The sequence below is a fragment of the Helianthus annuus genome, chromosome 8 (assembly GCF_002127325.2).
Source record: "Helianthus annuus cultivar XRQ/B chromosome 8, HanXRQr2.0-SUNRISE, whole genome shotgun sequence".
In the NCBI taxonomy this organism is placed as follows: Eukaryota; Viridiplantae; Streptophyta; class Magnoliopsida; order Asterales; family Asteraceae; genus Helianthus; species Helianthus annuus.
Window position 1 is genome coordinate 45,791,966 of NC_035440.2, and position 72,089 is coordinate 45,864,054.

Sequence of the window (72,089 nt, forward strand, 5' to 3'; positions counted from 1 at the left end):
CGTGCATATATGCGTCTATTAGCTACAAGTGTTTTTAGAAACATCGTTGTAATCATACATGTTCATGCATCAAACATGGACACTTTTGACCCAATGTTGTACGTTAGACGTGTCATTATAATAAGTTTAGACGCACCATTATAATTAGTTAAAATACAATCTTGTAATTGAACAACTTACATACACTTCATTTACGCACACTCTTATAATTAATAGTATCTCAAGATTTTAAAAGAAGTCATGCTAAGAGAAGAAAAATACTAAATTAAAGATAATTAAATATTTATATAATAATAAATTATATGAAAGTTATTTGAATTTAAAATTTCTGAAATTCGATGTTGTTATCGTGTTATAATAATAATAATAATAATAATAATAATAATAATAATAATAATAATAATATTATTATTATTATTATTATTATAATAATAGTTAATTTTGATTAACTATTAAAATAGTATCAAATCCAAAATAATCGGTATATATTTGTATAAAAGAACATTTTATATTTTGTACTTTATATTTTATATATGATCTAAGTAAATGTTAATATGTGTCAACTCATTGCAATAATTTGATGGCTGCTTTTACGAATCCTGATTAGTTTATTGATTTATCAATTCAAGTTTTGGTTTATTCCACCTTAAATTGATTTAAAGCAGCCTGGATAAACGACAAGACGTTAGACGTTAACACATAATATTTGTTAAATGCATTATTCTTTTCATGCTTAAATTAATCTTTGTTGTCATCAAATATCATGTGATTTTTCTTCGACAAACACAATCAAACATTTCTTCTCATCATTTGCATCAATTAATTGACTACTATTATTGTCTAAGTACCAATTTTCTAAAACGAAGAACAAATAAATAAATAAATAAATTCTAGGTTGTTAAATGAAGCCTTAGATACACCTTAAATATCGATAGATCAAATGTGCTAGCATGTGCGATTAATCAACCTTTTATATAAATAAATGAAATAAATCCAAATGAATCATGATCTATCCAAATGCCTTAACTTATTTACATAAACGGAGATGGGTAACATAAACGAGTAAGATGAAGTTATATGAGAATACACTTATTCCTATCCCTCAGTATAAATCTATTCGCTAGAGGTATATACAATTAGCGACCTTTTCAACTTGGAAACAAATGTTACTCAGTTGATCTCACAATTCAAGCTTATGGTTGGCATGAATCATTCAAAACCCTTTCTGATTTATCAGGTTTAGACGCTTAATTTATTCAAGCTTGTGGTTGGGCGTTTGTGCACGCCCCCAAAAAGAAGGCATATAATAATTACAAGTAGGGCAGACCTATGTTAGAAGGTCTGGTGTCACATGACACCGGTAAACAAAATACATATAATGTTTACATTTTAATGAGTAACAATATATTATCGGATGATAAAAGCTATTAAAAAGCTATCACACATGCATGTTACTAGTTATATTCTAACCTCCTCCTATATCCCTCATTCTTTTTGTCATCTGGTATAACCTCGTGATCAGGTTACCCCCGTTTTTTCGCTTAGATGATGATTAAGATATGTATAATAGTAAGTATCCAACAAATCAAGAACAATCCTAGCAATTTTATGGTGTGTTAGTAAAGTGTTTAACCCTAACCCTATATGGTTGAGAGTTCAATTGATAGAAGTCGGTTTGAGATGGCTAGTCTCCTAAATAAATAAATAAATAAATAGACAAGAAACGAGACAATAATTCCCAACCTCCTTTTTTGATAGCAAACAAACAATTACATTTATAGGAAAGCAAATGATGCATGAAATCCTAAACTAATGCAGGTAGTATAAAGTATAAACGTAACATAAATGGGAAATGCATGGCTGGAACGTGGACTTCTAGATTGGGGAATGCATAACGTGGAGTTGGAGTGGGCTTCACGGGTCGGGTTGTGGTCCGGCTCGTATCATCAAGTTTCATAATGAACATAAAATATAGATTTAGTGGCAGACCCATTTTTTTTTGCATGGGGTCGGAAGTTTTTTAGTGTCGGTTGTCTATTGCAAAAAAATCATTTAGAGTAAACTTTCGTTTTGCTACCTGTGGTTTGTTCATTTTAACGGTTTTGCTCCAATAGTTTAAAAATAGCCATTTTCCTCCCTGATTGAAGAAACACTGAACTGATTAAGGTTACTGATCGGTTTGGTTTATGTTCCTATCATAGTGGTTAATCTTCTAATGAGTATTTGAGCTCCGACTTGATGTATAATCCTGCAAAACAGAACACCGTTACTCGTTAAGAGGGGAATGTGGGGGTTTCCCTCTTAACCAGGCTCCGGCGTGAGAATAAGCGACTGCTTTGGGAGGATAATTATGTGTAAGAGTGAGAGTAGAGGGAATCGAATGTTTAACCTGTGGAATGAGGTCTCTATTTATAGCCGGGGAGGTGTAAGAGGATATGGGCTGATGGGCCTTAGGCCGGAAATGGACAGCATAACGGATATGCTCTTTGTCTCTCTAGTGTCGACCATTTAGTGGCTTCTAGAAACTCTTTGGTGCTGGCGCACCTTGATTGGAGCCACGTGTCGTTGTTGTCGGCCCTGCTGCTTTTCTGCCATCAGCAGACAAGTGGAGATCGTGGGACAGATGTCTCCGTCCTCTGATTGGTGCCACGTAGGCGTCCTTGAGTACTTCTCGTCAGACGATCGTGGCGCACGATTGACCAGAGCCTGCTGGACGTTCATTGGCTCTTTTCACTGCCACTTGTACCTTGTGTAACACTGGAGGTAGCCTTACGCTGCCCTCCTATGCGGTTCCTGTTGATCATCTAACTAACCTCGCGCGGGTTAGTATGACCATGTGCTCTTTTAATATGCTAAGTGTTGATATCAGAACTTCTTGTGAGCGTGACATCGCGCGACATGGAGCAGAAAGTTATGTATCTCGCGCGAGACTCCTGATAAGAAGTTTATTAAGATAAGGAGTATGGTCCCACGCGCAACCTTAATGGAGGTTTGTGCGGCTTTTTGGGACCATACCCCTTCAAGTCCCCCAGTCCAGTGCTGCACCATGCGCGACGCGAGTGGTTGGAGCTCTGGACTTAGAAAAAATAAAAGTTGAAGGGAATGTGTCTTGTTTTTGGTTGGTGTGGCGCGACGCGAAGTGTTGCTAAGGTGTTGTTAACTTGCGCGCCTTTGATAGCTTTTGTATGAAATTAATTGTAATTTTATGGCGGGAAAAAACTTCGAAATTTGAACTCTGGCAAGTTGGTGAGATAAGTCGCTGATTGCGACGTCTGAGTTGACCCCTGGCACGAATGTCATCATGCCGACTGCGACGGTTGCACTTCGTGTCAGGAGAGTGAGGCCCACGCGCGCGTGGTAACCGTCACCCCTGCTTTTCCGCGTGACGTGGCAGCCTCTCGTTGGTTAGCCTAGCGGCGAAAGCGGCACGTTTACCCATCGCATTAAATGCGATGGGTATATATATCCGAAGACATGTGAGAGGTTCTCACTTCTCTTCTTTGCTTTCCAATTTCCTCCCGTTATTTCTCTTTGAATCTTCAAGGTTTTCTTCAAATCTTCAAGATTTTCTTCGAATCTTCAAGTGATTTTTCAAATCTTCAAGATTTTTCTTCAAATCTTCAAGTTTTTCAGAAACTTGCAACTTTCATTACGATGACTGAGGAGCATCAGGAGGCTGTTTCTTCAGAGGAGGGTCCTGTTCCCGTTCTCAAGTGGGATCTTGGACTGTTTGAACAGATTGTTCGGAGTTTCCGTTTTCCACCGGAGTGGGATGCTCGGTACCAGGCTCAGGGCCAGACTGCAGCCGATGCACCGCCGGGTTACATCACATTGTATGAAGACCTTTTTCTTCAAGGTAACTTTAGGTTACCGGCGACGAACTTCATGGGGAGTATATTGCACCATTACAATTTCCATCTTTCTCAGATGAGCCCTCCTGGGATGATTAGGGTTCGTCACTTTGAGTTTTTATGCCGATCTCATGGCATCGAGCCAACTGTCGAGAAGTTCCGTGCCTTCTACCAACTGCAACGGAAGATGGGTTTCTTCTCCTTTGCCAGTCGTGGTGCTGCAAAGAAGATCTTGTTAAACCCCCCAAAGAACTTCCACGACTGGAAACCTAAATTCTTCTTCATTCGGGAAGAGGTGCTTCCGATTGCCATGCCTTTCAGAGACTGGACTGAGCCCGTGTTGAAGGAAGATCTTCCAATCCCCAAGCAAGCATTGTGGTATCAACAATTAACCCCTACCCCGAATGGGGTATTTGGGGAAAATGTGTTGGTGGCCGCGCGGATGAGTGACCAGTGGTCACCAGACAGCAAAGAGGTGCCTGTCTTGAAGATTGGCGATCAAGGTCAGTGATTTTCTTCCTTTTCTTTGTTTCAAGTGTTTGTTTTATTGTTACTTATGTTATTTGGACGTGTAGAGGCGCAACTATATCAAGCGGCATTCGCCACGTTCGGTGGTTCTATGGGCGTGCGCCCACTGCGTGAGGACGAGGAGAGTTGGTACGAGCAAATCAGAGGCAATTTTATGTACCCTGTTGCTGATGCCTTTACCTCGCCGCCTACCGCGACTGAAGGTGCGCAATTCCCTAAACCTCGTCCTTTGCGCTCTGTGACTTCCGCTGAGAAAGAGGTTGTCTATCTTTCCAGCGAGGAGTCTGTAGGGTCTTCAAACGGCGAGTTAAGTTCGTGGTCTAACATCTTTGCAGGTGTGTTGCGCGACCTGGGGATTGACCCAGAAGAGAAGAAGAAGAAACCTCTGAAGAAGAAGAAGACAGTTAACGTGGATCCGGAGGTGACCAGTAAGGGGGCTGGTAGTAGTCGCGCAACCGCTGCCGCTGTTAAAGGTACTCTTCGCCTTCGACAGAGTGACTTAAACGATTACGTGATAATAAGTGACTCACTTAAAGGCTTATCGCGCACAGCTAAGACAAAGACTGGAGCGGGTAGCTCAAAGAGCTCTGGAAGCGCGGGTTCTCGTAACCCCGATGCTGGCGCGACCCCTTCGGTGCATGAAGAAGAGGAAACTGAAGAAGAAGATGCTGCTGCCCAGTTGGTCGGCAGAAAGAGAGTTAGGAGCGAGACCACAGCTGGTGTGGCCTCTGCGCCGATTGTTGATGTGATTCCCTTGGTTGGGAAAACGAGCAAACTGCGCTCTCTGTACAAGTTCTCTCCTGGTAAGCTCTTGATTTCTCTCCCTTTAGTTATGTTCCTTGCTTAATTACTTGTTTTATTTTTGCAGAGATCAAGAAGAAGACCCCTGAGAAGGGTGTCAAGTTTACTGAGCCAGAGCCGAAGAGGCCGAAGATTACTATCAAGTCTTCTCAGACTGCTGGTGGTGCGTCTGCTAAAGAGAAGAATGTTGCTGAACAAGACGTGGCGAAGGCTGTTGAGGCGCAGCGGGAGGCTGAGGAACGTCGGAAGAAGGAGGAAGAGAAAAAGAAGAAAGCTGAGGAAGATAAGAAGAAAAAGGCTGAGGAGGAGAAAAAGAAGAAGGCTGAGGAGGAGAAGAGGTGCGAAGAGGCGAAGAGGAAAAGGGCCTTCGAGTTGGAGAAGGAGCGGGAACAGAAAAAGGCTATGGAAAAACCTGTCAATGTTCAGGAGTTTGAAGTCGTTAGGGGCTATGAGAGGAGGCAAGAGCCTGAAGTTGTCAAACCTACCCACCCCGCGCATGCTGAGACCCATGACCGTTCAAAGATACTTACTTCCAAGGGGTCGAGTCGGTATACTTCCAGTGGCGCGAGTTCTGGTGGAGCTGGGGGCTATAACCCAAATGTCATTGGGGCGAAGGACACCGTCGGTGATATATATTATAAGAGTTACACCGAGGAAGAACGTGGTGACGCTCCTCACCAGGCTCCCTGGAGTTTGAAGCAAAAGGACACTTTTCAGGAATTCGGGCCCTGCCACGATTGGTTCTTAAACTCTTTCACTCCTGGCGAGGTTAACCGGCAAAGGGCGAAGACCCATGAAATGTTGTACCGAACTTACGTGCTTGGGGAAGCCAATGCTCGCGCCGCTAATCATCAGATAGTTCGTGAGTGGCGAACGATGGTTAGGGAGCGGGCGGATTGGGAGGGTTACCGCGAACGGATGCTGAAACGTATCACCGAATTTGAAAAGTCCAAAGCTGCCTTTGATGAGGAGAAGGCCAAGTTTGACGCAGATAAGAAGGCAGAGGAATGGGCGCGCGAGGGCCTGAAAAATAAACTACAAGCTGCTGAGCAGCAACTGGCCAAGGAGAAGGCCGAGTTTAAGCGCATATGCGAGAAAGATAATGAGCGCGCGTTCGCAGCTCGGAATAAGATTGTTGATCTTGAAGCTAAGATTGTGGAGCTTACTGCGAGGGTTGAGGATGCACAAGCTGAAAAGGCTGCCAAGCAGCAGATTGAGGTTAGCTTACCACTTTCTTTCTTTTTATGCTGTTTACGAAATAGCCTAAGTCTTTTGTCGCCTTCCAGGTTGAGTTGACTGATGTGAAGGTGCAATTGTCCAGCAAGGATAAAGATCTCTATGCCAAGGATGTTGAGATCGCTGAGCTTAAACGCCGCCTGAATGAGCAGATTAATAGATGCGAGTCCTTGGAGATCGACCTCGAGGCAGAAAGAGTTAAGGCTGCCACTGCTGAAGAGGCGCGTGCAGTTAGTGCCGCCGCTCTTAATGGAGCGTAGACTAACTACTCGGAGGCCCAAGGAATCGTTGATACGCTTGTTTCTGAGGCCGAATGGATGCGCGGTCGCGGAGTAGTGCTGGTAAGTTTATACTTGCATATTTTTGCATGCTTAATTTGTTAGTTGGCCTTAATATGCGGTTCTCGTTATAGGTTGCCAACTCTATCCTCAATGCTGGCGAGCTGGATCGCGCTGTCGCTGCTCTTACAGATGCTGCGCGCGCAGTGGGCCATCGGGGAGGCTATCTAGAATGTGCCCAACATGTTGAGGAGATGATCGGACAAGAGTTTGATGTGAGCCATTGCTCGGTGACCGACCAGGCTAATGCCGCGCTGACGCGTGCTGAGAATGCCTATAACAACCTTACTTTGCCTGTAATGGATTTGGTTGTGGAAGCTTTAAAGAAAGACGACTGGTGCCAACGTCTCAAGGCCATTCTCGATCCACCAGTGACTGTGGAGTTATCAGATGAGGAGGAACCAGCTGGTGATGATGGTGGGAATGGTGATGACGATGGTGGGAACGATGATGATGGCGATGATGATGGTGATCAACATGATGAACTAGAATAGGCTGTCGATAGGTTATGCCTTGTAATTTTCTCTTTTTGGCTGTACTTTGTTGCGCTGTTGCGCCTTTTTATATGGAATGAATTTTGTCTGTTCTTTCCCGTTACAATTATTGCACTGTTGTTAAAAACTTAGGTTAAATTAGCTCGAATAAATGGAAGTCTCTTCAAGTAAGTGGAACTGCCCGGTCTCGCGCTTTGTTCGCGGAGGACCTTGGAGGCGGTTCTTGCTGGATAATCTCTAAGTTGCTGGAGTGTTTTCGCGCTAATCAGAAGTTAACATGCATTTGTAACGAAAGAAGTAATAGAAAACATGTATGCTTTCATTAATTCGGAAACGGGCGCTTAGGCCAACATACATTAGTTGCAAACGGCGTATAGCCGACATAGGAACGTAAAAAGGCGCATGGCCGAAGTAAGTTACATATAGCATTTGCGCAGTTGTTGCGCATTCCATGTTCGCGGTAGGATGTAGCCATCTAGGGTGCGTAACTTGTAAGCCCCTTTGCCTAGCACTTCGTGGATCAAATATGGGCCTTCCCACTTGGGTGCTAACTTTCCGGGACGTTCCGCATTTGACGCTTCATTGTCTCGGAAGACGTATTCTCCTGGAGTGAAGGTACAAATGCGGACTCTTGTGTTGTAGTACTTTTCCAATTGTGTCTTGTACTTGGCTTCTCGGATTCACGCGATTTCGCGCCTTTCTTCTAACAGGTCCAAGTCAAGACGTCTCTCCGCTTCATTGTCGATTGCGTTGACCGCTGTCAAGCGCGGGGAGGGTAGGCCAACTTCTGCCGGGATAACCGCTTCTGAGCCATAAACTAAGCTAAAAGGGGTCTCGCCAGTACTCGTTTTTGGCATGGTTCGATGAGCCCACAAGATGCTCGGGAGCTCATCTATCCACCCTCTTCGCCTTGTGCCCAGTCGGGCCTTTATCCCTTCGACAATGCACTTGTTCACGCTTTCCACCTGTCCGTTGCCTTGAGGATGCGCAACGGATGTGAAAGTGTGTTCGATTTTCATCTCCTTCATCCAATTCTGGAGTTCTTCTGACGCAAAGTTGGTGCCATTATCGGTTACAATCTTGAGCGGGAGGCCAAATCTGCATATGATGTGTTCCCAAATGAACTTGCGTACCATCATAGCTGTGGTCGACGCGAGAGCTTTGGCCTCCACCCATTTTGTGAAGTAATTGACGGCATCTATTATGAATTTGACGGCGCCAGGAGCATCTGGGAAGGGTCCCACCATGTCGATTCCCCACTGCTGGAAAGGCCATGCAGTTGATACAGGGATAAGGTCGTTCTTGGGGCGCAGTGTTTTTGGAGAATGTCGCTGACAGGAGTCGCATTTGCGGATCTCCTTCAGGGCATCGACATGCATCCCTGGCCAATAGTATCCGGCGCTCATGATCTTCGCGACAACCATCCGTGGTCCTGAATGAATGCCGCAGATCCCTTCGTGGATCTCCCTGATCAAGTAGTTCGCATCTTGGGGGTCCACACAGCGCAGTAGTGGTACCAAGAAGGATTTTCGGTACAGAATACCGCCATTCATTTCATAGTGCAGGGCCTTGTTTTGAATCTTCCTTGCCTCCGCTTTGTTTTCAGGGAGTATCCCTTCTTGCAAATACTGGATTATGGGGGTCATCCAGGATGGTTGCCCCATCTCAATCACGTTCACTTGACGCAACAATACTGATGGATTTTTGAGTACTTCTATTCTTACGTCTTTTGCAAGGTGCTGAAAAGAAGTCGAAGCAAGCTTGCTCAAAGCATCAACTGGCTTGTTTTCTGAACGATTGATGTGGATAACCTTGTGAGACTTGAATTGTTGAAGCAATTCTTTTGCCTGCTCCAGATACAAGGCCATGACTTCACCCTTCGCATCGTATATGCCATTGACTTGGCTGGCTATCAGGAGTGAGTCGACATGTGCTCGTAAACTTTTGGCTCCCATTTTGATGGCGAGGCGTAAGCCTGCCAGAAATGCTTCATACTCTGCCTCGTTGTTGGTGTTTTTAAAGTCCAACTTGATGGCGTAAGTAAATTCATGATTCTCGGGGCTCACCAGGCGCAATCCTGCTCCTGCGCCGTCTTCATTTGATGCCCCATCCGTATAAAGCATCCAAGTCTCATCAGTCACGTCCTTCTCAGGAGTCTCTACCAGTTCACATTCTTTGATTTTATCGGCCGGCACTTCTGTGATGAAGTCGGCTAGGACCTGACCCTTAATGGCTGGACGTGGCCTGTACAAGATGTTATGGCCTCCCAGCTCAATGGCCCATTTTGCCAATCGGCCTGATGTCTCAGGCTTTTGCAGTATTGTGCCGATGTGGAAGTTGGTAAGCACAGTTATCACATGGCCTGTAAAATATCTGCGCAGCCTTCGGGAGGCGTGTAGCAGCGCGAGGACCAATTTTTCCATCGTGGAATATCTTGTTTCTGGGTCAGTGAGTACCCTGCTGACGTAATAAACTGGAGTTTGGACTCCGTTTCTCTCCACCAATAGCACCGACCCTACTGCCCTGTCTGAAGAGGATAAGTACAGTACGAGTGGTTCTTTTTCGAATGGTGAAGTCAGGGTAGGGAGTTCAATCAGACACTCCTTCATTTGCTGAAAAGCCGCCTCCGCCTCGGGGGTCCATTTGAATTCTTGCTTCTTCACGCAGTTGCGCAACGTGCTAATAAAGGGGTACGACTTAGCGGCGTGATTGGAGAGAAAACGATTAAGCGCGGCCAGTCGCCGGCCAGTCGTTGCATCTCTTTGATGGTTCGCGGCGAGGGCATTCTCTCTATGGCCTGTACTTTTTCTGGATTTACTTTAAAACCGCCGTTCATGACGATGAAGCCTAGAAACTTCCCTTCTTCCATGCCAAAAGAGCATTTGGCTGGATTCAGTTTCATATTTACGCTGCGCAGTGAATTGAACGTCTTTTCGATGTCTTTCAACATTTGGTCCTCTTCGGGACTTTTAACCACTAGATCATCGATGTAAACTTCAATATGCTTTCCTATGTCCCCTGCGAAGGTCTTGTCCATCAAGCGTTGGTATGTTGCGCCGGCATTTTTTAGGCCGAAAGGCATCTTTGTGTAGCAGAAGATTCCAAGATCAGTTCTGAAGGCTGTCTTATCTTCATCTTCGAGTTTCATCTGAACTTGATGATACCCCTTGTAGCAATCCAAAAAACACTTCCATCTATACGGCGCGAGCGAGTCTATCTTTTTGTCGATCTCAGGCAAGGAATAGCAATCCTTTGGGCATGCCTTGTTGAGATCAGTGTAGTCTACGCACATTCGCCATCCGCCGTTTGACTTTTCAACCATCACCGGGTTCGCAACCCAACTCTGATATCGTACCTCTCGCAAGATCCCAGCTTTGAGCAACTCGCATACTTGCTCATTCATTGCTTTCGTTTTGTCTGCTCCTAAGCTGCGCCTTCTTTAGACCTTTGGTTCAACAGAGGGGTAAGTATTTAAGCAATGTTCGGTTATGTTGCGCGGGACACCGGTCATGTCTGCCGGGGTCCAGGCAAATACGTCCATATTCCGGAACAACAATTGCTTTAAACGCGTTCGGATGTCTGACGAAATGGCGTGGCCAATTGTCACTGTTTGCTCTGGGTATTTACGGTTTAAAACCCACTTTTCGGGCTCGGTCGTGGAAACTTTTGCCGCTTTTGCCGGGCGCACTTCTTTAGTTGACATCACTTCCTTTTTGGCGTAGATGATTGCTACTCCCGTTTTGGTTGGGAACCCTATCGCAGAATGGGGCGTTGAAGTCACCATGTTCAGCTCGCCCTGGGTCTCCCTCCCAATTAACACATCATGCCTTGATTTCACGGGCATCACCATGAAATTCACGTTTGTTGTTCTTGAATGTTTCCCTTCAGAGAGTGTGACGGGGAAACTGATCTGACCGAGTGGGAAAACCATCTCATTGCAAAATCCGGACAAGGGGTAGTCAACTGGCTCGAGTCTCGCCTTGTCCTCTTCATCAAATTGGTTGAAACACTGCTCGTAAATGATGTCTGCCGTACTTCCTAGATCAATGAATATGTACTCTGTTTCATAATGGCTGATTATACAGGTAATGACGACGGGTCGTGTGGCACGAGGACCCCCGCGCACTACCGGGAAAATGACCTGTTGCTCTTGCCAAGAAGGCTCATAGGAGCGCTTGCCTTTCTCTTTCGCGCTATATCTAGGTCCGTTGACCATGTGAGTCTCTAGGCGTCGGACTTTCTTGTGGTTCCCTTCATCGTGGCGCTGGAGCTGACGAGTTTCTTTGCGCATGTTCTTCACCAAATGGCTTAGTTTACCGCTTTTAAGCGCTCTCTCGATCTCTTGTCGCAAACTATAACAGTCATCGGTCAAATGCCCTGAGTCTTTATGAAAGTCGCAGTACAAGTTGGGGTCTTGCCCCTTCTTGTTTGTCATAGGCCTGGGAGCCTTGAAATCGTGATTCTCCGTCATCAATACTTCTTTTAGCGTTTTTGTGAGCGGAGTCCAGTGGTTGTCACGATTGTCATCTTTGACCGCTTTCTTGTAACCGATTCGGTCAATTGTTTCACGCACGTCTTCCCTGTAGCGCGGCCTGTCGTCGTGGCCTCTTGATCTCCCAGACTTCCAGTCGTTACTCTTGTATTTGTTGCGTTTGTTGTTGTCGCGCGTGTTTCCTCTAGAGAATCGATCTTCAGAGTAATAACTCTTGTTACCAGCGAGTGACTCCTCGGTTTGTGCGACGATTTTTGCAGCCTCCATGAGTTTATCCCACTCCTTTGGCATTCCATCTTTACCTGTGATAGTTCTGATGAGACTATCACAGCGGATGGCCTTCTTGAAGTTACAACGCATGAGTTGTTCACTGACGCCGCCTATCTCCAAACATTCCTTATTAAAACGGGTGATGAAGTCCTCCAGACCTTCACCATCTCTTCGCCAAATATCTTCTACTTCGGCTGTGTCGCGCTGGTAGCGACGTTGTTGGCTGAAGTAGCTCAAAAACTGCGTCTTGAAATCTACCCACGATTTAATCTTTCCAGGCGGAAGGCTATCGAACTAGGCGCGAGCCGCCCCGGTAAGAGTTTGAATAAACAAGTGACACCACATGGGCATGTTCCAACCTCCCATGCAGCCTACACTTGTGAATGTTCTGACGTGATCATCTGGATCAGTCAATCCGTTGAATTTCCCGACAGTCGGGGGTAGCTTCTCTCGTGAAAGCGGCGCGAGTGCAATTTTCGGGATGAACTTAGAGTTTCCGCAGCTTCCGCTGGTCGGTATGCCAGGCGGAAATCTTTTTCAGCTTCTTCTGTGTACCCGATGTGCTGTCTCGGCTTGAAGTACTCGTGATTTTTCGGCAAGCGGTTAAAGACTGACGAACCCTCATCATCTACCCAAGTCGGATCGTTCGGGTCTGTCTCTTCCCATTCGTTGTTCATGTTGCGCGGCGTGAGCCGGCTGTGAACAGGGCCTCGTTGAAGGGTTGACGGATAGTCGTAATAACTATCCGTTTCCACTCTTGTGTCGCGCGTGTCGTGTACGCTCAAACGTCTGGTAGGGGGTGGCCTGTTTATTCTGCCTTGAAGATTGGGCGGTGGAGGCATCTGGCGTGCCCCTTGACTTGGGGGAGTCACTAAGGACGGTTCTGCCGTCAAAACTGCTTGTTGCGCAATTAGCGACTGGTACGCTGCATTGATGGTGGCGATGTTCTTGGCATACCATGAGGCTGGGGTTTCGCCTTCTGGTAAGCCTAATAATGCCGAAACATTCTGAGCTGGCGCTGGGTTCGAAGGTCCTTCTCCGTTGTTCCCTGGGGTGACCACTTGAGTGATGCGGGTGATGCTCCCGCGCAGGCCCCCGGTATTGGTTACGTCGACTTCACCAATTTCTTCGATTTGTTGGGCTTGGAAGTTTTGGATTCCTTCACCCAACGCCGCGTTAGAGTTGGCTCCGAAGCCGAACTCTGGAATGATTCCTTGACCAGCCATGGTCGAAGGAAGAAAAGATGTCAAAGGCTCAAATAAAAGAAGATGAATGTGGTTATAGAAAAAACCGGTGGGCGCCAATGAAGAAACACTGAACTGATTAAGGTTACTGATCGGTTTGGTTTATGTTCCTATCATAGTGGTTAATCTTCTAATGAGTATTTGAGCTCCGACTTGATGTATGATCCTGCAAAACAGAACACCGTTACTCGTTAAGAGGGGAATGTGGGGGTTTCCCTCTTAACCAGGCTCCGGCGTGAGAATAAGCGACTGCTTTGGGAGGATAATTATGTGTAAGAGTGAGAGTAGAGGGAATCGAATGTTTAACCTGTGGAATGAGGTCTCTATTTATAGCCGGAGAGGTGTAAGAGGATATGGGCTGATGGGCCTTGGGCCGGAAATGGACAGCATAACGGATATGCTCTTTGTCTCTCTAGTGTCGACCGTTTAGTGGCTTCTAGAAACTCTTTGGTGCTGGCGCACCTTGATTGGAGCCACGTGTCGTTGTTGTTGGCCCTGCTGCTTTTTTGCCATCAGCAGACAAGTGGAGATCGTGGGACAGATGTCTCCGTCCCCTTATTGGTGCCACGTAGGCGTCCTTGAGTACTTCTCGTCAGACGATCGTGGCGCACGATTGAACAGAGCCTGCTGGACGTTCATTGGCTCTTTTCACTGCCACTTGTACCTTGTGTAACACTGGAGGTAGCCTTACGCTGCCCTCCTATGCGGTTCCTGTTGATCATCTAACTAACCCCGCGCGGGTTAGTATGACCATGTGCTCTTTCAGGGCCGTCCCGGAGAATGATATAAAACTTTTGGGCCTTGTGCGAGACAAAAAAATTGAGCCCCCTCCCTATAATTTAAACTCATCAATCATATATCAAAAAACCACATTACGACGCTATTTTTGATAACATAAACGAAACAAAAATAGTGTAGCAAAATGATCAAACTTACTTAAACAAATCGTGAGACACTTCTAGAGTTTTTGGAAGTAAAGCTCTCGATCAAGTATTTATAATCCATACTGATTCTTCCTTATATTTCAATGTATCACATTTATCTATATTCATAAAGTAAAGTGAATGCATAACTTAAATTAGCATTGATTAAAAACAAGAAATCCTAGTTTTATCTTACAAATAAATTGATACACTTAACATTAGTTTCAACACTTGAATCTTCTTTAGCAAGAAGAATTGTAATATATGTGTAAACATATCCAAATTAGTTTGGCAACACGAACCTTGTCATACAAATAAAATAAATAGAACCAGATACTGAGTTCTTCTAAATTTATATTGTAAATGGTTAAATGAGAAACGAGAAATAAAAAACCTACAAATTTAAACAAGTAAACATGTAAAGTTTGTTTTGTAAATTGTTAAATAGAAGAAAAAAAAAGTCAAAGAACTTACAACTTTATGAAAGCCTAAATTTAAAAGTGAAAATTCAAAATTAAAACTAAAAGATAAGCTAACTAAAAAATAAGCTTGCAAATTGTTGGTATGAGTTTCCTCAATTAATGAAACAAGCCTAGAAGACAAAACAAAATTTAGAACAAAAAAGACATAACGGTGGGAATCGAACTCGTAATGTTCAGTTAATCACATAACTCTTGCATCCATTAAGCCAAAGGGAGAACTTGTGTATTGACTTTCTACATCAAATTTGTATATATTAAAAACATATATATTTTTTAAACAATATTGGGCCCCTAGATGCTTTGGGCCCTGCGCGGTGGCACTTCTCGCACAGGCCCAAAGCCGGCCCTGCGCTCTTTTAATATGCTAAGTGTTGATATCAGCACTTCTTGTGAGCGTGACATCGCGCGACATGGAGCAGAAAGTGATGTATCTCGCGCGAGACTCCTGATAAGAAGTTTATTAAGATAAGGAGTATGGTCCCACGCGCAACCTTAATGGAGGTTTGCGCGGCTTTTTGGGACCATACCCCTTCACTGATTTTTCTAACTTATCTTCATTTTGCTCCCAGCCTCTAACTCCATCAGGGAGGAAACTGGCGACAAACTCGAAAGATTAGGGAGCAAACTGGCGACAAACTCGAAAGATTAGAGAGGAAAATAGCTATTTTTAAACTATTGAAGCAAAACCGTAAAATGACAAAACCACAAGGAGAAAAACGGAAGTTTACTCTATCATTTATTTTCACATACTAAAAATATAAAACCAAAATTTTTCGGCCCCTAAAATTTCAAACCGAAATGGCACAGCCGAAAAAAACGAAACTAAACTAAACCCATCGTGAAAAGCGGGAACCATTAAACAAAACAAAAAATCAAAACTGAACGGTTTTTAAAAACCCAGAAAACGAATTTCCGGTTTTTGGTTCGGATCCCTAAAATGGACCCATGCACACTACAACTTGTGGCAATAAGTGTCTCGGCAAAACCGTCAAATGAGTCTGAGTTGTGGGTGAGGGTGGTTAATACAAGAATGTTCATTCTTTTATTTGTTTATTTGTAAATAAAGGTAAGCTAAATGGTGTTTAAGGTTAATTGTTCACAAAGATTATTGCGTATTTAGGTTTAATGGTTAATGAGTTATATAAAAAATGCTCATATTTTTTTTTGTAATTGTATAAAATTAGTTTAGTTATGTTATATTTGTAACAGTTTATAATATGTTTATACAATCCTATTTTAAAATTTTAAACGAATTTCTTGAGAACCAATGTTAAAATTTCATAAAACCAATTTCAAAGTTCTAAGCCTTCATAGGAGTCCGTGTCAGTTTCTTGTGGATTGTTCGAGATTCAATCGCATACATAGTAAAAAAAGTAAACTTCCGTTTTGTTCCCTGTACTTTGGCCGTTTTAACGGTTTTGCCACAATCCTTTAAAAATAGTCATTTTACTCCCTAATCTATGAAGCTTATCTCTATTTCACTCCCCGCCCCTAACGTCATCCAATTCAACCGTTAAATCCTGGTCACATGCCCCTCACATGAGGGGCATTTTAGTCTTTACCCATAATTAATTATTTAGTAATTTAAATGTATATATTTATAGAAAAGCATTCAAACCAAATTTATCACCCCTATCGTCGTCTTTCTCTCTCAAACTTCTGTAATATTCACCACCACCACCATGAGACACCACCACCGCCCATGCCACCAGCCTACTGGAATTGACGATGACAGTTGTTGAAGGCTAAACCAGAACAGATCGAAAAAGTGTTGGTGGTATCCACCTGCTGCCACCGTAAACTCAGACTAATCTTTTCGCCGATTCAAAACTGCCTATTGGACCATCGCCATCCGCCGCTAATATCACCAAACTAGGTAAGCTTCATCTTCAATCTTCAAACTGGAACATAAATCGGTTCAGATCTGAAAAGGGGTAAAGGGCGGCGGCTAGGGTTTCCACGCGAACCACGTTGATAATGACGATGGGGATTTAGGTTCCGGTGAGGTGGTGGTTCTGATGACGAACTTGTGAGGTGGTTGTTAGAGAGAGAGGAGAGATGAGAGTCGTACAGAGGTCGGGGTTGTGGGGGGGGGGGGGGAGTTGTTGGAAGTGAAGGTTGAAGGTGGTGGTGTGGGGATCAGATCTGCAATGGCGGTGTGACACAATACCAAACGGAGACGGTCGTGATGGTGGTCGGAAGGTGATGGTGGTTTTGGGTTGTGTCAGCAGGTGGTGGTGGGGTGGTGTCGGCAGGTGGTGGTTAGTGGGGTGGTGTCGGCAGGTGGTGGTTAGTGGGGTGGAGGGTGGTGTTGGCAGGTGGTGGTCGGTAGATGATGGTGGTGGTGGTGCAGGATGGTGGCTGTTGGTGGGGAGGTTGTTGATAGTGAGACTGATTTGCAGAGGAGAGAGAGCATGTAGAGAGAGAAGAGAGTGTATATCTGTTTTATATATGTATTATATTTTATATAATAACAAAATATCTAAAATATGGGAAAACACTAAAATGCCCCTAATGTGAGGGGTATGTGACCAGGATTTAACGGTTGAATTGGATGGCGTTAGGGGGGAAGTAAAATAGAGATAAGCTTCGTAGATCGGGGAGTAAAATGACTATTTTTAAAGGATTTGGGCAAAACCGTTAAAACGGTTAAGCCACAGGTAGCAAAACGGAAGTTTACTCTAGTAAAAAAATCCATGAAATGCAGCCACACACCATCCTCAAATCCATAAGTATCATTAGAGGATGTGTAACTTAACCGCTAAAATAATAAAAACCTTTGTTGCCATTAATCAAATAAACAACAAAACCCATAATGTGGTATGACTTCAACAAATATAATTCAGAAAAATAAAAAAGATTCATGTGATTTTAAAGTTCTTTTAGTATTGTTTATGTGATTATCATTATGTGTTTCGGTGACCCGGGTTGACTCATAAAACAGTATCCAAGATCCGAAGATACAACCAGCAAAAGTATTTTATAGGAGCATAAATACTTGTTTACAAGCATTGGTCTCATAAGAACTGAAGGATGAGCTTTACAATTTTCAACTCACAACTCAGGAAACAAGTTCATTTGGGTTCAAACTCTTGATCATAAGTTCATAACATAATACTCACATTATTAATATGTATGAACTCTTGATCATAAGTTCAAATAATTGAACTCAAAACAATATTCTTTTCTTAAACCAAGCCCATAATTTCTATAGTACCCATTTAATTCTCTTCGTTAAAAGATAAACTAAATAGTTGTTATAATAATACAGTTTTTTAATTGTATTTAACACAAATTACTAAAAAATGACAAAAAGGGTGTTACAGGTCAACCTAAACCAGCCCGCCTAACAATATTATCCATCTTAAATAGTCATAACAAATGGAAGCTAGTTGTACCTTCAAAGTTTGAATACAACTTTATATATTTCTTCATGTAAGCCAGCTTCTTTAAAAATCAACTTTCCACCTCAACAGAGGACCAATTGGCGACAAGAAACATACGAATATCGGGTCAAATCTATTCATGTCTGTCCAAGAAAATGGGTTGATTAGTCGAGGCTAGAAGTCTAGCCCACATCCTATCTGTCAACTTCACAACATTTGTAGCCTCGGTTACACGCTGCAATACATGCACATCAAAACTAATGAGTCGGGTGATATACGCGTTTGGATATGCGGTATGCGTATGCGTATGTGCGCTTACCTCAATTGGAATATACGCGTGTCTGCTGTTCACAGGTCCCACAGTGAAACCCGAGTATCCCGCCATGGCCCCATGAACTGCACTTTGAGCAAGAAGTGTGCAATAGATATTATCATACGCATTACTTGGAACAGCCCGGATCATGTATGTTGGATCTGCACAATAACATGGTTAAAGAAGAGCATAAATTTAAAAAATGTACATAAAGAAACCTACATGGAAATAAGACAGAACAGTTTTAATTAACGAAAGAAAATAATAAATACATATGAGCGAAAGGAGACGTTAATTCCAAAAAAGTACCTATGTATTTCATGTTTATGGCCATCTTTTTCACCGTTGTAAAATGATCCTGTTACATGCAACTCAATGAAATTAAAAAACCCGAAAACAATAAAACGCCATTTGCGTCTAAGGTTTGTTTTTTCGCATCTAGATCCAAAATATTTGAAATCTTGCCACTTTCTTCCAGCTTGTTAACTCCATCTATTTTTTATCCGTTAAGTCAGGGGTCTTTTCGTCTTTTTTGTTAACTTAAAGAGCCATTCCGTCTTTTTCACTTAATGTATAAGCATTTAAAATACCCCTGACCGAATTCGTTAGACCGAATTGCCCTTTAAGTTAACAAAAAAAAAAAAAACACGGAAATACCCCTGACTTAACCGAGAAAAATGAATGGAGTTAACGAGCCGAATGAAAATGACAAGATTTCAAACGTTTTAAATCTAGATGCGGAAAAACAAATCTTTGGACGAAAGTTGCAAAACTGGCCAAACCTCAAGGACGAAAATGGCATTTTACTCACCCAAAAAAGATAAGTTTTTTTTTTGAACGGCAAAAAAGATAAGATGTTAAAACTAAAAAAGATGGTCAACCTAGCTATTACCTTAATTTGCTGAGTCAACCATAGACCGACATCGAGAAGCAGCTTATTTCCAGATGCATCTTTCTCCTCGGGTGCGTTCACACTTTGAGAAACGTATTCCTGACCAGCACCTTCCGCTAACACAATAACCATGTGCCCGTTTTCCTTAAGTCTCCGTTGAACAAATTCAAAAAGACCACCTTGCCCTTCCAGATAGAATGGAGACTCTGGAATCAAGCAACAATCCTGTTACAGTTTATAGATCTATTAACACATCTTGCATTTTTTACTGGTTTGACCCGTTACCTGCTCCGCCCATCATGCAACATCTACCTATTAGATTCTAACTGACTAAACATAAAAAAAGAAAGAGTAAAATGTCATTTTCGTCCCTGAGGTTTGGCTAGTTTTGCGACTTTTGTCCAAAGGTTTGTTTTTCGGCATCTGAATCCAAAAGGCTTGAAATCTTGTCATTTTCATCTGGCTTGTTAACTCCATCCATTTTTCTCCGTTAAGTCAAGGGTATTTTCGTCTTTTTTGTTAACTTAAAGGGCAATTCGGTCTTTTTCACTTAAGGACTCGCTTGTACATTATGCTAAACGCGTGTACATAAAGTGAAAAAAAAACTAAATTGTCCTTTAAGTTAACAAAAAAGACGAAAATACCCCTGACTTAACAAAGAAAAATGGATGGGGTTAACGAGCCAGATGAAAATGGCTTTCAAACCTTTTGGATCCAGATGTCAAAACAAAAACCTTTGGGCGAAAGTTGCAAAACTGGCCAAACCTAAGGGAAAAAAATGGCATTTTACTCGAGAAGAAAAAAACAGTTTGCATACTTGGGAAACCAAACAAATAAATTCAAGTAAATCAGCATATTCTCAAGGTAAAGCAATCGATTCTTGGTAAAGTTGATTGAGGTCTTACCACATCTCGAGATGCCAGTGTGGCAAACATTGCAATGAATCCTGAAAATCTCAGATAAATTTGGAAAAATAAGAATTATAAATAATGACAACTTATATTATTTGGAAAAATAAGAATTATAAATAATGACAACTTATATTATTTGGAAAAATAAGAATTATAAATAATGACAACTTATATTATTTGGAAAAATAAGAATTATAAATAATGACAACTTATATTATTTGGAAAAATAAGAATTATAAATAATGACAACTTATATTATTTGGAAAAATATATGTATACATTGCTCAAGACACTTACCACTGTATCGACCCATGAGTTTGACAATTCCAACTCCATTTTCGACACTCTCCACCTCCACATGTGCAGCGTTTATTGCCCTCTGAGCTTCCTCAACAGCAGTATCAAATCCAAAAGATTTGTCTATCACCTGAAAAAAAATATTAAATATTAACCTCCTGTATGATAAATGAATAAAGAGGAGCTATTCACTATTTCTAACACCTCTGAGAAACATTTCCGAGATCATTTTATTCAGAAAAGTGGATAGTGAGCCATGCAGTCAATAGCGTGCTATAGCGGACATACGATGTCATAGCGGTTCAAATAGTGGTCCCTTATAGCAGTTCCGCTATTAGTATTTAGCAGTGCTAAAGCCCGCTATTTGACCGCTATTCTGAAACCCGTATAGCGGTCGTCGCACTGCTTTTAGCGGTTTTTATATTTCAGCCCAAAAGCCCACATTAATCAACTATTTGTTTAAAATAAACCCAAAAATAAAGGCCCAAACCCAAAATTAAACCTAAATCGAGGCCTAAAGTCTTCTTCGCTGGTTGCCTCACTGCCAAATTCTTCATCGTTCAACAAAATAAAACCTAAATCTAGAAATCGCTGGACTTCCACTTTCTAACTCCTAAATCTTCGGAGTCTGGACTCTCATGGGCCATGGCTAGGCTTCCTAAATCGAATTTTGATATTACTATTAATATTTTCCATATATATATAAAGAAAAAGTGTATCGTACAATATGCCTTACCGTACGCAATGGCAAAATTGCACGTTATGTTAAAAAAAATGAAAATCGCATGTCCAAGAAAACTAAAAATCGCATGTACATAAAAAAAGGGAAATCGCATGTTCCAAAAAAACTCAAAATCGCATGTACATAAAAAAAGGGGAATCGCATGTAAAAAAAATGAAACTCGCATGTTATAACTTATAAACCAAATTTCGCATGTTGATACTGAATCTCGTACGCTTCGTACGTTAAGGCACTTTGTACAATAAGTCAATAACCGGTCTCTATATATAAATACATAAATTATGCATGATATAAAAACTACCGCTATACCACCGCTACAACCTATAAATCTTATAGCGGACCTTGACCGCTATTTAATTTTGGACCGCTATAACTGCATAGATAGTGAGTTACATAATATAACTTTTTATAATCATATGTGACACATAGTTATCTATTAGATACTTAAAGCTGCTGACAAAATAGCAATTTAGGTCTACCGGTTTCAACCCTCACAAAAACTACCGTTCTTAAGCCATACTGAACAATATAACCGTTTCGATCCGCTACCCAACCTGCCAGACCCCATGGCACACATTGCCCCACGAATTTTCCTATAAAGCCACTAAAAAGAATCTACAAGGTACAAAAGGGGTTGAAATAACTTACAGCAATATCATTATCAATTGTCTTGGGGATCCCAGCTACTGCCACTGGAAGGCGACGCTTTTCAACTTCCTTTAAAAAAATAAAAACTTTCATCTTGCCATATATATATATATATATATATATATATCGAATTTGAAAAACGTACTGAAAACAAATACGATTGTTAAACAATCAATCACCTTGAAAATGGCAGCCGCTCCTTTTTGAGTGCCATCACCTCCAATTATGTACACCTGCAAAAACCAAAATTTTTATGAGTTATTTTAAGCCGTTTAGATTTGCCACCAACATTGTTGTAGCGGGGAATAACATCCACCTGATTTAGCTTAAAACCAAAAGAGAAAAAAAAAAAAAAAACCTGATTTATCCCACGGTCCTGGATGTTATCGACTATCTTGTTAGTATCATGGCCTCCTCGTGAAGTTTGAAGAATAGTACCACCACGTTTATGGATATCGTTAACCACTTTTGGATTTAATTCCATCGTATTCTTTGAGTAAAAGCCCCTATAGCCTCCCTGTAATAAAGATCATCATCAGTTGGATTTGCAAACTGAGCATTTGATTCATTTGGTTGTTTTTAAACTTTCTTTTTTTTTCATTTTGTGGGTCCCATGACCCATCTATATGGTTTTGAGAAAAATTAGAGACAGAAGCCAAAATTAGGGGTGTTCTTCGGGTTATTTTTTCGGGTTTCGGGGTTTTCGGGCCGGGTTGTTCCGGTTTTTGGCAGGAAAAAGTGACCCGATAACCGACCCCATTAAAGTTCGGGTTGGTCGGGTTCGGTTTATTCGGGCCCAGGTTCGTTCGGGTCAGGTTGTTCGGTTTTCAGGTTTAGACGTAAAATTAAAAAAAATTGTTTTCTTTTTACAAAATATCATTAAAATTCATATTCCTCCTAAAAAATATCATCAAAATTCAAATATTATTTGACAATATGATATTGTAGTGTTATAAAATCCCAAAACTTGATGCTCCAAATACCAGACTCCAAACCAAAACACATCTATAAAAACAGACAATAAATGTTCGGGGTTTTTTAGGTTCCGTGTTTTGGGTTTTTCGGGTCGGATTGTTCGGGTTTTTGGTTGGGAAAAGTGACCCGATAACCAACCCATATAAGGTTCGGGTTGGTCGGGTTCGGGTTTTACGGATATTGTCTAATTCGGGTTGCTTCGGATTCGGGCCGGATTTCGGGTGATGATAATTACTACACATCTATTTTCTGACATAAAGAAAAGTGCAGGGATGATATGGCCAACCTCGATCCCAAGTATATTACTAACACCATACATATAATTCAAGCCGCATACAATCTCTCTAATCACTGTGTTAATCCCTGGACACAAACCACCACACGTAACAATACAAGCTCGTACTTCCTCCGGCTTGAAATAAACCTAACATTAGAAGATAAAAAAACTTAAACCGAAAAGAACTAATGGCCCGATTTGTTTAAATTAATTAATTGAGAAACATACCTTTTCCCTAGGTCCTGCACGCCGAAAGTGTACTCCTCTAGGACTGCCCTTCTGAACAACAATCTGTAACAAGATATCATGGTTATCAGGTTATGAAATTATATCGGTGATTTGGTGGTGAAAAACTGTGTGGCGTGGTTCAAGAGAACAACGTACTTGCTGTGCTAGAACGTCTTCTGGGCTAACAAAAGTATTCCTGAGGAAAATGGTTATATATTGTTTGGTGAGTTGCAAAGATGATCATGTATACGTGCAAGGACGTTTTCAGAAAGACCCGTGCACAAGGTACGCTAGCAATGTAAAAGAAATGAAAAACAAGGAAAAACTTACTTGACTATTGCGTAGGCTTGGCTGTACTTTAACGGGTTTGGATAGGTCTGCAAGAAGAAAGATTAAAGTTAGCTTTCACCAAAACGCGTTGCTTTTGTAACAAATTACTCCCTCTATGGCACAAAACAAAGGGAGAGAGAGATGATAATTTGCAATGATAGAACTTATACTAGCCGAAGCAATGAATAATAATAAAGTTTAACAATACGAAAGCAGAGGGGATTCATTTCCCAGGGTCTACTATGCTATTAGTCTATTACGGCATGCGATGAAATCCCCAAGTCTATTCTATATACCTATTCTGTTCACGTTACATACATGATTTTTTAGTTTTTTTTTACTTACGAGTCTACTTGAAGCATGATGATAATGTCGTTATTGCACATTCCCATTTCATATCTTCATTGCACATAGTCGATACTAAACTCTCCATTCAAATAAGAGTCCACTTCATTAAATGTTTCTCATCTAGAAAAGGCCATCTTAGGTGTGACTCTAAGTTATCGGCATTCGGCAACCAACTGGATGTTGACCCGACCCACTACTTATCCCAAATGATTACGAGTGGGCATAGTTGTTAATAGCAAATAGCGACAAGGGACCTATATGCTTACATAGCGAATAGCAACAAATAGCGATACACTAGAAAAAGAATTTTGAAAATTTTTATATGTATATTATATCAAAATACCTTAGTATATATGCAATTTTACATGTATATTTAACAAAAACCTATAAATCCAGCTATTTTATAGCTATATCTAATTGCTATTTACATCACAAAAAAAAAACCTAAATGTCGCTATTCACGCTATTGGTCGCTATGACCCAGATAGCGACACTTAGTTGCCTCGCTACATAGCGCGCTATAGCAGTCGCTATAACCACTATTGACAACTATGCGAGTGGGATAGGTGTTCAGGGTAGGATGAGGACAGTTAGGCCCGAAACCATGTACCAACACTTACCTCAACGCCGTCCGTGGTATAGACCATCATTGTTTTAATATTTTCTTTTATGTATGGTCCAGCCCTATTGTAGCTAGGGTTTCAGTTGTACACTTTGAAAAAGAAGATATCTTTCTGCCCTTGCCTGTAGAGGCAGGTCGAACACATCGAGATCGACTTAACCTCGTGAATCATCGTGATCATCGTGTTCTTATGGTTATTTACTTGTTCATGTTTCTATATTTCCCCTAACAGTTTCATCTAGCTTCAATACAACACAATGCCAGCCTTCTGGTTCACCAATCAGATAAATCATTAATCAAACTTATAAATTAGACTTTTGTACGCAAGAAAAATATACTAAAATATCAATTTCAAAACAGAAAACTTGTTCGATTGACTTTAAAAAGTCAGACAGCAAAGTCAAAGTAAAAAAGGTAATGAATATATGAATATAAAGCAATTTACCGGTAAATCAGGTAAGAAATTGGTCAAGTGAGGAACGTCTTCAAAAATAAAACCGTCATCATCATCAGCAGCAGCATCAGCAGTATCAATCGGAGTATTATTTTGATTTGAACTTTGAGCTTTGATCGGTTGATAACCGGTGATTATTGAGTAAATTTGGGAATTAGAAGTGAAATTTGTGAAAAATGGAAGAGGTTTGTGGAATCTGGTGGAAAATGATAGCGATTTGGTGAGAGAAAAGTGAAGATTTGGGGGAGATGAAAGTGAAAGTGAAAGATCCATTGGATTGGAAAAGTGAGTTTCGATTCAACTGAAAGGTTTCTCCAGGGATCTAGGCGGAGAGAAGACTATATTTATGACACATCAAGTCTTCCTATATTTCATAAACCTTTTCAGTTTTTTGTTTTTTTTTTTTTTTTTTAACGGCCACAGAATCAATCACAATTACTATCTACTTGAGCAAACGGAGTACAATATCTACTGGACAAAACGAAGTACTCTGAGAGTAACCCAAGTCCACCATAAAACCCGTTTGGCTCAAGGACCGAACCCATGTTTCCCTGGGTCTCCTATCATTGCTCACCACTACCTCATTTGCACCAAGTGGGAGTTGAAGTTACATCTTCCAAGAGAAATGCAAGTCTCTCACCACTTGATCTAGAGATCATTGACAGAGAATAGAAAAATGTCTAGCACTGTGATTTGTTCAAATTTTTCGTGTAGTCTTTAACTTTCTAAAATATATATCAATAGTGTCTAACTTTTGCATATTTGTTCTCGGAAAGTCCCTAGCATGGATGAGAGTTAGTTTTGGGTGTTAAGTGGGTGTGAAATTACAAAAATACCTTACTGTTAAATTGATACTAAAAAGTTAAAAGAAATATACTTAGTATTTAAATATTTATGTAGGACCCACCACCCAACCCAACCCACCCACTTCATCTTCTCCACTCTTCACCACTACCACTATCTCCACCCTTCACCACCACCATCCACATTTCACCACCATAACACCTCCACACCACATAACACCGCCATCACCACCACCCCCATTTCCCAACCATCTGAAGCCCAAAGACGTCCCTCCATACTTGGATCTAAAATTTCTCTATGTGCATAACATATTAAAATACGATACAAAACTCCATTAAACAAACCGGACATTCCAATTATTAACAAAAAAAACCCTAACATTTATCATATATTAAAAACACAAACAAAATAACCACATTATTATTAACCCTCAGAAACCCTAGAATATTAAAAGTTGGCATCTGCTTTAGAGAGTTCACAGCGTAAGGAAGAATGAAATTGACGGTGGGTTTAGTGGGCAAAGTGGAAGGGGCTCCATAAACTAGATCGAAGTCTTTGGTGGATCGCTGTTAGGGGCGACCTTGTTCCAGGCCTCAACGAAAGCAGCGTCGCCGGATTAGGCATCGGTGGCGACCTTCGTGGAGTATAGGCAACGGATGGTGGTGGAGTAAGTGGTGGTGGATCGTGAAGAGGCGATGATTGGAGGCGATAGGTGATGGTTGGAGGTAGTGGACGGTGGAGGTGGTGGTTGGAAGCGGTGGAGGGTGGAGGCGGTGGTTGAAGGGTGGAGGTGTGGGGTTATGGTAAAAAGGATGTTGAATTGTTATTAAACAATGCCCTTATTATTAAGGGGCAACTTTGTAGAATAGTAACCAAGTTTTAAAAGTGTTTTAATTAAGTCACTCAAGTTTCAAAAGTGTTCCAATTAGACACAACATTCATTTTCATTAAAATCAAGAGTTTTTTCATCCATTTCATAGGTAACCGTGATGATATGGATTTTTGTTTCTTTTTTATCTTTTATTTGATGCTAATGTCGAGTGATGACGTGGATTTTAACTTGTTTTTTTTTAATTTTTAATGTAATTAAAGTGGTTTTATTTTTAATAAATATAATTTCATATATTAAAATAATCCGACCCCAACATCTTATTCTCTTTTTTTCTTGACACATGGAAAAAAGGACATGGCTCGATTTGAATGTTAAGTTATCTAATTGGGACATTAACGATACGAGTGACCTAATTATAACACTTTTAAAACTTGGTTACTATTCTGGAACATTTTCGCACACCTAAAACAATTAAGAAGGTTGGGGTTATGGAGAAAAAGGATGTTGGATAGTCACTAGCATGGATAGGGTTAGTTTTTGATGTTAAGTGGGCATGAAATAACTAAAATGCCCTTATTGTAAAAAAAATAACAATTAAAACAAAAGGAGTTAATATAAAGAATTCAGGTGGGGTTACGGAGAAAAGGATGTTGGATTTGTACAAACACACATGAAGCTAGATGAGGCCTTTCATGGATGCTCGGCAGCATCGAATATACACATATCGTTTGGAGAATGTGTCCCACGAGTTTGTAAGGCCAATTTATTAGAGGTGATCATAAATACCCTATGGTCATGCTCGAAGCAGTGGCGTCAAATGAGTTACAATTTTGGCATGCATACTTTGGTGTTGCCAATTCGAACAACGGGCTCATAGTTTTCTATTTATCCCCATTATTCAGTAATGAAATGCATTAAATCGCCCGAGGAGTCCATTTTATGTTATGGGGAACAATACATACTACTATCTTGCTAAGGGGATTTACTCAACTTGGTCTGTTTTTGTGGAATCTTTGCATGGCCAACCGAAGACAGAAAAAAGTTCAAAAAGGTACAAGAGTCGGCAAGAAAAGATGTTGAGTGAGAGTTTGGTGTTTCTAAATCTAAATGAGGCATACTTAATCGACGAGCACGGGCAAATAAAGCGCGAGGAAATAAGGAATGTGATGTATGCGTGTACCATATTTCATAATATGATTTTAAAGGATAACGGGATGCAATATCATCGGATTACATGATGGACCCTCTAACCGATACAGCCGTTGCGGACAATATCATTTCAGAGTTCCACTTTAGATTTTGATATGATCTTGTGAAACGTAGATTTTGATATGATCTTGTGAAACGTATTCCTAGCCAGTCAAATTTGAACATCCCGTTCGGACGAGTAGTTTAATTTTGATGTAATTGTGTTTTTTTATTATTTGTTTTTTAAGTTTCAGCTTTATTTATTTTATATTAAGTTTAATTATTCTTGTTTCTTATTATGAAAATGTGTTTTTCGCTTATTTGATTATGTTAATTTAATTTTAACTAATAACTAGAAAAATTAACTAAAAAGTGTTGATAATTAAAAGTGTTAATTAAAAAATGTGTATTCATTTAATTTTAAATAAAACATGGTATGGGTTCAAGTGAGTTCTAAGATGGGTATCCCATGTATTTAGAATTGAAATGGTTTGTAAGGTGACGTTTTTCTATTGGTTCGGATTCATTGACTCTCATAGGTTTCAAGATGGGTGTCTCTTCCACCCTAAACATTCCCTGAACTCTAGTCTTCACCTTAGCGCCACATCACCATCTACTTTTATCACTCACCTTCTTTCTTGAACCCATGTTATACTCTCCTATTGACTCTTTTCTTTATAATTTTTTAATATTAAATAAAAATAGAGAGAGAGCAGAAGGAGGTCGAGAGCTCATCGCCGGAAACCGCGAAATTTCACGAAGGGGGAGGCTGCGCGTTATTCCTTGCTCTTCCGGCTCACCACCTCAGCCCTATGAGCATACCAATATCCCTTACCACGCCTCGCTACACTTGGGTGCCTAGGTCGCTTTTGACAACATAGAAATGAGCGTATACACCATACCTCTTATTCCATATCAATATTTATTCATAATTCTCTATTTATCACAAATAAATACAATTTATACCAAAATGGTAATAACGACACTAAACTAATCTGAATTATGAATTAGTCCGTCTCATAATCAGAGATGTTGAATATTGGTTATTCAAAACAATTTTTAGTCGTGCAAAAGTAAAAATTAAACTATCAAAAATATATGTAATCATATGTTTAAATGTTTTTTTGGACATGTTACATATTTAGCTAAACAGAAAAGCAACATAGGCACCAAGACACCAATAGATATTTAAACGACCAACTAGCATTTTCCAATACAATAAAATACATAGTTTGTAACAACTCTCATATGTTTTGTAAATCCTTAAGATGTGAAACTTGTATGTTCAATGGGCAATCTTTTGTTCCTGCAAATGCAAGATACAAACATTGTATCAACTCTGAACTCACAACTATCAATTCATTCCATCTTATATGTTTTTAAAAGAAATAATGATGTACATGTCTGCCTTTTTTATAAAAGGAAATCGACTAGATGACGCAACTTTAAAATGTTTACTTATAAATCGAGTCTGTTACTCGGTTTGTATTATTTTCTTAAAATATGTAACCATTACAATTATGTAGTTGTTTACCAAACAAAAAAAAATGGGAATAAAATGTTTCATACTGACCTGACCCGACAACCCATTTCAAGCTGTAGCAGAAAAATAACTGTTTTGACTCGAATCGAATTTTAATGTTACCCACCCCACCTGACCCGCCCATTTAGTGGTGAAACAAGTGTGACAGATAGATCCTGCAAAGCCCGATACTCTATTCTACTAACCTTTAATTAGAAACGACATATAAGCCAGTACATTTGAATATTATACAACTGGCAGGAGCTTTAAAGGCAAAAATGATCGATCATATGTTGAATAACATCTGCCCCGTCTGTATGCAGGTTGTGATTTTTCACCTGCATCATAAACATAAACGATCATCTTCTTTGCTTAAAAAATTTCTAATAATTTAGGTTCTACTATTTTGTGCTTAGAAACTTGGATTATTTGCATTCAAAGATATATGAAAAGATACTAAAAAAATAGATGTCATAACAACGTTTTTCCAAGGGTAAATTGGTAAAACTAGGAAAAAAAGTAATAGAAATTCAAGGGCAATGGCAAAGATGTAACTTTTATAGGACAATCAACAACACTTGACACTTAAAAAATTGAAGAGGTAAAAAAGAGCATTATACCACAACAAATATTATTTGTGTAACAATGACAAAAATTGATTATATATACGTACCTGAATAACACTATGAGCAGCAAACCTGGATCTACTATTATGAAAGCTGACATCGACTTTTTCCCATGATACACGAGAAAGACCGGTCACCAATTCCTCTGCGCGTACAAATTAGAATAATGATCCATATGACAAATCATGAACATATTGAAGTGTTAAATCCAGCTCAAAATAGTTTTATATTTAATAGTTAAGTAAGAAACCTTCCACGTCATCTGCATTATCGTCATTTGTCGAATCCAGCTCAAAATCAAATCCCTTGCAGCGTTCTTCATATACAACATGAGGATACTTCTCATTTACCGATTCCTGCCACTGCAAACACAAATTTATCTAAGATAACATTTGACACAAATAATCATAGCCTGTACTTAAAATGTACCTTTGGCAGTTCTATGTTACGCCTGATTGATGAAGTTCTCCAGCCGACAATATCTATACGTTCGGTCAGAAATCCAGAGAATTTTAATATAATTAAGATCAGATGGTATTTTCAGTAGAGATGACAAGTTAAATTCCTATAATTGATCGGTTTGGGTTGCGTTTTTTTTTTCAAACAGATCAATCGCGGACATAAAATCATTACACTCAGAATTTCAGATTAGTATTGTAATAATACTGTTTTTGTAATAATAATTAGCGATGAACTGTATCTAGGCCTGTAAATGAACCAAACGTTCATAAACTGCTCGTGAACTTGTTTGGCAGGAAGTTCGTTTAGGTTCGTTTATTTAATAAACAAACATGAACAAAATGTTTTGCTCATTTAACTAAATGAATAAACATGAACACACGTTTTGTTCGTTCATTTTTGTTCATGAACCTCCATTTATGTTCGTTTATGTTTGATTATTTACATTCGTTTAAGTTTTAATAAATACATAAATAGTTATATTTATCTAATATAAATATAAAAGGGGATTTCTAACTTCTTATATAACTAATTAGTATTTGGACTATTTAGTAATAAAAAATAACCTTTCTAATGGAACTTATTGTAACTGATCACTAATTTATATATAATTACAAAACTACTTACGGTTAGTATGTTCATTTGTATTCGTTTATGGTTTTTTCAGTTACGTCCATCTGTGTTCATTTAACATTGTTTGTTTATGTTCTTTTGTGTCCTTTTATGTTCGTGAACTGTTCGTTTAGGTTTCAAACGAACAAACATATACAAACACGGACATGCCCATTTTCTTAATAAACGAATTATATGTTCGTGTTCAGTTAAAGTTAAATGAACGAACAGGAACATGCCCACGTTCGTATTCGTTCGGTTCGTTTACAGACCTACTTGTATGAAAAAAAAAACGAAAATACGGGTGAAAAGGATACGGTCATAGCCAACATTTGCATACGTTACCCGGCGCTGGAATGAACGTAACGCTGACCTGGCAGTTTGAAAAGGGTAACGTCAGATGTAGCACGTATAAAGAACAAAACATTTAACAATCTAATAGTGTTAATGCACATGGAAGAGAGGTATTTTAAACATACATGAAATAACAATCATCGTAATCTTCCAGCATTCGTTTAAGTAACGGAGGCTTTCCTTCATCGTTATCTGTGAGGAAAAGGTGCCGACCCGTTCTTCTAAATATCCAATGTATAACAAGAACCGCAGCTTTTTCTAAGGCAGGTAGCCCAAAAAGAAAAGGCACCTTACGAAACAAACAACAAACATAAATGGAATTTAAACCAGTTCCAATAAGCATCAAGAATTATAGAAGAACTAGTGTAGCAATATATGTAAGGTTTATTGGGCCCATACACTGATAAGCGTGGAATAAAAAGCAAACATCCTAATAGCATTTTCAATGACAAGATCATATAAATAATATGCAATTAAAAGTCTGAGTTTGAGGGTTAGGATATTACTCTAGGACATAGTCACAGGAAACGCTAAAAGACCCGCGAAGGCGCGGACCAGATCGTTCGTACCGAATCGCGGTACAGAAACGTCCCAATCGCCTCTGGTACGCGCACCTGATCGCTAAATCGAACTGTTCCCGATTGTGTTCTACAATAGTGTTCCAATCGCTAAATTCACGTTTTTAATCAATCCGAAACGCGTTTCCGATTGTGGTGGCCGGCGTTCCAGTATGGCCAGATTCATGTACTGGAAGTTGAAAAGCCAATTGACACTTATTGGAAAGATGTATAAGGGGCTGCTTGTTTACCTCTTAATGAGACTCTTAATGGTTCAAATCTCTTACTGGTTCAGCACTTAATGGTTCAGGCTGTTTGTTTCACGAGCAGATGTCTAAATGGTTCAGACATTTACCTCTGAATGGTTAAGATTTATACAAAGTCTGAATGGTTAAGACCTCTAATCTGAATTGGTCAGACATTTGCCTCTGAACGGTTAAGCATTATACAAGCTCTTAATGGTTCAGACCTCTTACTGGTTCAGCACTTAACAGCTCTTAACCATTCAAATGTTGCCAAACAGCCCCTAAGAGTTCTGTTCCCCCTGTTTTTAATTGCCGTCATTTAACTTTCCACACTACAATTGCCGCTATTTTACAGTGTATAGCAGAGGTAGGTGAACAGTTTTTTCCCGCTTTTTATAATTGGTGCCATTAACTTGTCACACTACAATTAACACACTGTAATTATTACTCATCCCATGTTATTATCTAATCAAAACATAATTATAGAATCAAAACGTGTTTTGATTATTCAAAAACATAATCAAAACAGAATGGATAATAACATGGGATGGGTAATAATTACAGTGTGTTAATTGTAGTGTGACAAGTTAATGGCGCCAATTATAAAAAGCGGGAAAAAACTGTTCACCTACCTCTGCTATACACTGTAAAATAGCGGCAATTGTAGTGTGGAAAGTTAAATGACGGCAATTAAAAACAGGGGGAAATAGAACTCTTATACACCTTTCCAATAAGTGTCAATTGGCTTTTCAACTTCCGGTACATGAATCTGGCCATACCGGAAGGCCGGCCACTACAATCGGAATGCGTTTCGGATTGATTAAAAACGTGAATTTAGCGTTTGGAACACTATTGTAGAACACAATCGAGAACGGTTCAATTTAGCGATCCAGTGCGCGTACCAGAGGCAATTGGGACGTTTCTGTACCGCGATTCGGTACGAACGATCTAGTACGCGGTTCGCGGGTCTTTTAGCGTTTCCTGTGACTATGAGTATGACATAATAGATGACACTTCGGGGTGTGCAAAAATCGAATCAAATGACTCATAACCAAATTAACCTGATAAAACCAAACCAAATAATAAACTGGTGGGTCAGTTAACTGTATTTTTGAAAACCGAAAGTAGCTGGTCGATTATGGTTACCAATGTTTCCATATCCACCATAACCGAACCAAACCAACACGTAGTAAAATCTTTTTCCGAGTTTGGGCTTTTCATCATTTTTCAAAAGTTGATGTTATTGGTTAAACGTTTGTTAGAATTTATGGATCATATCATATTGTTTGGTTGAAAATTTGTTTGAATTTATTGTTTATATCATATCGTTTTGTTTCAAATTCAATAGTTGATGTTTTTGGTTAGACGTTTGTTAGAATTTATGGATTATATCATATTGTTTTGGTTGAAAGCTTGTTTGAATTTATTGTTTATATCATATCGTTTTGTTTCAAAATTTGTTAATAATCAGTATTAATATAATATTATAGATATATGTATTTTTTAATATGTAATACATAAATATATACAAAGGTGTAATAACAATTTATTCCATTGTCAATTTTTTTTTTTGATTTTTTATATTTGGACGTAAATTCATGGTTAACCGACCCATAACTGACCCGCTATAACCTTCAAAAGCGATTAACCAAAACCGCCATAACCAATCGGTTATGGTTATGATTATCCATTAGCCATGAACATGAACAAGAAGTCCAATTCTACTACTTCCTTAAGGATAATACACGAGAACCAAAAAGACTACCTGCTTATTGCCCCTTGAACCAAGATGAGGTGTTGCAACAGTAATAAAGTTCACTGGAATCAAACCACCGATTGTGGGCTTTGCTTCCTCGCAATTTTCAACTAACGTATCATCTGTATTTTCTTTTGGGGGTCTATACAATCTCCCAATAGCATATCTTGCCACTAAGCCTCCCACAGAATGTGCAACAAAAGAAATCTTACGAAGATTTGGCTTTTGTTTAATCACTTCAAGCACCTGGAATTAGCATGAAATCAAGCTAAAGTGTTTGGTTAATAGATATCGTTTGAAAAAAAGAAGAAAAATTAACGATTGAAAAATGAGAAACTAACCTCTTCAGATAACCGCTCACCCATTACATCTACACCGTCCAGTGTTTGAGATGCTGCGTTTCTTTCACTGCCTACATTTCATAACCAACATAACAGAATAAAATGGTGACAATCTAGCTTTATTATACACCTTAATTAAATGTAAACCTAAAATATATCCTATAATCACATTCACAAGATTGTAAAGATGATAAAATCTTGTTCATCAATTGATAAGACGATAACTTGGTTTAAAAAGGCGCGAAGCGCTCCGAAGCGTTTTGGTTCCAAAAGCTTTAAGCGAAGCTTCAAGCGCGAAGCGAGAGCTTCACGTATACGAAGCGCTCAAAATAAAAAAAAAATATTGTACACATCAATATGACCTATTCTACTTGTTAATCAATAACAAACACAAAAGCATGATTAAAAAACACACTTAACACATAAAAAACATAGTTGAAACATAACTTAAAGTCGAAACACACTTAAAACATAAACATAAAAATAGTCTTTAATCAATAATCATCATAATCAACGCTTCAGACCAAAAAAAGACAGCGACTGATATTAGGGTAAAGAAGTAGGCCTTATTTAAACCCTATTTAAAGACTGTTGGGCCTAAAAAATGGCCCAAATGTGACTTGATTGGGCTGAAGCGTCGCTTCAAACCATCATCGCTTCGCGCTTAAAGCTCGCTTCATAGCGCTTCACGTAATGTAACGCTTCAGACCAAAAAAAGCGTTGTTTCAAACGCTTCAGCGCTTCACGCTTAAAGATCGCTTTAAGCTCGCTTTTTTAAACACAGGACGATAATATGGCAAAAATGATCCTTACGGTGAACAAAGACTTTGTCTGGTAGTGACTTCACGAACTGCTCTGCAGCAAACTTCCAATCTGCAGAACTGTAATACAATAAAGTGCTTCACTTTAGAAATTAAGAATATTGTATTTATCTAGTAATAGGAAGTATAAAGGTCTTCAGAAAAGCTTTATCAACACTGAAAGGTTCAAAGAACGCAGATTTGTACAGGTCTTCTATGCTTCTTTCTGTCTCATGATCGAGAATATATTGTGGCTATTAGCATAAATTAGCATGCCATATGCATGACAATTCCAGAGACGTTGCTCACAAAATTAATACCCGTAACATTTCAATTATATGCTTTGGAAAAAAATAAGGTACTCCATAAAACTTCCACTAACATAATCTGCATTTGTGGAAAACAAAACTATCATGATGCATGTGATTTAAAATACTAGCATGCGATTAGCTTACTTTACTTTTCTTAGATCCTTTTCATAATAACCTTAAAAAGAAAATTAGTTTCAATGTAAAAATCTTAGATCCTTTTCATGAAAACCTTAAAAAGAAAATTAGTTTCATTGTAAAAATGAAATTTATCATCTTATTGATCCTGCCAACTTATCATATTTTCATAAAACTACTCCCTTTGTCCAAAAATATTGGACATGTTACTACTTTAGTTTATCCCAAAGAAAGGTGTTCATTTTAAATAGGATAGTTATAAATGCAAGTTTTTCATGTGAATGATGTCTTAATTACTAGGGTAAAATTGTCGACCTGCTATTCTAGTAACTGAAAACTGAATTTAGTACACATATCTTAAATTCACTATTTTTTGCGAGGACAAAAATTTTGGGAAGGAAGGAGGGAGTACATTATACTACAATATCATATAGCTATGTAAGTATTGGCTGTCGTTTTTTCAGATCTTTTAGCTAATGCACTAGTACACTACTACACTTCTATGATAAGTCAATCAATTACACAAGATGCTTCAAAAAAGGCTTTTTAGCAGCTTACCCTGCATGTATACCCTGTATATGCCGAACAAAACACATACCATAACATTATTTATGAAGTCATGTCTCTAGTGTTAAAAGCATCCAAAAATCCATGATTTACAGTTAGAACTCATACATGTATTCCATTTAACATCATGCAACGTTAAAAGCTCATATTTTATGAATTTTGCACTGATATATCATGATACATTTCACATACATTCACATATAACTTCCTTTTCTGCAAGCCGAAAACAACTTTTGACTTTGTTCATCATAAACTTTTACTAATCATAAGTTCATAACTATGAATTTAGCTCCGATAGCATGTTTATACCATTATATAAACATGCCAAGGTTATAAATATTCGCAATTGCATATGAACAATTTAAGTAACTAGAATACTGTCAGCGAAACCTTTTTTTTGAAGGGTGACTTTCAATATGTACATGGACCATTGGTCACCGGGTTCCCGTCAAGGACGGTTACCCGTCAGCCCAGCTTTCGCAGACGCGATGTTCTATCGGCCCCGGCTGCCGCTCTGACTGTCAGCGAAACCTAGTTCTATAAAACTAAAAATATCCAAATATCTCTGCAAACTCAAGTACTCAACTGACCGATAATTCGGTAAACAACTAGTCAAAACCCTAATTTTTAGGCAAAAACTAAACAAAAAAGAGTTATAAACTAACAACTTGTCAATCCACAGGAAACAAGTCTAATCTCAATACTCAAAGCAAACATTCACCAAATACACAGTACATACATCAATTTCACCGATCTAAATTATCTAATAACCAACACTTAATAACAACATCCAATACTATTATACTAATACAGATTATAATTATAATAATAATGATGAAATTGAACTGTCTAACCTTCCAAGGATCCCATTGATCATGACGACGAGATGATCGGCGGATGAAACATCAGATTCGTTACAACTGAATACGTTTTCGCCGCCGGTGACGGTCTCCGATGAGCATACGTGTCCGTTTTCCGTCATCTACGCGTGCGATGTGAACTGTAACTGAATGTTATACGGTGAAATTGTTGGTGAGGAGATACGATCTTTGTGAAAGTGTGAGGAGATCACGTGTGAATAAATGATAGAAGTTGGGAGTGGGGATGAAGAAGAAGAAGACGTAGAGATGACGGAACGGTTAACGGAGGCGGTTGTATTTTTATAATTACTCTCAGTCGACAGAAATGATATTTTGTGAAATAAACGTGTTTGAAAAATAATTCATTCTATTTTTATGTGATGGTTTGTTCTGCTGAATGAAATTGAGTATTGAAGAAACAGTGATCTAATTAAGGTATTAATTAGAGGGGTTTATGTTCCTATCATAGTGGTTAATCTTCTTTGAGGTATTTGAGCTTCGACTGGTTAATCAACCTGCAAAACAGAACACCGTTACTCGTTAAGAGGGGAATGTGGGGGTTTCCCTCTTAACCGGGCTCCGGCGTGAGAATAAGCGACTGCTTTGAGAGTAATTAAGTAGTTAAGAGTAAGAGCCGAGAGAATAGAATAGAATAACCTGAGGAATGAAGGTCCCTATTTATAGCCGGAGAGGTGTAAGAGGTTGTGGGCTGATGGGCCTTGGGCCAGAATCGGACAACAACGAATATGCTCTTTGCCTTGCTGGCCTCGACTGCTTAGTGGCTTCTAGATGCTCGTCGGTGCTGGCGCACCTTGATTGGAGCCACGTGTCATTGTTGTCGGCCTTGTTGTCCCTTCTGTCATCAGCAGACAAGTGGAGATCGTGGGACAGTTGTCCCCGTCTCTTGATTGGTGCCATGTAGGCGTCCTTGTGTACTTATCGTCAGAAGATCGTGGCGCACGATTGAACAGAGCCTGCTGGACGCTCATTGGTTCTTTTTACTGCCACTTGTACCCTGTGTACCTCTTTAGGTAACAGCGCGTCTTCATATGGAGAGGATTTTGTTTGATGGCAACTAACCCGCGCGGGGCTAGTGTGCTCACTTATGCCGTTGTTTTTATGCTAAGTGTTGCTATCTGAGTTTATTATGTGCTCTTCCTCGCGCGGGGATAAGTCACGATGTGATGTGAGACGCGCGAGGTTGTTATTATCAAGTTGTTATGCTAAGGAGTATGGTCTCACGTGCAACCTGTTATGAGGTTTGCGCGACTTTTTGGGACCATACCCCTTCAAGTCCCCCCAGTCCAGTGCTGCATCATGCGCAACGCAAGTGGTTGGAGCTCTGGACTTAATAAAAATAAGAGAAGGGAAATTGTCCTTTTGGTCTTGACTTGTAAGGCGCATGTAGAAAACTGTTGTTTCGATGCGCAGGTATTAGGCAGGTGTCGAGTGATATCTTGCTTGTCCTTTTAATCGCGCGAGGTATTAGTAGTTTATGTATATCTGGCGCGACTCATGTGACTTCTGCATGAAGTTACTTGCACGTTTTATGGCGGGAAACTTCGAAATTTGAACCTCTGACAGGTTGGTGAGATAAGTCGCTGAGGGCGACGTTTGAGTTGACCCCTGGCACGGGTGTCATCATGCCGCCTGCGGCGGTTGCACTTCATGTCAGGAGAGTGGGTGCCACGCGCGCGTGGTAACCGTCGTCCCTGTTTTCCCGCTCGACGTGGCAACCTCTCGTTGGTTGCCCTTGCGGCTAGTGCGGCACGGTTACCCATCGCATTAAATGCGATGGGTATAAATATCCGAAGAGAAAGGTGAGAGATTCACTTTCTCTTCGTTTCTTCTCCGATTTCCTCTCAAATCTCTTTGAATCTTCAAAGTGTTCTTCATTTTCTTCAAGATTTCTGCAAATCTTCAAACCTTCTTCGAGCCTTTTTTCCAGATTTTCTTACGAATATGAGTGAAGAACATCAAGAGGCTCCTGTTAGTGAGGAGGGACCAGTTCCTGTCCTCAGGTGGGATTTAGGTCTCTTCGAACAGATTGTTCGAAGTTTTAGGTTCCCACCGGAGTGGGATGCCCGGTACCCGGCTCAGGGCCAAACCGCGGCTGATGCCCCACCCGGCTATATTACCCTTTATGAAGATTTCTTTCTTCAGGGTAATTTCCGGTTGCCGGCGACCAACTTCCTGGGTAGTATCCTTTCTTACTACCAGTTTCACATATCTCAGATGAGTCCACCCGGGATGGTGAGGGTGCGACACTTCGAGTTCTTATGCCAGTCTCATGGCATCGAGCCAACTGTCGACAAATTTCGATCATTCTATCAGCTCCAAAGGACGATGGGGTTCTTTTCCTTTGCAAGCCGAGGTGCGGCGAAGAAGATCTTGTTGAATCCACCAAAGAGTTTCCATGACTGGAAACCCAAGTTCTTCTTCATCAGGGAAGGAGTCGTGCCGGTCGCTATGACCTTTAGGGAATGGACTGAGGCCATACCCAAGGAAGATCTGCCGATCCCGAAGACGGCTTTGTGGTACCAACAGCTGACCTCAACCCCTAACCGGGTGTTTGGGGAAAATGTTCTAGTTGCAGCAAGGATGAGTGACCGTTGGTCACCTAGCAGTAGGGAAGTTCCTGTTTTGAAGCTTGGCGATCAAGGTTAGTCGTTTGTTTGTTCTCTTTCCAAGTAAATTTGCTGCAAATGTTTCTTACCCTTTTTTATTTATAGAAGTGCAACTCTACCAAGCTGCCTTCACTACCTTTGGTGGCTCCATGGGTGTTCGCGCGGTGCGCGATGATGAAGAGAGCTGGTATGACCAGATTAAAGGAAACTTCATGTTTCCAGCTGCTGATGCTTTCGCTTCGCCGCCCACTGCTACTGAAGGTGCGCAATACCTAAAACCTCGTCCATTGCGCTCTGTGACTCTCGCTGGGAAAGAAACTTTCTATCTTTCCAGCGAGGAGTCCGTAGGATCTTCCAACGGCGAGCTAAGCTCTTGGTCTAAAATATTTGCAGGTGTGTTGCGCGACCTGGGGATTGACCCAGAGGAGAAAAAGAAGAAACCGGTGAAGAAGAAGAAGAAAGCGGAGCCGGAGGTGACCAGCAAGGGCACTGGCCCTAGTCGCGCAACGGCTGCTGCTGGCAAAGGTACTCTTCGCCTTCGTCAACGTGACTTGGATGATTATGTGATCATCAGTGACTCATATGAAGGTTTATCTCATGTAGCCAAGGGAAAAGCTGGTGCTGGTGGGTCAAAGAGTTCTGGGAGCGCGGGTTCTCGTAACCCCGATGCTGGCGCGACCCCCAGTTTTCCCGAAGATGTAGAAGAGGAGGAAGATGCCGGTGCCCGACTTATTGGGCGAAAGAGGGGTAGGAGCGAGGCTACAACTGGTATGGCCTCCGCGCCTCAATCTGTTGTGATCCCTGCGATAGGGAAGACGAGCAGGCTGCGCTCGTTGTATCAATTTTCTCCTGGTATGTTCTTTTCTTCTCTTCTTTTCTAAAAAACTTCTTTGCTTATACTTGCCTTGTTTTGTAGAGATCAAGAAGAAGACCCCTGAAAAGGCGGTTACATTCGTTGAGGCGGGGGCAAAAAGGCGCAAGACAACCGTCAAGCCCACTGACGCTGCAGCTCAGGACGCCGCGAAGGCGGCTGAGGCGCAGCGTAAGGTGGAGGAGGCGCGTAAGAAAGAAGAGGAGAAGAGAAAGAAAGAAGAGAAGAAAGTAGAGGAGGAGAGAAAGAAAAGAGAGGAGGAGGAGAGGAAGAAAAAGGAGGAGGAGGATAGGAAGCGCAGGGCGGAGCAGGAGAGGCTGGCTGAGTTGGCTAAAAAGCAGGCCTTGGAGAAGGAGATGGCGGCGAAAAAGGCTATGGATCAGCCTCTTAAACCTCCAGGCCCTGAGGTCACCAAGCCACCTAACACCGGTCCCGTTACCACTTCCAAGGCTTCTGGCCGCTTCTCCTCAAGTGGCGCGAGCTCTGGTGGAGCTGGGGGTTATAACCCCAATGTGGTAGGGGCGAAAGATACCGTTGGAGATATCTACTACAAGACATATACTGAAGAAGAGCGCGGTGATGCCCTCCATCATGCCCCCTGGAGCTTAAAACATAAGGATACATTTGCTGAGTTTAGCGCTTCGCGCGAATGGTTTTTGAATTCCTTCCCCCCTGGTGAGGTCAATCGGCAAAGGGCAAAAACCCATGAGATGTTATATCGTACTTATATTCTTGGGGAGGCCAATGCCTGTTCTGCCAACCACCAGATTGTTCGCGAATGGCGGACGATGGTCAGAGAACGTGCCGATTGGGAGGGTTATCGCGAGCGTACTCTGAAGCGAATTGCGGAGTTTGAGAAGTCGAAAGCTGCGCTCGACGAAGAAAGAGCCAAATTTGAGGCTGATAAGAAGGCGGAGGAGTGGGGCCGCGAGGGGCTGCAGAAAAAACTCCACAATGCTGAGGAGCAACTGGCCAAGGAGAAGGCCGAGTTCAAGCGTATATGCGCTCAAGACAACGAGCGTACTTATGCTCTACGACAGAAGATCGTTGGTCTTGAGGCTACAGTTGCGGACTTGACCTCAAAGGTGGAGGAAGCGCAGGGTGAAAAAACTGCCAAGCAGCAGATGGAGGTTAGTTCTACTGATTCCCGCTCTTCCTTTTTGTTTACGAGATTTCTCTAAGTCAATTCTCAAGGTGTTTGTCAATTTTTAGGTTGAGCTGACCGAAGCCAAGGTGCAATTGTCTAACAAGGACAAGGATCTCCATGCTAAGGACGCTGAGATAGCGGAACTCAAGCGTCGCTTGAATGAGCAAATCGACAGATGCGAGTCTTTGGAGATTGACCTTGAGGCTGAGAAGGTCAAGGCTGCTGATGCTGAGGAGGCGCGTGCTGTGAGCACTGCCGCGCTGAATGTGGCTCAAACCAACTACTCTGAGGCTCAAGGTATCGTCGATACACTTGTCTCAGAAGCGGAGTGGATGCGCACTCGTGGAGTAGTGATGGTAAGTGCCTTGTGCTTTTTTCTTAAGTTGACTTAAAGAGTTTTTTCTTTAATGCTTATCTTTTGTTGAAGGTTGCCAACTCCATCTTGAATGCGAACGAGCTAGATCGCGCTGTGGCGGCTCTGACAGATGCGGCGCGTGCGGTGGGTCACCGAGGAGGTTACCTGGAGTGTGCTGATCATGTTGAGCAAATGCTTGGGCAAGAATTTGACACAAGCCACTGCTCAGTAACAGATCGTGCCGATGCTGCGCTGGCAAGTGCTGAAAATTCCTATGACAACCTCTCCTTGCCTATCATGGAGTTGGTTGTCGAATCGTTAAAGAAAGACGACTGGTGCCAGCGTCTTAAGGCAATCCTCGATCCACCGGTCACCGTCGAGTTGTCCGACGAAGATCCAGCTGGTGATGATGGCGGTGATGGTGATGATGATGGCAACGATGATGATGGTGAAAATGACGGAGATGATGGAGATGATGGTCGCGAAGGATAGGATAGTTTGTTTAGTAGGTAGGGGATAGGCATTTGTGCCTTTGTAATTTCTTTGAAAAATCTTATGTATGATGCTGCGTGGTTACGCAAGTTGTTAATGAAACACTTTGTTTTTTCCGTTGCAATTCTTGCATTGTTATAAAAACTTATGCTAAATTAGTTCGAATAAATGGAAGCGTCTTCTAAGTATGAGGTGGCCACCCGGTCTCGCGCTTTGTTTGCGGAGGACCTTGGAGGTGGTTTGAACCATCTCAAAATGCTGGAGTGTTTTCGCGCTAATCAGAAGTGTAACATGCATTTGTAACGAAAAAACAAGGTAATAGAACATGTCGTATGTTTTCAAGTCAGAAGTTGGCTCTTAGGCCTTCGTACATATTTGCCAATGGCTCGTAGCTGGCGTGGCGAAATTGAAAAATGGCGCAAGGCCGAAAAGATTACATATAGCATTTGCGCAATTGTTGCGCATTCCAAGTTCTTGGTAAGATGTGGCCATCTAAGGTGCGCAGTTTGTAGGCCCCTTTGCCCAGGACCTCATGAATCAGATATGGGCCTTCCCATTTAGGTGCCAATTTCCCTGGGCGTTCTGCATTTGACGCTTCGTTGTCGCGAAAGACGTACTCCCCTGGGTTGAAGGTACAAATGCGAACCCTTGTGTTGTAGTACCTTTCCAGCTGGGTTTTGTATTTGGCCTCTCTGATTCTTGCGATTTCGCGTCGTTCTTCTAACAAGTCTAAGTCTAGACGCCTTTCCGCTTCATTGTCAACCGTGTTGACCGTGATCATTCGCGGCGAGGGCAGGCCAATCTCCGCCGGGATTACCGCCTCTGAGCCATAGACCAGGCTGAAAGGGGTCTCGCCGGTACTCGTCTTTGGCATGGTCCGATGAGCCCATAAAATGCTTGGGAGCTCATCGACCCATCCGCGCCGCCTTGTTCCTAATCTGGCCTTTATCCCTTCGACGATGCATTTGTTCACACTTTCCACTTGTCCGTTGCCTTGTGGGTGCGCAACGGAGGTGAAAGTGTGTTCAATGTTCATCTCCTTCATCCAGTTCTTAAGATCGTCTGAAGCAAAGTTGGTGCCATTGTCTGTCACGATCTTGAGCGGGAGGCCGAATCTGCATATGATGTGCTCCCATATGAACTTGCGCACAATCATAGCCGTGGTGGATGCAAGGGCTTTGGCTTCTACCCACTTCGTGAAGTAGTCGACAGCTACTATGATGAACTTTACGGCGCCGGGGGCATCCGGGAAGGGTCCTACCATGTCAATTCCCCATTGTTGGAAGGGCCACGCGGTGGACACGGGGATAAGATCATTTTTAGGGCGCAGCGTTTTGGGAGCGTGCCTCTGGCAAGAGTCACACTTGCGGATCTCCTTCATTGCATCGACATGCATACCCGGCCAGTAGTAACCGGCGCTCATGATCTTCGCGACAACCATCCTTGGCCCGGAGTGGATGCCGCAAATCCCTTCGTGGATTTCCCTTATCAAATAATTCGCGTCCTGGGGGTCCACACAGCGCAGTAGTGGTCCCAGGAAGGATTTTCGGTATAAGATACCGCTGTTCATTTCGTACTGTAGGGCTTTGTTTTGGATCTTTCTTGCTTCCGCTTTGTTCTCGGGAAGCACCCCCTCTTGCAAGTATTGGATGATGGGGGTCATCCATGATGTCTGCCCTGTTTCGATTACGTTAACTTGACGCAATAAAACCGATGGGTTCTTGAGTACCTCTATCCTTACATCCTTGGCGAGATGTTGAAAGGAAGTCGAGGCGAGCTTGCTCAGGGCATCTGCGGGCTTGTTTTCTGAGCGATTGATATGTATGACTTCGTGGGTTTTGAATTGTTGGAGCAGTTCTTTCGCTTGTTCCAGATATAAAGCCATGACTTCACCCTTCGCGTCGTATATGCCGTTTACTTGACTGGCTATCAAGAGTGAATCCACATGTGCGCGCAAGTTTTTTGCTCCCATCTTGATGGCGAGGCGTAAGCCTGCCAGAAAAGCCTCGTACTCAGCTTCATTGTTGGTGTTTTTGAAGTCGAGCTTAATCGCGTAAGTAAACTCGTGCTTTTCTGGGCTTACTAGACGTAAACCTGCTCCCGCGCCATCTTCATTTGATGCCCCGTCAGTGTAAAGCATCCAGGTTTCCTCTGCTGTGTTTTCCTTGGGCGTCTCTATCATCTCGCATTCCTTGATTTTATCAGCCGGCACTTCCGTGATGAAGTCGGCGAGGACCTGCCCCTTAATGGCTGGGCGCGGCCTATACAAGATGTTATGGCCGCCCAGTTCAATGGCCCATTTTGCCAACCTGCCTGATGTCTCAGGCTTCTGAAGTATAGTGCCAATGTGAAAGTTGGTAAGCACGGTTATCACATGGCCTGTGAAGTATCGGCGCAATCTTCGGGAGGCGTGTAGTAGCGCGAGAACTAGCTTTTCCATTGTGGAATATCTTGTTTCTGGGTCTGTGAGTACCCTGCTGACGTAATAGATCGGGGTTTGCACGCCATTCCTGTCTACCAACAATACTGACCCTACTGCCTTATCCGAGGAGGACAAGTACAGCACAAGGGGTTCTTTTTCAAACGGTGCCGTCAGCGTAGGGAGTTCGATCAGACACGCTTTCATTTGTTGAAAAGCTGTTTCGGCTTCCGGGGTCCATTTAAACTCTTGCTTCTTCACACAATTGCGCAACGTGCTAATGAAGGGATACGACTTTGCGGCGTGATTGGAGAGAAAACGATTTAGCGCGGCCAGCCGGCCGGCTAGTCGTTGCATTTCCTTGATGTTTCTCGGTGAAGGCATTCGTTCTATAGCTTGGACCTTCTCGGGGTTCACCTTGAAACCGCCGTTTGTGACAATGAAGCCCAGAAACTTCCCTTCTTCCATGCCAAAGGAACACTTGGCTGGATTTAGCTTCATATTTACGCTGCGCAATGAGTTGAACGTTTTTTCGATGTCTTTTAACATTTGGTCCTCCTCGGGACTTTTCACCACTAGATCATCGATATAAACCTCAATGTGCTTTCCGATGTCACCTGCGAAGGTTTTGTCCATCAAGCGTTGATAAGTCGCGCCTGCATTTTTTAAACCAAAAGGCATTTTGGTGTAGCAGAATATTCCAAGATCAGTCCTGAAGGCTGTCTTGTCTTCATCTTCTAGTTTCATCTGCACTTGATGGTATCCTTTATAGCAATCCAGAAAGCACTTCCATCGGTATGGCGCGAGAGAATCAATTTTTTTATCGATCTCAGGCAAGGAATAGCAATCCTTTGGGCACGCCTTGTTGAGATCAGTGTAATCTACGCACATGCGCCATCCACCATTTGATTTTTCTACCATCACAGGGTTCGCGACCCAGCTTTGGTATCTTACCTCTCTCAGGATTCCAGCCTTGAGCAACTCACATACTTGCTCATTCATCGCTTTTGTCTTATCCGCGCCTAGGCTGCGTCTTCGCTGTGCTTTTGGTTCTACAGAAGGGTACGTGTTTAAGCAATGCTCAGTTATGTTGCGCGGGACGCCGGTCATGTCTGACGGGGTCCAGGCAAAAATATCCATGTTGCGGAACAGCAGTTGCTTTAAATGTTTTCTGATGTCTGACGAAATGGCGTGGCCAATTGTCACTGTCTGCTCTGGGTACTTGCGGTTTAGGACCCATTTTTCTGGCTCGGTCGTAGAGACCTTCGCCGCTTTTGTTGGGCGCAGCTCTTCAGTTGACATCACTTCTTTCTTGGCGTATATGATTGCGACGCCTGTCTTGGTAGGAAAACCTATGGCAGAATGAGGTGTTGAAGTCACCATGTTTAGTTCGCCTTGTGTTTCCCTTCCAAGAAGCACATCATGCCTTGATTTTACTGGCATTACCATAAAGTTCACGTTTGTTGTTCTTGAATGTTTCCCGTCAGAGAGTGTGACAGGGAAACTGATTTGGCCGAGAGGGAAGACCATTTCGTTGCAAAAGCCGGACAAAGGATAATCGACTGGCTCGAGTCTCGCTTTGTCTTCTTCATCGAATTGGTTGAAACATTGTTCGTAGATGATGTCGGCTGTGCTTCCTGGGTCGATGAAGATGTATTCAGTTTCATAGTGACCAATTATACCAGTAATGACGACGGGTCGCGTAGCGCGAGGACCGCCGCGCACTACTGGGAATATGACTTGCTGTTCTTGCCAAGAAGGCTCGTAGGGCCGTTTGCCTTTTTCTCTCGCGGTGTATCTTGGTCCGTTGACCATGTGAGTCTCTAGCCGTCTCACCTTTTTGTGGCTGCCTTCATCGTGACGCTGGAGCTGACGGGTGTCCTTGCGCACATTCTTCACTAAATGACTTAGCTTGCCGCTTTTGAGCGCTCTTTCAATTTCCTGGCGCAAACTGTAGCAGTCATCGGTCGAATGCCCCGAGTCTTTGTGAAAATCGCAGTATAAGTTAGGGTCTTGCCCTTTCTTGTTTGTCATCGGCCTTGGCGCCTTGAAATCGACATTCTCCGTCATCAATACCTCCTTTGGAGTTTTTGTGAGCGGAGTCCAGTGTTTGTCACGGTTGTCGTCTCTGACTGCTTTCTTGTAACCGATTCGGTCAATCGTATCTCGCGCATCTTCTCTGTAACGTGGCCTGTCGTCGCGGCCTCTGGGTCTCTCAGACTTCCAGTCATGACTCTTGTACTTGTTGCGCTTGTTGTTGTTGTCGCGCGGCCTCTCGTTTGCTCTTGAGAATCGATCTTCGGAGTAATAACCCTTTCCACCAGCAAGGGACTCCTCGGTTTGCGCGACGATCTTTGCTGCTTCCATCAGTTTATCCCACTCTTTCGGCATCCCATCTTTGCCTGTGATGGTTCTAATGAGGCTATCACAGCGTATAGCCTTCTTGAAGTGGCAGCGCATGAGTTGCTCACTGACGCCGCCAATCTCTAAACATTCTTTGTTGAAACGTGTGATGAAGTCCTCCAGACCTTCACCATCCCTTCGCCATATATCTTCTACTTCCGCCGTATCACGCTGATAGCGACGTTGTTGGCTAAAATAGCTTAAGAATTGTGTCTTGAAGTCTGTCCATGACTTAATTTTTCCGGGCGGAAGGCTGTCAAACCAGGCGCGAGCCGCTCCGGTTAGCGTTTGAATGAACAGGTGGCACCACATGGGCATGTTCCAACCTCCCATGCAGCCCACACTCGTGAATGTTCTGACATGGTCGTCTGGGTCAGTCAACCCATTGAATTTCCCAACTGTTGGGGGTAGCTTCTCTCGTGAGAGTGGTGCGAGTGCGATCTTCGGGATAAACTTGGAGTGTTCCGCAGCTTCCGCTGGCCTGTAAGCCAGGCGGAAATCTCTTTCAGCCTCTTCTGTATAGCCAATGTGTTGTCTTGGCTTATAGTACTCGTGGTTTTTTGGTAAACGATTGAAGACTGACGACTCTTCATCACCTTCCCATGTAGGATCATATGGGTCGGTTTCTTCCCATTCATTGTTCATGTTGCGCGGCGTGAGCCGGCTGTGAACAGGGCCTCGTTGAAGGTTCGACGGATATTCATAGTGACTATCCGTTTCCCCTCTTGTATCGCGCGTGTCTTGTACGCTTAAACGTCTTGTAGGGGGAGGCCTGTTGGTTCTGCCTTGAAGATTGGCTGGTGGTGGCATTTGGCGCACCCCCTGGCTAGGAGGAGTGACCAAGGACGGTTCTGCCGTCAACACTGCCTGTTGCGCGATGAGCGATTGGTATGCTGCATTGATAGTGGCGATGTTCTTGGCATACCACGAAGCTGGGGTTTCGCCCTCTGGTAAGCCAAGTAATGCAGATACATTTTGAGGTGGCGCTGGGTTGGACGGTCCTTCGCCGTTGTTGCCTGGGGTAGCCATTTGTGTGATACGGGTAACGCTCCCGCGCTGACCCCCCGTGTTGGTGATCTCAACTTCACCTATTTCTTCGATTTGGGCTTGGAGGTTTTGGACTCCTTCACCCAAGGCCGTGTTAGAGTTGGCTCCGAAGCCGAACTCTGGAAAGATTCCTTGACCAGTCATAGTCGAAGGATGAAAAGATGTCAAAGGCTCAAATAAAGAAGATGAGAGGGGTTATAGAAAAAAAATCGGTGGGCGCCAATGAAGAAACAGTGATCTAATTAAGGTATTAATTAGAGGGGTTTATGTTCCTATCATAGTGGTTAATCTTCTTTGAGGTATTTGAGCTTCGACTGGTTAATCAACCTGCAAAACAGAACACCGTTACTCGTTAAGAGGGGAATGTGGGGGTTTCCCTCTTAACCGGGCTCCGGCGTGAGAATAAGCGACTGCTTTGAGAGTAATTAAGTAGTTAAGAGTAAGAGCCGAGAGAATAGAATAGAATAACCTGAGGAATGAAGGTCCCTATTTATAGCCGGAGAGGTGTAAGAGGTTGTGGGCTGATGGGCCTTGGGCCAGAATCGGACAACAACGAATATGCTCTTTGCCTTGCTGGCCTCGACTGCTTAGTGGCTTCTAGATGCTCGTCGGTGCTGGCGCACCTTGATTGGAGCCACGTGTCATTGTTGTCGGCCTTGTTGTCCCTTCTGTCATCAGCAGACAAGTGGAGATCGTGGGACAGTTGTCCCCGTCTCTTGATTGGTGCCATGTAGGCGTCCTTGTGTACTTATCGTCAGAAGATCGTGGCGCACGATTGAACAGAGCCTGCTGGACGCTCATTGGTTCTTTTTACTGCCACTTGTACCCTGTGTACCTCTTTAGGTAACAGCGCGTCTTCCTATGGAGAGGATTTTGTTTGATGGCAACTAACCCGCGCGGGGCTAGTGTGCTCACTTATGCCGTTGTTTTTATGCTAAGTGTTGCTATCTGAGTTTATTATGTGCTCTTCCTCGCGCGGGGATAAGTCACGATGTGATGTGAGACGCGCGAGGTTGTTATTATCAAGTTGTTATGCTAAGGAGTATGGTCTCACGTGCAACCTGTTATGAGGTTTGCGCGACTTTTTGGGACCATACCCCTTCAAGTATTTATATATTATATACTAGTAGCTTACAACCCCGTGTATTATATGGGTTGCGTGACGAAAAATGTAAATTATAAACTTGTATATAATCCTTACTAATGAAATGACTTATTTAGATAAATTAGTAAAAATAAAGAACAGTTATATTTTCGTTACTTGTACATGTGATTTGATACCTTATTAGTAATTATTGTTTATATCTAAATAATATATTTTATCTTAACAAATATATATGGTTAGAGTAAAATGAAAACTTCTACCAATTGTAAGAACTTAAAGAACTCAACCTTACAAAAGGTTTTTTGAATTTTTTAGAGAGGGTGTGAATGAGCGGTTAGAGACTCAAAGTGTTAAACTTTTTTATTTTGGATTCAAGTGGTTAAAACCACTCAAACATAGGGACTCAAAAAGTAATTTACCATTAATTAAATTTGAAATTATACGTTTGATCTCTAACTATATTAAATAATATTATACTTATTATATTATTTGATACATTTATATTTGTTATAGATAATTATTAAATAAATTTGAATTTAGACGTTTATCTCTAACTATATTAATTAATATTATATTATATTTTGTGTATAAAATTAATATGTAATATTATTATTAAAAGGGAGGAGGCACCAGAGAATGACATGTGTACAAAAAGATTTTCGTTTATTAGTATAGGAAGATTATTTTGAAAGATGTTTGTGCATAGTATGTTTGTACATTAAGTTTAACTAGTGTTATTAAATTCGTGCGCTGCGCGGTGGGTGGGTATCAGTTTGTTTAACTACTGACACTTGTTATATCAACTAATAGAGAAAAAAAAATCATGATGTGACCAAAAATATACCGACACGACGAGAATTTGATCGGTATCGGTTTGTTTTGTTTTGTTACGTCACCTACACTCGTTACAGCAACCCATAGAGAAAAAAAATCTTGATATGATTAAAAAATACTGACACGTGAATTACGTCGATAAAAAAACAAACGCAAGTTACATAAGATATATAAAAGAACCACATAACACATATAAAAAAACCTTTAAAACAAATATATTTACTATTCAATCAAATAGTATAGTTACTATTAAGTCAGTTATTCTATTAATAGTATACAATATACAATGAGTTTTTTGTGTATAGTTGTGTTATATATGATGCTTAGTATGTATAAATTTACATAATATAAGATGTTTGTGCATAGTGAGTTTGTACATGATGCTTAATGAGTTTTTTGTGCATAGTTGTTTGTGCATAGTTGTGTTGTACATGATGCTTAGTGTGTATAAATTTACATTTACATATACATAATATAAATTTACAACAAGTTGAGGCATTAAGGTGTTGTACCCCATGTTTTGATGGTTTTTCAAAAAAAAAAAAATTGATGTTTCACTTTAAACCCAAAACTACTTGATTTTGTAGTTTTAACCCAAAAGTTTTTAGTTTTCCCAATTTATCCTCACAAACTTTTTACTTTCAACTTTGATCCCCTATGTTTTTCATATTTAGCAAAATTTTTCATTTTACGTTTAGATATAAATTTTGCGACTTAACACGACACAATGTGTGTGTGTGGTTCAACGATTTTACGTTTTGTTATACGCTTCGTTCTAAGTTTTGCAAGTTAACTTGGGGCAACGTACGTGTGTGGTTCAGTGTGTTTACGTCGTCTATTTTTTTCCCGTTTAATAAGTTCGTCACAACATGCTAGTTCTAAATCGAGTTAGTTATTATTTCCTATTTTTATATGTCGGTCTAATTTTTCCACGTTAAGATGCCGCAACTTCAATGTTGGTGGTCGTTGGCTATAGTGTGGTATTGGTGTTATTTGTCACGGTTTTACGCCCCCGCCGCAACGCGGAGAGCTTAATACGATAGGTTATTTATATGGATACAAGTCATGTAACATAGTAATTATGATAACATTAATTGTATTGAGATTATTTGGTGAATTACTTTGTATAAGATAGTAATACAGACTTAACCGACAAAAACATCTTTAACAGATTATAAATGTGAATCTGATCAACAACATGTCAATTTCGTTGGCCGCGACGCAACACACGCGGGTCAATCTTAACGAAGAAAAATGTTTTTTAACAGAATGAAATCAACTATACAATGAAAAGGATTTTTTAAATACTTCAAATTATTATTATTTTATTATTATTTATTATCTATCTAAAAACTAAATGTCGGTCATATTTACTAAATTAGTCAACCCTGGGACTTGTCTCAGTGGTTATGCAATGAAGGGATAAGGCTTGGAACCTTATGGTCTCAAGTTCGAATCCTGGAGCACACACGAGTTTTCTATTACAGTGCATTTACTCCGGAGAGTCCTGACTCTTGTGGAGGATGCAACTGTCGGGGATGTCGGCGGGCTGGAAATTTTCTCGGGGAGCGCCAAGCCAAACTCTGATGCCAAACGTAGCCCTGGTTAAGACGACATAGTCTTGTGCCAGAGTGAGGTTGAGGGCCTGTTAAGCGGGTGCGATACCTATCGCCTGTCGTAGAATATCACCGTTTAAAACAAAACTAAATTAGTCTTTCTCATTGCCTTTTAACTAACCTTTTCCTTATTTCTTTTTTGCACATTTGGTCCTCCTAAAATGAATGAAAACATGATGTATTTTCTTTTTGATATCCACAACTGGACTGATCTATTTTCTTTTTGGTCTCCAGAAATATCTTTCCAATATTTCAAAACTAATAATTTATTATAAATACAATATTTATATTCTTTATTAACTATATAGAAAAAATATGATACTTTAACTATATTCCTTTTTTTTCAAATTTATTTTCCATGACAAAACTATCCTAAAACTAAATGTCGGTCATATTTATTTAATTATTCTTTCTCATTGCCTTTTAACTAACCTTTTCATTATTTCTTTTTTTGCACATTTGGTCCTCCTAAGATGTGGATTAGGATCAAATACAAAAACTTCTAATTGTAAGAAGGGTATAAAGGCTTTTAAAAAAACCCACTACACAAAAAAAAAGAACCTTAAACATCCACCACCACCCAAAAAGACAAGCGATAATCCATCCGTTTGATATTTACAAGGATCCTGAACATTGAAGTTATGAACTTTAATTAATTTGTTTGCGTTTTACTTAGAATTCTCCATTTGAATTTTGCTAAGTAACCGGGCCGCAATGCGTGCTGGCAAAATTACTAGTTCATACTAAAATAGAATGGACTATTATGAATAAATGAAGAAAAATGACTTTTGGTTAGTTAATAGAATAGAACGGGATCACCTTTTTTTCGCCTGTCCAAAACCGCGCTCGTTAGTAACCTTCCTGAATTTAACCGAAGCAAACCTCCATTCATCACCCTTCTTCGAGGGATCATACCCTGGCTCAACGATAATCTCACCAAGCGAGTCGAAAACCTTCTGAATTCCTACTTTGATGAATTCATCATATGAGTTAATCTAATGACTTATAAGACCATAATGTTTGAAAAATGTTGTTGATGCTCGTTTAGTAAAGTTACTTAATGCAGTTAAAGATTGCTCAACCATTAACATGATTAATATTGTTTGGCATGAACAAGAATAATAATTTAGTTGTGTTTTATATCTGACAAGTTCAAATAAATAAGTAAACTGAACATTTGTTTACTTCTCTAATGAGTTAGGCCCCCTCTTCTTTCTAAAACTAACAACTGCAAAAACACAAGTAACGAATTATTAACCACATTATCACGTTTCCACCAACATAAAATGAATTATAAGCCACATATTCACATTACCACCAACATAAACTTGAATAAACCTGTAACACCTCGTAAAATCGTGTCCAATTATGTGAAGACACGTCTCCTAAACCCTAAACGTATAAAAGTTTGAATTACAGGGACTACAGTTGACAAACTTTGAAAATACGTATGCGGAGGGACTGAAAGTGTTAACATGCTAAATTTATGCCTTTGATTGACCTCACACGATGTTCGTATTCTTTAACGAATAAAGTGTCGGACATAAGAAGCCATTTGTGAATGAAATCGAAAGTTTACAAAACACAGGGGTTAAACGTGTCAACATGTTAATTCTTACCTCCGAGTGACCTTTTAACGAACCCGGGGCTTCGTAATGTTCGATTACACTCCTGAGAACATGTGATAATAAATTCATAAGGTTTTGGTGTCATTGTATGATAATTGTGCAACCTTTTAAGAAGAAAGGGTTAAAAGCGTCAACGAGAGAAACTAGTGTTTTCGGGTGACCTTTAATGAAACCGGAGCCTAACGGAGTTTGGTTATACTTCCAAGATCACCTACAACTTGTTTTTGGCTGCATATAGCCCCCCAATGCAGGGGTAAAATGGTCTTTTTTTACTATATGGCGCGTATAGCCCTCTATGTGGCGTATATATGGGGCAAGTTCGGTAAAAGAGACCATTTTACCCCTTCATTGGGGGATATACGCAACCAAAAACAGGGGTAACATTGTCTTTTTGACACTTTATATACGCTGCGTATAGGTCTATACGCAATGTATATAAAGGTTTTTTTAGAAACATTTATACATTATTGGTTTTAGTAAATTTTATAAAAAAAAGTTTTCTATTTTAAATAAATAAAAAATTAAGTATTTCTAACAAGCTTTTTTATACAATATTAATCAACTTTATACGATAAATATCGTATCGTATAGGTGTAGTATATGTCACGTATTGACCTCGTATAAGCCTATAAGTGTGATATCGTATCTTATAGGTGTAGTATAGGTCACGTATTGACCTCGTATAAGCCTATAGGTGTGATATTGTATCGTATAGGTGTAGTATAGGTCACGTATTGACCTCGTATAAGCCTGTAAGTGTGATATCATATCGTATAAGTGTAGTATAGGTCACGTATTGACCTCGTATAAGCCTATAAGTGTGATATCGTATCGTATTGGTGTAGTACGTATTGACCTCGTATAAGCCTATAAGTGTGATATAGTGTCACACCCCCAATTTCCACGTGTCACCGGTGGGCCCGGTGTGGGGTACAGTGACGTAGTTGGCATCGTCATAGACAATCAACACAAATAATAATGCACAGCGGAAGTAGAATAGAAACATTCCAACTCTTAAATAAAGTGTAATAATAAATATCACAGTAGTTGAAATGGATCCACAGGCGGATCAATAAAATAAGATAAAATAATAGTTCAACAGATAAATGTCGTCCGAGTTTGCGAGACTATTGTGGACGCTCTCTAGGAAACAGCCAGCCTATTTCCGTATAGTACCTGCACTTAATCTTTTGGGAAAAATACGTCAGTTTACACTGGTAAATACAAATCGACTGACTCATTTTGAAAATGATTGAAAATTTATTTAAATGCACAAGGCATAAATATTTTATTAACTTGGGATAATTATATAATATAAACTTGTGAACGAATTACATGCACTTATATCTCTGGTGGCCCGGGATCTACTGTCCGGGCTAGAGATTTAATTGACACACCACATCAAAGAGTTATACACGACGGGTGCACGCCTACACCCCGTGCTCTGGTCGTGGCCATCTCGTAAGATAATGCCAAGGATATCCGGGACATGGTCAACAACCCCCCAAAGCCTTTAAGTAAGACAAAACTGTTTAAACGAAGTCGCACAAGCTATTCAAGACTGTACACCTATAAGGCGCAGGACTTGTGCGCCCGATCAAGCGGTATTTTAAATACCGTACCCCAAGCCCGTATAGGGAAAATAAGTCAAAATGTATTTACCTGAGCAAGTATAAGTCACAAACGATAAGTGGTGGTAGCTTTTACCGGGCTTCCTAATCTGGAACAAAGGTTTATAATTAACCTATTAGATTCCTAACGGCCTTTTATTTAAGCTTAAGCTTTGACCGGTTAGTTTTAGGAATGATACGGTTTACGCACGATTAAGCGAAAGACCGGATAGAATGTGATTTAGACCCGACAAGTTTGAATACTTGTATAATACGGGTATACTAAATACATTCTGGATTTTGAAGCAAAAACGATATCGTTTGACCCGTTTCGGTCAATTTACGCAAACTAGTTACGTAAACCGAACCGAACGCGAAAAGGGCGATACGGGTAGCCAAAAGATTCAAATGCAAGTTCCCTGAATTAATATGCTTAGAATATGATATTATATCAGTAAGTTATGTCCTATATTGCCCGGGATAATTTTACTCTCAATTTATGCCTTAGAAGGGCATTTTGGTCATTTAAGAGATAATAAAAGGATAAAATTAGAAATCTGAGTTTCGGGTCTGGTTCATATAGTAAATATACTTAATATAACATATTATATCAGTAGGGTATGACCCATATATCAAATATATCATTTAAAACCAAACTATGCACCGTAGGGGCAATTTAGTAATTTCACAAGGGCTAAAAATGCCACAACTGGAAACCTGAGTTCAAGATATTATACTTACTGTTATTATATGAAAATATGTGATTTACATCAGTAGGTATAAGTTTTATAGGTTTAAAACAAGTACAACGCTTACTATGCGCTTAAAACGCTAAAAATACGATTTAAGGGCGTTTTCGGGTTTTCACAGTAAATCTGAGATTTTTAAATTTCCAGAAGTCTTATAATAATTTATTCATCATACAAAATCAGTAGAAAAAGGTTTCGGGTCAAACGGATGTGTAAAACTCCTTTTATAGCTAAAACGGTCAAAACCGACATAAGCCGAAATGACGAGGTGATCTAGGATCCGTTCAGCCAAAAATTAATTAAAAATCACCAAAATTCCCAGAATATTATATATAATCAGTTGGTAAAAAGTTTTGTACCAAAACGTGGCCAGAAACGGGTTCTATGCAAAAAGGGCCGTTTATGTAAATTTATAATATAGTTTTACGCTAATGGCCATATCTCACAATCTGGACCACCAACTGATCCGAAACTTTCGGTGCAAGTTTATATAATAAAAATAAAGATTTCTATCCTTTCACTTTTCCAAAAATCCCGTTTTAAATCAAAAAGGGCAAAATAGTCAACTTTATGCATAAACCGGAAACAAGCATTCGAATAGGCTAAACATAGACTCAATCAAGGAAAATTCCAGAAAGTTTAACTAAAATAAAAATAGTCAAAAATACTTTCCAATACAGATCTTGTACATGCATGTATGAATCCGAATCGATAGTCTACGAAATAATCGTTTTACAAGACTTTCGGTTCCGATTCGTGGCTATACTATAGAGTGTCGAGTTGATGATGCTTAAAACACATTTATATATATGTTACAAGTTATTTTCAATGATCAATCAGGTTGCATGTCATCTATATCATTAATCATGTCATTTTTCGCAAAAATCACTTCTGTTGACTTTTTAGAATTAGGTTTGACTCGACATTAAGCATGCATGTAGTGGGAATCAGTTAGTACCCTTTAGAGGGTTTGTTTCCCACATAAATACTAATCTATAACAAGTTTCAATTCGAGAAATTACTGAAAGAAATCCGTTTAATCAGAAAGTCAAAGGTTATGAACACCCAGTTTGACTTTTACTAATAATCATAGCAAAAACGGATTAAAGAACGAATTGAATGCTTACAATAGTTCTATAGGTGTTAAATGATCACTAGGAGTCGGCCTTGAGGATCAGATTATCTCCAGAGAAGCTTTGAGAGCTCTTGCAAGTCTTGGTGTTCTTGTTTACTATGAAAATGCTCAAGAAATGGATGCAAATTCGGATTTAAAGCAGGTAATTGAGGTTTACTGTTGTAGTAGGCTTGCATGTAATGTTATTGGTGCAAGAGGAGGCAAGACCAGCTGTAATACACTTGAATTCGGACCCAAACCATCCACATTTGCGAATTCTGTCGCTGGGCAACCCACGCGGCCCGCTTGGGCCTTCCCAGGCGGGTCGCCTGACCCTGGTTTCAGCCAAACAACTTTCATACATTGGCAGCTTTGACCCCTGAACTTGTACGCGATGTTTCGGCTATTTTTCTCGACCCGTAAACCCCCAAATCTTGGTTTTTAAGAACCTTAGGACTTTTACCAACATGGTAATGCCCTCGGATAACTTTGCGCTCAACCGAAAAGCCCTGAATTCGACGTTGACGCTTTTAGTCCTTTAAGTACGGTTTTGGCCATAACTTTCTCATACGTTGACGAAACTTCATGAAATTTTAACCACACATTCTAGTGAGTATATTTTAGCTTTACGAAGCTTCGGGTCTGCCAAAAGTTCACTCAGAGGTATAAATTAAACATGTTGACACTTTTGGCCCCTATAGTTTGCAATACTTCACTTTTGTGCAATTTCCGCGTCGTATGATCCATGAACCATCCGTTTAAGGTTATAAACATTATGTAGGGTTATCATAGAGCCTATTTATCCATTGTTGACACTTTGGACCCTTACGTTCCATAGTTTTCACTGTTTGTCACTTTTAGTCCTCCTAAAGTATGTTTTCACATACCGGAACCTTATGACACGTATCAAGACATTATTGGACGAAATTTTTCGAGGTGTTACATCCTCACCCCCTTAAAAGAAATCTCGACCCCGAGATTTATTCAAACAAATGGGGATATTTTTCTTTCATCGTGGATTCCACTTCCCACGTGTATTCGGGACCTCTACGGGCATCCCACTTGACCTTAACAATAGGCACGTGCTTCCTTCGAAGCTTCTTTACCTGTCGATCCTCAATCGACAAAGGTTTTTCAACAAACTTTAGACTCTCGTCTATGTGTATATCCGTATGCGGTATAACCAGTGAATCGTCAGCGAAACACTTCTTCAAATTACAGATATGGAACACATTATGAATAGCGCTAAGTTCTTCAGGCAATTTTAACTTATAAGCGACTGCCCCGACACGTTCGATTATCTCGAAAGGTCCTATGTATCTTGGGCTTAGCTTGCCTTTCTTTCCAAATCGCATTACACCTTTCCAAGGTGATACCTTAAGCAACACTTTTTCACCCACATCGAAGTGAAAATCCTTGCGCTTAGGATCCGCATAACTTTTCTGCCTATCCCTGGCAGCTTTCAAACGATCACGGATCTGAACAATCTTGTCTGTCGTCTCAAAGACGATATCTGGTCCAGACAACTGGACATCTCCAACTTCTGCCCAACAAATGGGCGATCTACACTTTCTACCGTATAGGGCCTCAAAAGGCGCAGCCTTTATGCTGGAATGGTAGCTATTGTTGTAGGAGAATTCAATCAGTGGTAGGTTCTTATCCCAACTACCACCTAAGTCGATCGCACATGCTCGAAGCATGTCTTCCAGAGTTTGAATAGTACGCTCACTCTGACCATCAGTCTGAGGATGGTAAGCCGTACTAAAGTTCAAACGAGTGCCCAACGACTGTTGGAAACTTTTCCAAAAATGTGACGTATATCTAGTATCTCTATCGGAGATAATAGATATAGGTATACCATGTAGCGCTACTATCTTATCGACGTATAATTGAGCTAACATATCTGAGCTATACGTCTCTTTGATGGATAGAAAATGAGCTGACTTAGTCAGTCTGTCAACTATGACCCATATGGTATCATTTCCTTTTTTCGTCTTCGGCAACTTGGTGATAAAATCCATTGTTACCATTTCCCATTTCCATTTGGGAATTTCAGGCTATTGAAGCAAACCTGACGGTTTCTGATGCTCAGCCTTGACTTGCGCACAAGTCAAACATTTGGCCACATACTCGGCCACGGACTTTTTCAAACCAATCCACCAGTAGTTTGATTTCAAATCCTGGTACATCTTATCAGCTCCAGGATGAACGGAATATTTAGAGCTGTGGGCTTCTTGGAGGATAACATCCCGAAGTCCTCCATATACTGGAACCCATATTCGTCCGTTTAGTCGTAGCATCCCATCTTTGTCGTGGGATAACTGCTCCTCAGTCACTCCCAACTTTTCTGCAGGATAGTTAGCTTCCAGCACAGCTTCCTTCTGTGCAGCTAACACCCTTTCATTCAAGTTATTTCTTATTTCAATGCGCTTGGCATTGATTCTGATTGGTTTAACCCTTTCCTTTCTGCTTAAGGCGTCGGCAACCACATTTGCCTTGCCTGGATGGTATCTTATCTCACAGTCATAGTCATTTAGAGTTTCCATCCAACGCCTTTGTCGCATGTTCAATTCCTTCTGATTGAACAGATGCTGAAGACTCTTGTGGTCTGAATATATTATGCACTTGGTTCCATACAAGTAATGTCTCCATAACTTCAAAGCAAATACAACCGCACCCAATTCCAAATCGTGGGTGGTGTAGTTCTTCTCGTGCACCTTGAGCTGTCGAGAAGCGTAGGCAATGACTTTGCCTTTCTGCATGAGTACACACCCCATGCCAGTATGTGATGCATCACAATACACCACAAATTCATCTATACCATCGGGCAATGTCAATACTGGCGCATTGCTCAGCTTCTGCTTCAGAATGTCAAAGGATTCCTGCTGCTTAGGGCCCCAATCAAACTTAATCTTCTTACGAGTCAATGAGGTTAGGGGCGCAGCAATCCTTGAGAAATTCTCGATGAATCTCCTATAATATCCTGCCAAACCGAGGAAACTGCGAATCTCAGTAGGAGTCTTCGGCTCCTGCCAGTTCATGACTGCTTCGACTTTAGCGGGATCCACCTGGATACCACGCTCACTTACAACATGTCCAAGGAACTGGACTTCTCGAAGCCAAAATTCACACTTCGAGAATTTGGCATAAAGCTTTTCTTGATTCAGAAGTTTGAGAATACAACGAAGGTGTTTCTCATGATCAGCTTGGCTCTTCGAGTAGATAAGGATGTCGTCAATAAAGACAATGACGAACTTATCTAAATAAGGCTTGCAGACGCGATTCATGAGATCCATGAATGCGGCTGGTGCGTTGGTGAGCCCAAACGGCATCACTAGGAACTCGTAATGTCCATAACGAGTCCTAAACGCGGTCTTGTGTACATCTTCATCCTTGACCTTCAACTGATGATAACCTGACCTTAGGTCAATCTTGGAGAAGTAACTTGCTCCTTGCAACTGATCGAACAGATCGTCGATCCTGGGTAACGGATACCTATTCTTGATAGTGACCTTGTTAAGTTCACGGTAATCGATGCACAGACGCATCGAACCATCCTTCTTTTTAACGAACAAGATTGGCGCTCCCCAAGGAGATGAGCTAGGTCTGATAAAAACCCTTAGCTAGTAGATCATCCAACTGCGTCCTCAACTCCTTCATCTCCGTTGGTGCCAATCTGTATGGTGCTCTTGCTACAGGCGCAGTGCCTGGAATGATATCTATCCGAAACTCTACTTGTCTATCCGGTGGCAATCCGGGTAGTTCTTCAGGAAACACTTCAGGATATTCCGAGATAACAGGAATATCTTCAATCTTCGGCTTTGGTTCATCAATGGTAACTTGTGCCATATAAATGACACAACCCTTCTGCATGCATCTGGATGCCTTGAGCATGGACACTTGCTCGGGCAATCCATGTTGGGTATCTCCTTGAATAGTAAGTGACTCACCGGACGGAGTCTTAACTATTACTTGCTTTCTATTGCACAGAATCTGGGCTTGGTTACTCGACAACCAATCCATGCCTATTACTATGTCGAATCCAGCTAACTTAAAGGGAAGCAAGGATAACGGGAAGGAATGATTCCTAATGGATATAACACATCCATCTAGAACAGTCGAGGCGGTTTCTAAGGTTCCATCGGCTAATTCCACCTCATATTTCACGCTTAAGGTTTTAACAGGAAGGTTCAACAGTTTACAAAACTTATCATCTACAAACGACTTATCGGCTCCTGAATCAAACAAGACTCTAGCAAAAACATCATTTACAAGAAACGTACCGGTAATGACGTTATCATCAAGGACTGCTTCCTTTGCGTCCATTTTGAAGACTCTCGCATTAGTCTTCTTCCCTTCCTCGGCCTTCTTCGCAAACTTTGGACAGTTGGGCCGAATGTGACCTTTTTCGTTGCAACCAAAACACGTTGCATCATTCATCTTCTTGCAATCCACAGCCTTATGATCGGTGGACTTGCAGATTCCACATCGCTTCTCCGAAGACTGGGATTTTGTTTCAAACCGACATCTCCCAAAGTGGTGTCTCCTACAAAACTTGCATCTGGGTTTTTCACCCGACTGATGATCACTTTTCCTAGACCCCGACCCTTTCCTGTGGTCGTTGTTCCCTCTATGTCGCTTTTCAGATCTCCGTGAGGTGTCATCCTCACGTTTTCGTTTGTTCTCCTCAGAGCTCCTTATGGCTCTCAATCTAACCACGTCTTGAGTGAGGGAGAGGGATAGATCCGCTACGGATCTAAATGTAGTAGGTCTTGAAGCTTTGACGCTGGCTTTAATCTCCGGTGCCAGACCCCCAATGAATCGAGCAATCCTACGCGGCTCCGGGGTCACCAAGTAAGGCACTAAACGAGACAGCGTGTTGAACGTAGTAAGATACGCTTGGCAGTCGAGGTTCTTCATGACTAAGGATACAAAATCCGATTCGATTCGCTCGACCTCGTGCTGCGGACAGAAGTTCTCTTTGATCAGGGCCACAAACTGTTCCCATGACAAACCGTACAGTGTGGCCTTACCGGCAGCTTGTAGGAGTGACTTCCACCATGCTAACGCATCTCCTTTGAATGACTGGGACACGTACTTCACGACGTCCCTATCAGCACACCCGCTGATATCAACTACAGTGTCCATCTCGTCAATCCACGTCATGCAGTCGACGGCTCCTTTTTCCCCAGTGAAATCTCTGGGCTTGCAGGACACAAAGTATTTGTACGTACAGGACCTGCTGTACGTGTCACGTTTCAGCTCAATCTCCTGCTTCGGGACGCTGCTGTGGTTGGAGGAATGGTTATCATCCTCAGCTTTCTTTGGCTCACTCTTTTTAGAAGGCGGCTTACTATGAGCCCCAGAATGAGTCTTAGCCTTGACATGCGTCACTGAGCGGGTTCTACTCTGAGTACCACTAGATTCTCTGAACTGCCTATCCATAGCCTTGGCGACAGCATTATCAATCAGTGCTTGCAATTCTGCACCGGTAACGTGAATCTTTGCATTATCTGAGCGTTCCCCAGAATGACTGTTGGTTTCTTCCGATTTGGCCATTGTAGCTTTAAGCTACAATAAAGGACAAGGTCTATTTAGAACCTAACAGTATTATCGTCCTAGACGATTTATTAACCATGGTATCAAAAACCTTAGCAGTTAATTTAATAAATTCCATTCAGGCTCTTATTAGCAATCAAGGAATGAAAATATATATATTGGCACCATAGGCCTAGTCACAAGGACAATCACTAAATTATAAATTTAGATTTTCATAGGATTATAAATTGTATATTTAAACATATAATCCTTTACTAGACAGAGAGTCATAAACCACAACTGTCATTATATAACATAGTTATAACCCGTAGGTATCAAGCCATTAATAGACTTGTGTACAGATATAATCTGTAGATATTTCTTTACTAGGCAGGGAGTCATAGACCACAACTGCCACTATATGACATAGTCATAACCCGTAGGTATCAAGTCATTAATAGACTTGTATACAGATATAATCTGTAGATACTTTATTAAAAAGGTGGGTCGTGTGATTCTACAGATCACGCTTAGCCCAGAATGTTAACATGTTCTCAGATGTTAACAGGGAGTTGAATCCTTTCAACCAGGTTTTACCATCAGGGCCAGGCCTGTTAATAAGGCATTCAGGCTAGGTTATACCTTACTAAGATTCTTATAAAATGGCAAATCAAATAAAAATTGATATCTTCCATTATTTTAATATTATTCATGCATATAAATAAAATGAGGAATTCAAATTAATCATTTTAAATTTCAAATAAAATACCAGTACATAATTGCCCTAAACGGGACTTTGAAATAACATAACTAGCATGAATCACATGCCCGCGCAGGGGCTAAACAAGTACAACAATAACAAAATAAAATAAAACAAACCCACACAGGGGTTAACAAGATAACATACCCACACAGGGGTAGAGAAAGATAGATATACCCACGCAGGGGTAGAGTACTGGAATAAATGTCCACGCAGGGACATGAGTATATGCAATGATAATCGAAGGATTCAACGATCCTTCTTGCCCTTACCCTTGAGCAAATCGAATACCTTCTTAAACAGGCCACTGGTGCGTCGGCGATCCTCTCGCATATTGTGCTGAAACTCGCGTCGCATGCTATCAATCCCCTGCAGGATCTCCTGAACCTGCGGTGGCGACATCATAGGCGCCGGTGGTGGTGGCTGGTAGTGCTGTGGCTGCGGCGGCTGGTAAGGCTGCGGCTGCGGTGGCTGCTGGTAACCCGGAGGGTAACCAAAAGTAGATGGGCCAGCAGCCCAAGGGTCTCCAAGTGGACCACTATGTGGGAGTGAGCTGTAGTTCACAGCTTGCCAATAAGGGTCTCCCGTGTAATCATAACCCTGAGGGAACACCTGCTCGAATGGGTTGAACTGAGCGGCACTAGCATAAGCCGGAATCGGCTCTCCAAAATTCTGCGGCGGCAGAGGCGGGATCGGAACAGAAGTAACCTCCGATACGGGATGCTGAGACTCCCCTGTCTCAGACTCCCCGGGTAGAGACGTGTAGCGGCTGCTACTAACACGTGGAGGGGTGCCTATGCGAATCCCTCCGCGCGTAGACATGCGCGCATTCCTCCTCGGCCTCTGAGGTGGAGGAGGTAAAACTGGCGGCGGCGGTGGTGACGGAGTGATCACGTCACGCCACAGGGCCTCAGATAGGTCCTGCGGTAGAGGCGGCTGCTGCTGGAGCTGCTGCGAGTGGTGCTGCGAGTGCACCGGCGAACCATGGAGCGATTGGAGCATCGGAGTACCATGGAGTGATTGAAGCATCGGAGAGTTGTGGCTAGGGGTGAAGTACCAATCATGCTGCTTAAACCTCTCCTGGAAGCTGTCCACACCATTAAATGGTGATCCTGTGTATGGCGACCCATCCGATATCTCAATCGGGTGGTTAGGTGTACCTGATGGTGGTAGCGACGGGTCCGTATCCTCGTCTACGTCCATCTCGTGCTCTCCCTGAAAATGGTCCTCCGGCCCGAGTGGGTTGTGGCCCACTGGCTCCTCCACATAAGCATTAGGGTTATATAAACCCTGGTAGACGGGCGCAGGATACTGCTGCGGTGACTGGTGCAATGGTATGTACGATCCATGCGAACCATGGGGCCCGTTCTCTGAGTGGGGCCCAAACGAGTGGGGTAAAGACGGTGAAGTGCTGGCGGACACCGAGTGCCTAGCAGGCTCGGCGAAAGACCTCCAAAGGTCGTTGGCGGCTGTGTTGTGCGTGGCGGATGGTGCTCGCCTATGTGAGGGCCCTGCCTCATGGTCGTGGGTAGTAGCAAATCCTCCTCGACCTCTCATTCTTGGCGGCATAGTGATCCTGTCAAAAGTCAAACAAGTTGCACAACAAAATATATAAGACAATGCAATAATAAATAAAATGAAATTAAACGAAATGTTGAACATTTCCTAAGTTCTTTGTCTAGACTCGAAAATCGAGGAATGTGCAATTGTGTAACTGAGATTAAACACATTAGGATAGTGTTTAATTCACTCAGCGTTGGCTCTGATACCAACCTGTCACACCCCCAATTTCCACGTGTCACCGGTGGGCCCGGTGTGGGGTACAGTGACGTAGTTGGCATCGTCATAGACAATCAACACAAATAATAATGCACAGCGGAAGCAGAATAGAAACATTCCAACTCTTAAATAAAGTGTAATAATAAATATCACAGTAGTTGAAATGGATCCACAGGCGGATCAATAAAATAAGATAAAATAATAGTTCAACAGATAAATGTCGTCCGAGTTTGCGAGACTATTGTGGACGCTCTCTAGGAAACAGCCAGCCTATTTCCGTATAGTACCTGCACTTAATCTTTTGGGAAAAATACGTCAGTTTACACTGGTAAATACAAATCGACTGACTCATTTTGAAAATGATTGAAAATTTATTTAAATGCACAAGGCATAAATATTTTATTAACTTGGGATAATTATATAATATAAACTTGTGAACGAATTACATGCACTTATATCTCTGGTGGCCCGGGATCTACTGTCCGGGCTAGAGATTTAATTGACACACCACATCAAAGAGTTATACACGACGGGTGCACGCCTACACCCCGTGCTCTGGTCGTGGCCATCTCGTAAGATAATGCCAAGGATATCCGGGACATGGTCAACAACCCCCCAAAGCCTTTAAGTAAGACAAAACTGTTTAAACGAAGTCGCACAAGCTATTCAAGACTGTACACCTATAAGGCGCAGGACTTGTGCGCCCGATCAAGCGGTATTTTAAATACCGTACCCCAAGCCCGTATAGGGAAAATAAGTCAAAATGTATTTACCTGAGCAAGTATAAGTCACAAACGATAAGTGGTGGTAGCTTTTACCGGGCTTCCTAATCTGGAACAAAGGTTTATAATTAACCTATTAGATTCCTAACGGCCTTTTATTTAAGCTTAAGCTTTGACCGGTTAGTTTTAGGAATGATACGGTTTACGCACGATTAAGCGAAAGACCGGATAGAATGTGATTTAGACCCGACAAGTTTGAATACTTGTATAATACGGGTATACTAAATACATTCTGGATTTTGAAGCAAAAACGATATCGTTTGACCCGTTTCGGTCAATTTACGCAAACTAGTTACGTAAACCGAACCGAACGCGAAAAGGGCGATACGGGTAGCCAAAAGATTCAAATGCAAGTTCCCTGAATTAATATGCTTAGAATATGATATTATATCAGTAAGTTATGTCCTATATTGCCCGGGATAATTTTACTCTCAATTTATGCCTTAGAAGGGCATTTTGGTCATTTAAGAGATAATAAAAGGATAAAATTAGAAATCTGAGTTTCGGGTCTGGTTCATATAGTAAATATACTTAATATAACATATTATATCAGTAGGGTATGACCCATATATCAAATATATCATTTAAAACCAAACTATGCACCGTAGGGGCAATTTAGTAATTTCACAAGGGCTAAAAATGCCACAACTGGAAACCTGAGTTCAAGATATTATACTTACTGTTATTATATGAAAATATGTGATTTACATCAGTAGGTATAAGTTTTATAGGTTTAAAACAAGTACAACGCTTACTATGCGCTTAAAACGCTAAAAATACGATTTAAGGGCGTTTTCGGGTTTTCACAGTAAATCTGAGATTTTTATATTTCCAGAAGTCTTATAATAATTTATTCATCATACAAAATCAGTAGAAAAAGGTTTCGGGTCAAACGGATGTGTAAAACTCCTTTTATAGCTAAAACGGTCAAAACCGACATAAGCCGAAATGACGAGGTGATCTAGGATCCGTTCAGCCAAAAATTAATTAAAAATCACCAAAATTCCCAGAATATTATATATAATCAGTTGGTAAAAAGTTTTGTACCAAAACGTGGCCAGAAACGGGTTCTATGCAAAAAGGGCCGTTTATGTAAATTTATAATATAGTTTTACGCTAATGGCCATATCTCACAATCTGGACCACCAACTGATCCGAAACTTTCGGTGCAAGTTTATATAATAAAAATAAAGATTTCTATCCTTTCACTTTTCCAAAAATCCCGTTTTAAATCAAAAAGGGCAAAATAGTCAACTTTATGCATAAACCGGAAACAAACATTCGAATAGGCTAAACATAGACTCAATCAAGGAAAATTCCAGAAAGTTTAACTAAAATAAAAATAGTCAAAAATACTTTCCAATACAGATCTTGTACATGCATGTATGAACCCGAATCGATAGTCTACGAAATAATCGTTTTACAAGACTTTCGGTTCCGATTCGTGGCTATACTATAGAGTGTCGAGTTGATGATGCTTAAAACACATTTATATATATGTTACAAGTTATTTTCAATGATCAATCAGGTTGCATGTCATCTATATCATTAATCATGTCATTTTTCGCAAAAATCACTTCTGTTGACTTTTTAGAATTAGGTTTGACTCGACATTAAGCATGCATGTAGTGGGAATCAGTTAGTACCCTTTAGAGGGTTTGTTTCCCACATAAATACTAATCTATAACAAGTTTCAATTCGAGAAATTACTGAAAGAAATCCGTTTAATCAGAAAGTCAAAGGTTATGAACACCCAGTTTGACTTTTACTAATAATCATAGCAAAAACGGATTAAAGAACGAATTGAATGCTTACAATAGTTCTATAGGTGTTAAATGATCACTAGGAGTCGGCCTTGAGGATCAGATTATCTCCAGAGAAGCTTTGAGAGCTCTTGCAAGTCTTGGTGTTCTTGTTTACTATGAAAATGCTCAAGAAATGGATGCAAATTCGGATTTAAAGCAGGTAATTGAGGTTTACTGTTGTAGTAGGCTTGCATGTAATGTTATTGGTGCAAGAGGAGGCAAGACCAGCTGTAATACACTTGAATTCGGACCCAAACCATCCACATTTGCGAATTCTGTCGCTGGGCAACCCACGCGGCCCGCTTGGGCCTTCCCAGGCGGGTCGCCTGACCCTGGTTTCAGCCAAACAACTTTCATACATTGGCAGCTTTGACCCCTGAACTTGTACGCGATGTTTCGGCTATTTTTCTCGACCCGTAAACCCCCAAATCTTGGTTTTTAAGAACCTTAGGACTTTTACCAACATGGTAATGCCCTCGGATAACTTTGCGCTCAACCGAAAAGCCCTGAATTCGACGTTGACGCTTTTAGTCCTTTAAGTACGGTTTTGGCCATAACTTTCTCATACGTTGACGAAACTTCATGAAATTTTAACCACACATTCTAGTGAGTATATTTTAGCTTTACGAAGCTTCGGGTCTGCCAAAAGTTCACTCAGAGGTATAAATTAAACATGTTGACACTTTTGGCCCCTATAGTTTGCAATACTTCACTTTTGTGCAATTTCCGCGTCGTATGATCCATGAACCATCCGTTTAAGGTTATAAACATTATGTAGGGTTATCATAGAGCCTATTTATCCATTGTTGACACTTTGGACCCTTACGTTCCATAGTTTTCACTGTTTGTCACTTTTAGTCCTCCTAAAGTATGTTTTCACATACCGGAACCTTATGACACGTATCAAGACATTATTGGACGAAATTTTTCGAGGTGTTACATATAGTATCGTATAACGTAGTATATGTGGCACCCACGAAAATCCGCAGTCATCCTACTCTAACACTTTGTCGCTTTGTGTTACTTATCAAATTTCGGGACGAAATTTCTTTCAAGTTGGGGATGATGTGACAACCCGTACTTTCAAGGCTGGCATCGCTTGATCTTTTAACACCCAGCTCGTACCGTTGCATTTCATGTTATACTTTATGCTACAACTAGGTGTATACTATGTCATCTGGGCAAACGCCAATTCGATAACTTGGTTGTACTTGATTATTATTGGTTGTGTAATGCACGTTATTTTATGCTAAGTGCTAAACAAGTCAGGGTAGTCGCACACTTTGTGAGTGTGTTTAATTATACCAAATTGTTACGCGTTATATGTTATAAAAGTCTAAACCCTACCCCGCCCTCGGTTCCGAGTCGCAACATTGTGGTTGCAGGTCATGGCCTTAAATTCGCAGCCCAACTCTACCAAAGGCCCATGATCTAGGCCGGTTATCATAAGGAGCCGCACACTTGGTTTTATAATTTCTATGATCTGGTGGGAAGATACACAAGTAGAAAACCCTACTCTCTCTTTCCTTCTACACCTCAACGACAGCAAGAAGACATTCCCTCTCCCCCACTCGGTCGCAACCATCAGGAAGCACTCTCACTCGAAGCCTCCACTCCCTAATCCCCTTTGGTTAGTGTTGAGAGTGGGCCGGTTGGTTTGGGATAATTATATGCACGATTTAGTTGTATCCAACCAAGATTTAATCTCGGCCCAAGTGAAGTTAAAGTTGGACCCGATTACAATCCGGTTACAATTGTAAAGCTTATACACACGGTCTGATGTAATTCCTTTCATTACCTCAAAACCTCTGTTATTTATTTTATGACTCTTGGCCCACACCACCCAAAGCCCAAACCGAGCCCACATGTTACAAGTGTTATACGTATTGCATGCTGATGAATACCCATATTTTCCTAAACACCTACGAATCACAAACCCTATGCCCTCCTAAACTATTGACGGCAGACGATTTCCCCCCATCCATCGAGACAATTTCATACTTTCGAGACACCATTTTATCTAGTCGAGCCCACTGATTTGTAAGTCCGTACTCTCATATTATTTGAAAATAGTGTGATTCTTGTTTATGTGCGAGTTGAGTAGCAAAAGTGTATGTATGTTATGTGATTGATTAGTAGCGATTTAATTGAACATGATATATATGCGTAGGATAATAAGATTTATGGTGACTAGTTGTGGTTATGTAAACTGTTAGTTGAACCATGATGTCGAGTAGAATGGTAATAGGTATTCGTTGGAATAAAGATAATTGCTTAAGTCGATTTAATTAACATTCTGTAATTTATGTGTGTAGTATGTTGTTTGGGATATAAGTTGAAACCTTTATGAATACTTGGTGGGAAACAAACTGTTATAATTAATAAAGTGCACATGATTGTGATGATTAATATTATGTGAATTAGATGATAGTTGCGGCTGTGATATCCATGTGAACTAGGATTTTTGTTTGTGCTAAAACATGTGTGAACCGAATAGTGTGGGTATAATGATTAGGGTTATTGCTTAGTAATGCATGATTGCATTGGATGATGATAAGTCGGTTCTTAGGGGGTTTTATAGCTAGGAGGTGGTGAAGGGTATTGTTTAATAATGATGATGAGGCCACATGGTAATGCATGTAAATGCTGGTACGATGATAACATAATGTTGGAGTTTGAGTTGTTAACAAGCTAGCAAGCATACATCTTAATTAGTTAAGCTTGCTAGCACACACCTCATTTATCTTTCATAATTTTCCTATGTCTCGATGATAGCAAATGTTATAAACAAGCTAGCAAGCATGCACCTTAATTAATTAAGCTTGCTAGCACACACCTCAATTATCTCTCATGTTTATCATGATATTTGGTCATTAACAGATTTGTAATTTCGTACTTGTGTTATTTCTTAATTGTTTGTTCTTGTTTATGTGTGAACTTGATTAACAGATTTGTATGCAATATGTGTTGTTAATCCGATCAGCGATAACTAGCGACTTGATAGGTTATGTGAATAAGAATTAGCTAAGTTATGATCAATGAACTTGGCCTACATGTATATCATGTATATCATGTTTTGACAACTTTTATATATGATAATTCAATTGAGAATCTGCCATGATGATTGAGTTGGTTAGTTGGGATGGTTAGGATATACCATGTTGTGGTTTAGCATTTGATAATCAATGAACGGTTATCTTGATTAAGAGATTTCCATGTTATTAAATCTGAATAATATGAATGGTGATCAAGAATAACGATATGTGTAAACTGTGTACACTACAAGTGTAGTATGTGTAGAGAATACGTGATCTATGTGCATATGAAACTGACTGTCTTTGGTAACCACATTAGGATTGGGTTGATTAATGTGGAACAAGTAACTTTACATACCGAGCAATCACAGGTGAGTTCACTGCACTTTTCTAAGCATGCGTCCCGGTGGTTTGGGACATCTGGTAAACGTTTCGGAAGGGAATACTGGGTAAACTGTTTAATTGGGATGTTGGTTATTGAACACAGTATAAATCATGTAAGACCCCGTACATCTACCGTGTTGCTAAAGAAGCAACGAGGTATTTAGTTGACAGCGCTATTAGGATTGGCACCCTCACACCGGGCCGAAAGGACGGGCGTGAACTAATTACCTGGACCTCATGACCAATGCCTAGTTAGAGGCATTGGGGTTGGGCATTCACATCGTGTACATATAAGACCCCTTACATCTATTCAAGGTTGTTTGATACCTTGACATCATGACCAATGCCTGAATGGAGGCATTGGGGTTGGGCATTCACATCTAGTCGCCACATACGGTAATCGAGTAATAACAACATCAAAACAAAACGTTGAATTGTCTTAAACACACATCTGGTAACTAAACGCGTTAACAAAACTTTGAACTCACCAGCGTCGTCTGACACACTTGTCTGCATGCTTGCAGGTCTATAGGCTTAAATCATTTGGAACTTGCTGTCTGGGAAGCTGGAGTGGTCATGGGTCGAGATACATGGAAACGCAATACAAGCTTAATGGTTTATATACACATGTTCTACGAAACACTTAACAAATGAATTATGCTTCCGCTGTATACAATGAATGACATGTATCGTTTGTAACACTTTATGTTAATGATTGAAAGTTTTATTTAAATACATCTGTGAGTTCAATGTGATTGGTGGCTTGGATCCTGGTATGTCACACGCCTCGCGGGGGTTTCCGCATGTGGTATTTTGGGGGTGTGACAGTTTGGTATCAGAGCCACTGGTTAGAGTGAACTTGGTTTTAAAACGTTTTTTTTTATAAAACCAGACTATAACCGAACAATTCTGAAAACGTGAATACGACCATGACACTC

At 40.9% G+C, this 72,089-nt stretch overlaps 3 protein-coding genes across 4 annotated transcripts; 1 reads left to right on the top strand and 2 right to left on the bottom strand.

The window, feature by feature from the left end:
• Positions 1-3,654: 3,654 nt before the first annotated feature.
• On the top strand, positions 3,655-6,676 carry LOC110869944. The gene is made up of 5 exons (XM_022119144.1): positions 3,655-4,354; positions 4,427-4,714; positions 4,916-5,182; positions 5,248-6,398; positions 6,467-6,676. The coding sequence occupies exons 1-5, from the start codon at positions 3,655-3,657 to the stop codon at positions 6,674-6,676; spliced, it is 2,616 nt and encodes an 871-aa protein (XP_021974836.1).
• An 11,188-nt stretch (positions 6,677-17,864) lies between these two features.
• On the bottom strand, positions 17,865-25,435 carry LOC110872796 (ATP-dependent 6-phosphofructokinase 4, chloroplastic). Its single transcript, XM_022121670.2, has 14 exons — positions 25,074-25,435; positions 23,659-23,705; positions 23,485-23,524; positions 23,329-23,391; positions 23,110-23,247; positions 22,207-22,365; positions 22,028-22,081; positions 21,849-21,917; positions 20,459-20,588; positions 20,156-20,196; positions 19,251-19,475; positions 18,668-18,716; positions 18,365-18,519; positions 17,865-18,280 (listed from the first exon to the last, which is right to left on the bottom strand). The coding sequence occupies exons 1-14, from the start codon at positions 25,353-25,355 to the stop codon at positions 18,179-18,181; spliced, it is 1,554 nt and encodes a 517-aa protein (XP_021977362.1). The 5' UTR covers positions 25,356-25,435; the 3' UTR covers positions 17,865-18,178.
• A 3,545-nt stretch (positions 25,436-28,980) lies between these two features.
• On the bottom strand, positions 28,981-37,392 carry LOC110872795 (putative lipase ROG1). Of its 2 annotated transcripts, XR_002554696.2 has the most exons (11): positions 37,046-37,392; positions 35,192-35,259; positions 34,379-34,449; positions 34,047-34,283; positions 31,605-31,768; positions 31,443-31,498; positions 30,484-30,536; positions 30,305-30,416; positions 30,102-30,199; positions 29,635-29,766; positions 28,981-29,212 (listed from the first exon to the last, which is right to left on the bottom strand). XR_002554696.2 is itself a non-coding variant. In XM_022121669.2 (10 exons), the coding sequence occupies exons 1-10, from the start codon at positions 37,171-37,173 to the stop codon at positions 29,695-29,697; spliced, it is 1,059 nt and encodes a 352-aa protein (XP_021977361.1). In that variant the 5' UTR covers positions 37,174-37,392; the 3' UTR covers positions 29,634-29,694. The 2 variants fall into 2 exon arrangements, 1 of the variants encoding a protein (XP_021977361.1); XM_022121669.2 differs by lacking the exon at positions 28,981-29,212 and having other exon boundaries at positions 29,634-29,766.
• Positions 37,393-72,089: the final 34,697 nt, after the last annotated feature.

Bases quoted from the DNA above. Each gene is read 5' to 3' on its own strand.
- LOC110872795 (XM_022121669.2), bottom strand. From the start codon at position 37,173: ATGACGGAAAACGGACACGTATGCTCATCGGAGACCGTCACCGGCGGC. The intron at 31,769-34,046 runs GTAGTCTTTTTG...TTGTTTCGTAAG, and splicing joins GTTCAAGGGGCAATAAGCAG to GTGCCTTTTCTTTTTGGGCT. The intron at 30,200-30,304 runs GTTTCTTACTTA...TTGTACGCGCAG, and splicing joins TAATGCAGATGACGTGGAAG to AGGAATTGGTGACCGGTCTT.
- LOC110869944 (XM_022119144.1), top strand. From the start codon at position 3,655: ATGACTGAGGAGCATCAGGAGGCTGTTTCTTCAGAGGAGGGTCCTGTT. The intron at 4,715-4,915 runs GTGTGTTGCGCG...ACTCACTTAAAG, and splicing joins GTGGTCTAACATCTTTGCAG to GCTTATCGCGCACAGCTAAG. The intron at 6,399-6,466 runs GTTAGCTTACCA...GTCGCCTTCCAG, and splicing joins CTGCCAAGCAGCAGATTGAG to GTTGAGTTGACTGATGTGAA.
- LOC110872796 (XM_022121670.2), bottom strand. From the start codon at position 25,355: ATGGATCTTTCACTTTCACTTTCATCTCCCCCAAATCTTCACTTTTCT. The intron at 22,366-23,109 runs GTTGGCCATATC...TCTTTATTACAG, and splicing joins GTAATATACTTGGGATCGAG to GGAGGCTATAGGGGCTTTTA. The intron at 18,717-19,250 runs GTAATAGCTAGG...TGCATGTAACAG, and splicing joins GGTTGACTCAGCAAATTAAG to GATCATTTTACAACGGTGAA.